Here is a 72,089-nt window from a genome sequence, read left to right as displayed (position 1 = left end):
GACCAGAAGATAGATTGGACAGCATTAGAAAACGAAGAGAAAGCTCGAGGTCCAGGTTCAGGGCTCGGGGACAAGATCAAAGCACTACCAGGTCTACTAGTACAGGTACTGCCACGTTTATTAACTACGAAAAAGGAAGACTGGGGTGCAATCTCAGCCTGTAAACAAAAATCAGATGAAGACACTAGTGATTTCTATTCCCGATTTGAGAAATGTTTTGGTATAAATAGTGGAATAAAAGCAAGTAGCGATTCGTATCCACATCTGTTTGTGACAAAATTAGTTGAAAATGCCTTGCTCCAAGTTAAGAATAGAGTATTGAAGTTCGAGAGTACCTGGCAAGGTAACACTCCGTCACAAATGTTACAAATGCTACAGTACCATCACAATAGAATTAGAGAAGAACAAGAACATGAACATAGACGCATGAAAGACACGAAAATGAAAATGCTAGTTTCCCAGACAGTGCCAGTTGACGGTCATAAGAAGGGTATAACACAGTCCAGTGTTTCAACAGGTCCTGTTAAAGGGACGTGCAACTATTGTAAACAGCCAGGTCATTATGTACACGATTGTCCCGTTTTAAAACATAATATCGCCATAGGTAACACCAAAGAAAGACCACGGCCACTTAGACAGGATCAGAATCAACAAGGAACTCCGCAGCATGCACAGTCCATGCCAGCTCCGCAACAGTCTATGCCAGCTCCACCACCGCAGCCTATTGCTGCCACACAAACAACGACCCGACAGATGTATCAGACCGCACAGTATGACTACCCTGACTATCAACGATACTCATGAAACAGCCTAGAGAGGGAAGTTGGCTTACCCCTTATTGAGGTCCCTGTAGATCAAGAAGGACCTTATGTACACAGTGAACTATTAGGTCAAGATAGAAAATTCTTACTCGATACAGGGGCAAGCCGAACAACAATAAAACGTAGTGAAGTTCCAGGGGCACCCCTCTCAGGCACACAGAATATTTCCCTTGGCTTTTCAGGAAAACCTATCATTAACGAAGTAACACAGCCTCTTCCACTTACGATTGGTCCCTTGACACGAACTACAGATTTATTACTTACTAAATCATGTCCAGAAAACTTGTTAGGCATAAAAACTTTGAAAGCTCTAGGAGCTATTATATGTTGTTCTCCAGAAGGAGTAAGATTATTTTTACGTGATTTCAAAGGGCACTACGTGTCCCGAGACATGGATCACCGACTACAGACTTTACCGACACATTTATGGGCACAAGGCCCTACAGATGTTGGTTGCATGAACATTACACCATATCGAGTCACACTAAAGGCAGGAGTGGTACTTCCACGAATGCGACAATACAAGTTACCCCCAGATGCTGTAGTGGCTTTACTACAAATCATTGACGAGCTTATTACCCAAGGAGTGGTTGTGGAAACTGACTCCAATGTATGTAATTCCCCGATAATTCCGATTCTTAAACGAACCGATCCAACAGCCCCGCCAGTATATCGATTGGTTATTGATCTGCACGAATTAAATAAATGCATAGTACCACAATACCCCGTAGTCCCAGACATTTCTTCATTACTGACAGCCATTGATTCCGAAGCAACATTCTTTACTGTAATTGATCTCAAGAATGCCTTCTTCAGCGTCCCAATAGATCCGGAAAGCCAATACTTGTTCGGATTTAGTTTAAATGGACGAAGCTTTAAATTCACACGCGCACCTCAAGGATTTACAGAAAGCCCCAGCATTTATAGCCAAGCACTGAAACGAGAACTCGACAGTATCCAGATGCCAGTCAACACTGCCCTGCTTCAATATGTCGATGATCTGCTGATCACCGCTAGAAGCGAACCTGAATGTGAGAAAGCCTCACTGACGGTATTACAATTTTTGGCCGAAAAGGGGCACAAGGTGTCCCCTTCTAAGCTGCAATTCTGTGTCCAGCGAGTTGTTTACCTTGGTCACTCGCTGTCCAAGGAGGGAAGGCAGCTTACACCAGATCGCATCCAGCTAATTGCTAACATGCCAATACCCAAGACACAAAAGGAGGTGCGGGCTTTCATAGGCCTCACTTCATATTGTAGGCAGTGGATCCCTCAGTATGCATTTCTAGCAAAACCCCTCATTCAATTGACAACACAGGAGGCAGCCACATCGACTGTTCTCCCTTGGACTCAGGAACATACACAAGCTTTTGAAAGCCTAAAGAAAGCCTTATGCCAAGCACCTGTTTTAGCAACACCATGTTACAATAAACAGTTTACACTCTTCGTTACAGAACGCGAAGGTACTGCCTTGTCAGTACTCACACAGGAACAAGCAGGATCACACAAACCATGTGCTTATTTTTCTAGTACATTAGATCCCGTAGCTCAGGCTTTGCCTGCGTGCCTGAAATCAGTGGCAGCAACAGCTTTAGCAATCAGACAAAGCGATGCCATAGTATTAGGACATCCAGTGACAGTTCAAGTACCACATGCAGTAGAGGTTCTCTTGAACCGCACACAAACACAACACTTGACTATAGCACGACTTACTGGTTACGAATTAACATTGTTTCAGCCACATATAGAAATCAGACGTTGTAGTACATTGAATCCTGCCACACTGTTACCTATAAATGGAACAGACCCACTTGCACATGATTGTATTGAAGTTATCACTATCACGACGAAACCCAGACAAGATTTGACAGACGTCCCATTGTCAGACCCAGACCTGACGTTGTATGTAGATGGTTCATGTATGAGGACAGGTACAGGAGAGCTAGTGGCCGCTTATGCAGTCACAACAGACACTGAAATCATTGAAACAAATTGCATAAATACCTTGTCCGCTCAAGCAGCAGAGCTCATCGCTCTGACACAAGCCTGTATTCAAGCCACAAATAAAAAAGTCAACATATACACTGATTCACGTTATGCATTCGGAGTTGTACATGACTTCGGCGTGCTGTGGCGAGAGAGAGGTTATTTAACTTCTCACGGTGCCCACATTCAGCACGGACCCCTTATTCATGCCTTATTAGATGCAATACATCTACCCACTGCAATATCAATTATGAAATGTAAAGCTCATACGAAAGTTACTGATATCATTTCTCAAGGCAATGATCTAGCTGACAGAACAGCTAAACAGACTGCTCAAACTCAAACATCCGACATGACAAAGACAATAGTCCCGACACCAACACATTGCATGACGGTTAAGGATCCCGCTCTTGACGTAATCGACATACAGACACATGCTACACCAGACGAAATAAAGAAATGGACTGAATTAGGAGGGATCCAAACGGATCAAGGATGGATGACGAAGGAAAAATCTGTGTGGTTCCTTCCTGATTCAATGGTCCAAGTCGTTATTAACACTGTACACAGTCCAGCACATCTAGGAGAAAAAGCTATGCTAGACAGCATTCAACACATTTGGTTCAACAAACATTTACGAGCAGCAGCTAAACAAAAAGTCCGTACCTGTATGATCTGTTGTCAGTTTAACCCAGGTAAAAGCATTCCCGTAGAACAGGGTGGATTTCAGCCTCCTGATCACCCTTTTGAAGTCCTCCAGATGGATTATATCCAGATGGAACGATGTCGAGGATTCAAATATGTTCTCGTAGTTGTCTGTGCTCTTTCCCGTTGGACAGAGGCATACCCGGTTTCAGATTACACTGCCCCGACTACTGCCAAACAGTTAGTTCGAGAATTCTTCCCACGGTACGGTTTACCACGTGTTGTCTACTCAGATAACGGCCAGCCGTTCTCATCCGAACTAATGAAACACGTTTCACTTTTGTTAGGCTATCAGTGGAAATTTCACTGTGTCCGACACCCCGAGGCAGCAGGTCTCGTGGAACGACATAACCAGACCCTGAAAATTAGATTGTCCAAAATATGCAGAGAGAAAGGTGTCGACTGGGTAGTAGCCTTACCCGTTGCACTTTTTTACATGAGAATGGTAGCACACTCTCGAACAGGGCTATCCCCTTATGAAGTGATCTTCGGTAGACCACCAAATATGTGGGGGACGCCTATACCACGCAAAATAACTGATATTGACTGTAATATGCTGACAGATTACTTGGCTTCCTTGATGTCTGCACTACAATCTTGTCGTTCACAGGTAGCTGCAGCCTTTCCCGACAACACCGAGGTGAAACCCCATGACGTAATTCCAGGGGATTTAGTTCTAGTAAGGAACTTTGATCGGAAGTCTCAGCTGGATCCTAGGTGGAAGTCGCCTCAACTCGTATTGCTAACGACGAGGACAGCCGTAAAGATCGAAGGACGAAAAGGCTGGATACATTCAAGTCATATCAAGAAATTTCATGGACTACCGTCAGACGTAAACGACACACCTTGCGTGTCTTCCCCGAGTGACTCTAAACTTCCTTTGGTTGAACTGAGTAACCATGAACAATACAAACTAAAACTTCGGTCTAACAAGTCAGGCAATTTGATTGTTTAAGTCCTCTCCTAGGTGAATCGGTCGAATTTGTCTCTGACATGTATCCCTTAGACCTGTATAGAGAAAGAAACAGAAGGATAAAATTGAAACGACATGCGTACTGTAAATCACTGCGTAGTCATTGCACAGTGACGATATTAATTTTGTTTTTCCTAAGTCTTTTAATAATTACTGCAAGTATATTGTTGCACACGTATTATCCTATTTCTAGACATGTTTACAATATTACTGCTGAACATTCTTTTAGTGAATTACCTCCGCATGAATTGTCCTATAGATTTGCGCTGCGCAATAACACTTTTATTAGTATGTTACATCATTCCCATCAGGTTAGCAATGCTACAAATTGTTGGATATGTGGTCGACTCCCTCCCTATCAGAACTATAAAGGAATTCTACCTCTCTTTCCATACCCGTTCACACACAACGGCTCCTGTGGAGCATGGTTTAGTTTAATTAATTCCCTAGATTCGAATTCTGCAGTTTACCAGAATAACTGGGTATGGGGAAATTTGAACTTAGTTTTACTCAAAGTCTGTCACCCTAACAAGGAGGGACTTCCCAAAAGAACAGGAACTGATCTAGAAAATGAAGTATATGGATTAGGTAATTTTACGCTCAATCTCATGATCTTGAATGTCGAATCCGAAGCTACTCCAATTTTGCCCGCCATGTCAGTATTTCCAGTTAAAGGTGAATTATGTGTAAGAAAGAATAGTTCCATACATATGGGCCATAGTAGATGCACCACTGTAATAGAATTTAGTGATCAAGGCAAGTCTACATTTAGAGCTTCCCGCCATTCCTACTTCATATGTGGTCAGACGGCATACATACGTTTGCCACTAGATTGGGATGGTACCTGCTACATCGGATTCCTTTTGCCACCTGTTTTCCTAGCTCCTCCTGATTATCACAGAAATACTCATTTAGTACACAATAGAGAAAGGAGAGATCTCCCAATAGTCGATTACACTGAGACAGCATGGGAAAAATACACAGATTTCAATAAAGGTCTCTTTCCCTATATAGGTACAGTTACCAATAGTAAGCTGATACGTAGATTAACCAGAACCCTTGAAGCAGTAGTGAATGAAACTATTTCCGCCTTAGGCAATTTAACAGAAGAGCAGTCTGCTATGCGGATTGTTGTGCTTCAAAATCGTCTTGTCCTTGACGTCATCCTGGCCGATAGGGGCGGAGCTTGTAGGGTCATCGGATCAAGTTGTTGCATTTTCATACCAGAAAATTCGCCATCTGTATATAAAGCCATAACTCGCCTTCATAAGATTGTAAGCCAGATACACCAGAATCCAGGCACCTGGACTTGGTCCGGTTGGTTTTGGAGTGTATTATCTACCTTTGGATGGAAGGTCCTATCCTTCCTAGGTATTGGCTTCCTCATATTATTCAGTTGCTGTCTATGTCTACAATGTGGACCAGCGATCTGTGGTCTGTGTGCCACATCGTGTATTCCACCACCAAGATTTCATTCATTCCAGAAGAAAAAAGAAGAACAAATGATGCTATGTGAACAGATCGATGGATTAATGAAGATTGATATCTCTTGACGGGCAAGTAGGGGACAAGGAGGGAATGTGGAAATATGGATTTTTCTGGTCAGTTATGTCCCCTATCTTGGACCCCAACGGTTTCATGTATAAATCACAAGTACATGTATGTTCCCTCCAGTTCCAGTTATGAAGACGCAAACACATGTGCGTCCACCGCCAACATGTCCTCTTTCAGATCCGCCATGAATGGGCTGGATATTCCATTCCTAAGTATGAAAGGCCACCGGCTTTATATGGTTCACTTATGCCATTTTACAGTCCAGGCAAGTAGGCCCTGATTCTGCCATCAAGCTTTTCCTGCCTTCTGCCTCTGAAAGCTCCAGTCTGAGCTCGCATCTGTATCCATGAACTTTGTCCTCGTTCTCTGCGCAGCTAACGGTGCCTGACATCAGCCTGTTGCCTGCCAAAAACTGTATTTCACCTTCGAAATTATCTGCTCCGCTCCCTACCCAATGCATTCCTGTCTAGTAGTTTAAGTAAACATTCTTCCAGCTACCGAGCAAAAGGCCCGGCTTCTCTGTCTTTATGCAAGTAATTCATAGCCCTGTTACTATGAAAGATTTCTGCCCTCGCATCTAGTGTAGACACTTAGACGCTTGTACACGCACTAACAGTCAGTATAGTCAGTATAGAATAAGATTCTACTCTAAGAGACCTCTCTTTTGGATAACATAGTTCTCTAAACATAGGATGTTAGATATGATTTGGGATTAGGTTGACTTGACCCTCCAGACTTCTGTCGCCACATGTGGAGCTAAATGTCAAGTCCCCTTCACCCCCTAGTTGCACGTCAATCACACGTCATGCTGCTGCGCGCGCATTTCTGCCAAGTATTTCTGCTGACATTGCGAAATTCTTTCATGGAACCACCCTATTATGACATCATACCTGATGACGTTCCTTAGTTACACCCAGTTACACCCACTTTTGCTACGCATGTATGTTTTATCTTTACTATCAATTGTTACGCCTCCTGCATTTGCTTCACTGTAATGCCTATTGTATAAAAATGATTACTTATCAATAAAGTACGGTCTTCACTTCCTGAACCTTCGTGGTGATGGAATATGGAGCTCATCGATTTAAATTGATTCTGGAATAAAGCCCGTTCCGAACCTCTAATACCACGGATTCTGCCTCTTATTTTACTGAGCTATTGTTATAGATTTTCCGCATCAAATTAAGCCCCGGTAATTAAATTATTTACCACAGGTTACATCAGGTTACATCTCATCAATGCAGGATCACTGAATGATACACTAGAAGTCCACATTGCAGATACCTATTTCATACCGTCATGCCCTTGCAGCTTCCTCCAGTTCATAAAACAATAACAGATGGCTTTGCTTCATGGCATCGTCCTCAGGGGAAATATGACCATTCTTAGACAGGGCTGGACCGGGAGCAATGAAATACATTGGGAGGATTTTTTTTAAAATAAAACCTAAGTTTCACTCAGTAGGTGGACTGCTCCCCTGCAGAAAAGTTGTGGAATTTGTTTAAAAAATATATTTTATTTAGTTATTTTTAATGGGCATTTTAACGCATAGCTTCCCAAATATTTAGGGTAAAAAGTATATTTTTTTTAATCTAATGATCAATTTAGAATTACTAAATGCTTCAAATTTTAATGGCCTGGCACAATACAGGAGAACTTTATTACTCAACAGCAAATCACTTATGGATCTCTAAGAGACTAAGAGGTGCTCCTACAGGAGCCTGCCCCCTAGGACTTAGGCTTTTATCTATGGCCTTTACAGCTTGCCCATCCATGGTGTTTGCACCCTTATTCCTAATGTCACAGTTGTCTTACTCTAATATTTACTTCCACCCCTAAAAATGTGGAGACTCCTTTACAGCGTGGCAGATGAAGCATATCTACTAAAATCTTCCAGGCGTCCTGCATCCACCACACTCGCTTTTCTCCAACCCATTTAGAGGTGTGAAAAGGATTTAATTTTTGATTTCAGAGTCTCTGAGGACTGTCCTCTTTGTAACATTCTTGACACTGGACCACTAAGAAGTATTAGAAAATGTCACCTATTTAGGATGAACCTGAAAGAGATGATATTCCTGCCTAAGTCTCAGTTGCAAGGTATGGTGGACCTGGGCAAAAAGAATGAGCAAGGATCTTCAGTCCCTGGGAGAAAATTCCCAGTGCATCAGGGCCCTTGCTAAATCAGTTCAAAGAAACAACTACACAATTTTGTGGGTTTACTTCTGTGAAACAATATATGTCCCAACAGAATGCCTACTAGCTCACAGTGCCACCACATGTACCCCTAAACCTAGCAAGGTAACAAGTGGTTTGAGCAACCTCAGAACATGACAACCCTGACTCCCCAGGGATTCGTGATAACACAACTGAAACCTTTTCAATCAGTCACGCAGGCTGACTCAGAAAAATATGCAAGAAATACACAAATGGGAGCTTCAATATTTATTGGACCATTGTGATTCTTGTATAGAATACATGCACTGCAATGATTAATAGACAGAATCAGATAAAAGTGATTAGTAATATAATAACAGTTAAAAGGATAAACAAATTCACCATTTTGCTAAAAAAGTGTATATGTGCTGGCATATCAGTACTGGGTATAGTGTAGTACTACTATGAGACATCCAACATAGTTGTCTAGAGTGGGTGTTCTGCCAAGAATCCCCTACTTATCATCTAAGTTCCATTTCGTGAAGGTACATTTATGCAGGTTCCTGTCTTAGTCACAAGTTGGACATCCCTCCTCGCAGGGGGTAAACAGGAATCAGCTGGGCTGAGAGTCTGATAAAGTGATGACCTCACAATGACAGTAGAGTGCTCCACTGATGTGAGCACAGAAATGCTTGCGTATTATAATAACATTATCCATGCTTCCATGTCGAGGGTTTAGTCATGCCGAAATTTCTTTATTCTCTTATGATAGCCTTCTCACCTCACGGACAAATAACAAACAATAACATTTGCACAATGTATGTTCAGCTCTTGTACTAAATGTTCAAGGTGTTGTGATGGTGGACTCATGAAGTGGAATTGTAAGCAATGGGGTTTCAGACACCCCAATCCTACACTGTCACACAAGCAAATGTGTGTCTAAAGTCATTGTGTAGAAAAGAAGGCAACTTAAGGAGTGTGTACATGTGAGTGATTAGAAGGGCACCAATATGGTATATCTTTGTAATGTTGAGGGTAGGAGAGGTGCTTAGTCAAATGAGTTCAGTTGACTGTTTATGTGTGTTGCATCTTTATGATAGGTGCAAATGGAGCCCACTATGCCCTTATTGTGAGTTCCCCATAATTTTGGTGCAGGGTTACCATGGGCAAGAAACACCAAATCCAGATGGTATTTGTGCACACACATTTCAGGATTCTGAGTTATTTTCCCATGTAATGGGCACAAACACACAATTCTGGGAATACCCTGTCCAATTATGTGTGTTCCCCATTCTGTAAAACGGAACAGGCCCAATTTCTATCCATTTGATACCTGGTTGCTGCTGAAAGCAGGTGGTACATGCCTGTGGTGGAAGTAGGGGTGCTTGGGTTTCTTCAGACCCCCCACCCTGAACTAATAATGTTGGCAGGTAGTGAATGAGCAATAAAGATGCTTTTACATGTTGTGTATACCTTGTCACATTTGCTGCACATTCAAAGACAAAGGTCAGATGCCAGGCTATATCTTCTGACAAATACCAGCTTCTTCAGAAAGTACTTGCTGGGGTACAGGAAACGAAACGAAAGGAAAGGCTGTAACATGTCAGTTATTTTCTAACACACCACATCGGGAAATTAACTATACACATGTTTCAAATCTCATCAGCAATTAGGAAGGCGCAAATAAAGCACTTTTTTGAACTTCTGAAGTGTGATAGAAACAAAGATGTTAATAAGATAAAAAAAATAAAGACACTTTACTTGGTGATCTGCAAATGATAAATACTCACTGAAACCAAATTTCTACACATTATCGTTTTTGCGCTATATCGTTTTACCTGTGAAACTGCATGTCTTCACAAATTTAGTGGTAATTTTAACAGAAAATGTGCTGTCTGTAAATGACAGTGCACTATTACATCAGTGCTTAAAAATGCACCACCAGCTACATACCACACTCTTACCACTCTCCTGGTGAATTGGCATGGCACATTAGCTACACTTGTTTTTTTTTGTGTGACACTTGGATTTTTCACAATCCCTATGAGTTGAGTGATTAACGGCAGCACCTCCACTCTGAATATTGTTCTAGCATCACTGATCATTTGTTTTCAAGTCTGAGATGACCAAATCTGATATTTGCAGGTAATACTGTGCTGCGAGGCATTGAAAAAATGTTTAATTGTCCAGAACAATGTCACAGGAGATACCGGGAGGTGCTCCTGCTGCCCTCGCGCTACAAAAGCGCCGAAAATCACCACTGCGCGGGACGCGCTGACCACTGTTGCTGCTACTGGGGGACTACCTGTCCCAGAACTCCTTGCTCCCTGGAGGGAGGTGCTCCTGCTGCCCTCGCACTACAAAAGCACCGAAAATCAACTCTGCGCGGGACGCGCTGACCGCTGTTGCTGCTACTGGGGGACCACCTGTCCCAGAACTCCTTGCTCCCTGGAGGGAGGTGCTCCTGCTGCCCTCGCGCTACAAAAGCGCCGAAAATCACCGCTGTGCGGGACGCGCTGACCGCTGTTGCTGCTACTGGGGGACTACCTGTCCCAGAACTCCTTGCTCCCTGGAGGGAGGTGCTCCTGCTGCCCTCGTGCTACAAAAGAGCCGAAAATCACCGCTGCGCCTGATGCGTGCGGGCGAAGCCCGGGCCAAGGGCGGGCCGGTCCTTGCCCGTCTGTGACCGGATGAGACAGGGCTGGGCCATACCCCTTTACCGTATGATTTCAAAGGTACTGGAATTGTGACATTGTTCCCGATAGATCGGAAAAGACCAGTTGCTTAAAAAATTGACGTGCACATCATAGGTAAAAGGAAGATGACTGAGGGTGGGGATGAGAATGCAAGTGCGTTGGCCAAGGTTAAAAAAGCCAGAAAATCAAGGAAGATTGTCCCACGTATGGGGAATAACTGTGTTATGAATCGCATAGATGACCTTATTGAGGAATGTGGTGACCTACTTATAGATAACCCGGTTTCAAAAAAACAAGTAGAAAAAGGTTGTAAAAATCCAGCTATAGTACAAAAGCCTGGCAAAACACAGGGTCCTGTGGTCCCTGAAATGTTTGTAACTAAGAGCAAAAATAATTATTCCAGCAAAGGTCAAGATCGAATTAACATCGAGGGGGGGGTTGTATCTCCGAATACCAACAAGGAGGCAAGTTGTATTTCCCCCCCTGTGGTCAATTCCTATCCCATTATAACATGTAGAAATAGATTTTCAGCCCTAGCAAACTCAGTAAGTGATGATCATGTGGCAGGCCGTGACCCCCATCTAGCTGGTTCATGTGGGTCTGACACACTTTTAGTTGCTAAAGTGATTACACCATGCCATGTTCTTGATCCTCACGCACTTAATGCTGATGGGCGGATTGATCTGATATCCACGGTTCAATTATTGCGCGAGGCAGTTGAATGCATGAAAATCAAGATTGACAATCTTTCTGCTATAGTGAGTAGTAGTCTATTAGACAGAGATCACTGCCCATCCTGCTTAGCCAATAAACATCCAAGTGTCTTACCTAAAGCCCCGACCAAAGAGCCAGCGCTTTGCCTTACGGATGGCACTTGTGGAACTGGGGGACAGCCTAAAACTGTCGCACAGTATAACGAAGTGGTTAAGCGGAAAAAGGGGGTGGGGAATGTTTACAGTATAAACCAAAAACCAGATGGACCTAGAAATCTATTTCCTAAGAAATGGAGTGGTCGACAACAAACGAATGATATGCATAATAATAGTAACCTCTCCCCTTTATCTAAACATGATTTCAACATAACTGCCACCGATTCTATGGGAGATTACCCGAGCATTTCAAAGACGCCTAGAGTACCTAAAGTCTATATGGTGAATGTTCCCAGGCTGGGTGTGGGAAAAAATGTAGAAACAATAGATTCCTTAACAAACAAGGCTATTCATTGGATCAGGCATACCAGGGGCTGTTGCTCTGTGATCAGAGAAGATATTACCAGGGCACGGAGGCTTACCCATTATGGGGAGTCGACTGATTGCATTGAGTTGACCTTTAAACAGGCAACCATGGCAGAAAATCTAGTCTCCTTGGAGTTCAGAAGTTGTTCCCCAGATTACTCGGCTATTCAACTTAGATCCACTCTTCCCCGATATTGGCATGACAGTAAGCCTAGATGGACAACCAAAAAAGATAAAGATAGTTGGGGCTCGAACTTAATGATTGAATACGGGGGCCTGGGGATTTAACTAATCCTCCGCAGGGTAACCCCGTTCTAGGTATCACGAGTATTCCAGCAATCCTAGGTACATCGGAAGGTCCACCATCATTTGGGCAAAAAAATCGCCCAAATGAACCTAATAAGACTAAGCCTCTTAATCCCCCTGAAACTCTAGTGAATCCAGATTCTATTTTGTCTTGGAATATTGCAGGATTAAAATCTAAAATTTTGATCCCGGAATGGACCACCTTTATCAATCTGCATAGTATCTGCATATTTCAAGAAACATGGCTTCTTGATCACGAATTCCTTGTTGGGTATTTAAATTTTTATATCCCGGCAGTAAGGGGCTTAAAAGGGCGACCATCGGGGGGTCTGACAATTTGGATAAAGCAGAACCTGGAAATTAGCGCTAAGCTACTTCCATCCAATCATAGGGACATCCAGATTGTCAGTCTTAAACAAGGGCAGTCTAAACCTGTGGAAATTTATAATATATATGCTAGGAGCACAGGGGGTGGGAAATCAGAGATAATAACCGCTCTTGAAGATCTAATGGAAAGATATTCTAAGAAATCACACATAATCGTTGCTGGTGACTTTAATGCAACATTTGAACCTTTGTTAAGCTATGATTTGATCCCTAGTATGGAAGAAGATACTCAATGGGGTATCCCAAAATTGGAACTAAGGCCAATCAAAAGATGGACTGAAGTGGCCATCCAGATTAATTCATTCTGTTTAAACAAGGGTCTCAGGGCAGCTAATGGTAGGACCACTCACGATAGGCTGGGGGCTAATACTTATAAGAGTAGCCGGGGTCAAAGTAGAATAGATTATATCCTGGTGGGCCTAAGTTTATGGATCTATCTAGAGGATATGTCGGTTATTGACCGGTTGGAGTGTGATCACAACCCTTTATGCATGTCCCTATCTTGCTGGGTATCGACCACACCTGAGAAAATGCGCAACAAATTGTCTTCTCCAAATGTGGTCCCCACAAATGACATGCGCCACTTGAAGTGGGTACAAATGGTGGATAACCAGGGGAAAGTCGATCTTATTTCTAGCAAGTTAGTTCACGCAATTCATATGATGAGTATTATCCCTAGTAGTAGCTCAGATCTAGTGTCTTTTACAAAGGCCCATGAAATGTTCTTTGAACAATTAAACAAACTCTTTGTCAGACCACTAAAGCAAAGCAAGAATTTACTTAACAACTCACCACGCTGGTACAGCAAGGAATGCAGACTAGCCCGTTTTGCTCTGGGACAGGCTATAAGAACAGGAGCTAGCAACGATGTCCGTAGTGCAAGGGCAGACTACAAAAAGTGAATGTACAATGCAAAGCGTGCATGGGATGAAAAAAGGTGGCTAGAGCTTAAAGAAGCTAGTGCCCCCAAGGACACAAAACGTTTTTGGGGCATAATCAAGTGGGGATGTGGTGGCAAATCAGAAGAATCCCACAACTGGGTTGCGCAGGATGACTGGGTGAATTACTTCAAGCCCCAATATGCAAAAAGTCTGGTAGCATGTACAAGGGATAAACCTATTTGTTCTTTTTTTACTGACGAGGTATTTACTATAGGGGATGTTAACCTGGCTTTGGAATCCGTGGTTGCTGGTAGGGCACCTGGTATTGATGGTGTCCCAGCAGATACTTTTTTGCATGATAAAACGACTTGGGGCATATACATATTGTTACTAGCGAACGCAGTGGCAAAAGGAGAACCCATTCCGGCCTCGTGGAATGGTGCGGAAATTATTCCAGTTTATAAAAAGGGGGATAGAACGCTCCCCGGTAATTACCGCCCGATTATTCTAATCGACTCCATGCAAAAGATTCTAGGTAGAATGATTTTAAATAAAATCCAGATTTGGGAGCGAGAGCAGAAAATGTTATCACACCTTCAAGCATGATTTAGGGCTTGCATCAGCACCATCGATCAAGTTTTACATTTTTCTATGTTATATTGGAAGACAGTTCAGCTGGAAAAAGGGAGTCTTTATGCTGCCTTTATTGACTTAAGGGCAGCTTTTTATCTTGTTCCTCGCACTACTTTGTGGCTGGTTTTGCACGACTTGGGCATGCCTTGTGCCCTTTTAACTTTGGTCATGAGACTTCATGAGCATAACTATGCACAAATAAGGTGGGGCTCTCCCGGAAAAGTTACCAGCCAATTTCCAGTTGAGAGAGGGGTACGCCAGGGATGTGTCCTGGCACCCACCCTGTTCTTATTGTACATTAACGACATAGCAAAGTTACTGATTGAAGCTAATGTAGATGCCCCAATTTTAGCTGATGTTAAAGTACCGATTTTAATGTTTGCAGATGACACCCTTATTGTTTCCAAGACCCCAAGTGGGTTACAGAGAGCACTAGGTATTTTTGAAGAATTTTGCATAGTACGAGGCCTTGAGGTAAACGTGCTAAAATCAAAATTTATGTCCTTTAATCCGCACAAATCCTTCAAGGGTAAACTCTTTTTGAACAAATCACCGCTTGACCAAGTGAGGGCTTTTAGCTATCTGGGTGTAAATGTTCAGCATGACTTACACTGGAATCAACAGATAGAGCTGGCAACACTTAAACATCGCCAATTGACTGGCGCCCTATTTTCCGAATTTTCGAAATCATATACTAAGCCAATTACTCCAGTTCTTCGAGTTTCTGATGCAAAGGTGGTTAGTTCCGCCCTTTATGGTGCCGAGATCTGGGGCTTTGAGAACTTAATAAAAATGTCTGCATTGGAGAAAAAGTTCTTACGTAATCTTATCAATCTACCCCAGAGTACCCCTATGTGCCCTCTTTTTTATAACCTAGGAATTAAGCCAATTAATTATATTGCAAAATTGCGCCCGGTGTTATAGTGGAGGCGCCTGTGGTCAACCCCCGAATTAAGAACATACGCCACAGGTATCATGGATATTATAAAACATGATACCTTTCACAAAATTAAATGGCTAATTGGCATCAGGGGCACTCTTGGAGAACTGGGTATGGAGAGACTATGGGAGGACCCTCTTAACGCTAGCTTTCCCTCTAAGAAAATTATTAAGGACAAATATTGGGAGATGGTAGTATCCCAGATTTTCAGGACAAGTGCCCCACTTTCACTTACAGGGAGGTTTTTCGACCTAAAAGATGAAATTGGCCTTGAAGCTTACTGGGACGATATAACCAAGCCACTTGATAGAAAGCTCTATTTCCAACTCAGGACTGGAAGTTTGCCTATCAGAGCATTTACATCAAGATGGTCTCAAGGTGGTATGGCTACTTGTCCTAGTTGCCCGGCATCTTTGGAATCAGTTGCCCACATTCTGTTTGAGTGCCCGGTATACTCTGTTCCACGCAGGGTTTGGTTGAAATTAATGTGCAAACTACTTGGTACCAGGAGTGGTGTGTTAGAAACTAGAATTATTTGTACTTGTACCACTCCTTTTGCATATATGTCAGTGGCAAAGTTTCTTGGTTGGTTTTGGGCAATAAGGAGGAAAATGATTAGTGGTCGATCTTTTTAACTTTTTAAAATTGTATCAAATTTATTAAGAAAAATTGTTTTTTACTCGCATTTTAAAATTGTGAAGTCTTTTTATGTGAAATTTCTTTTAAAGCATCTTAATGTAAAGGGTTCGAATTCTTTTAACATTTGTTGTGGACATTGTGCTTTTATGACAAATGTCGAATAAAGCCTGTTTGAAATGAAATGAAATATAATAAGAAATACAACATTTATATTCACTACCTGCCCTGTCTACGTAGTGCCTAGTAACATTGCCTGCTGCACTCATACCTAACTTTAACTACATATAATTTGATAATGTTGCTATATCAATTTAAAGTTATAGATTTTGTTTTGATTCTTACTGTACAGTTTTGATATTCTGCTAGATTGTTGACCTTGTATTTTGTAAACTGACTAACTCTGCAGGCCTGCTTTCCCCTTATTTCTTTCTGTATGCTGCAGCAAATGTGTGCACACCTACTGACGCTTTAAATCTCTGCCCTCGTGGTGCAGTGCTCTAAAAATGATTTCCGAGCAGACTGTGCTATATAAGACAATACATAAATAACAAAAAAGAATCAACTGCCCAATCACCAATTCATCCGACACTTCTGAACGAGGAGGAAAATGTCGATTTTCAGAATTAAACACACACATGCTCTTTCTTTACCTGTGTTCGCTTGAACCTATGTATCTTGCTCATGTGTGACAGGATGCACAGTTGCATGTTTTGCCTGTACCGGTAAGCAAGGGTTGAGCACAGGTCTCTGGCACAATCACACATGATGAATATCTCCCAGGAAAACAGCAAGAGACTTATAAATTGCTGTTAGAACACAATAAGGCAGTTTAACTTAATTTAGCGCCTAAGTCAATGTTTTGCCAAGCCATCAAGCCGGAGCCTCATTAGACTCCCAGAGGCGCTGAGGTATCTGGGGTGGAAAAAAGAGGTTAAACTGCATATCAAGTACAAAAGGGAGCTGAGAGTGCGTGCAGGCCAATTAAACCTGCTGCACGGCCCCTGCTCATAAACACTTGCTGTTTTATTCCCCCCGGAAGAGCTTTCCACGCGGCTGAAGTGGGAGCCCGGCGAGAAGCTTTTTCAAGAGAGCTCTGTTATTGAGCCGGAGGTCCAGGCCGGTCCTTCAGGGTGAGCGGCGCGCGACTCCCTCTCTATTAATCATCGTCTGGCCTTCTAACACCTGGGACTGACTCCAACTCCCACTGTTGCTATATTGACAATATTCCCTGTTGATTTCCTCATTTTCTCAGCCCGGGCACCGATGACCTCTTTAAAATTCTTTATAAACGTCAGTAATTGCCGCATCAAACTCCAATTCATTACTTTTGCCGGCCTCATGTATTTTGATGATATGAAAGTTGACCGCATTTACATGCAAATTGAAGTTTTATATTAATAAGGGGCGGTAAAGGGAGATTGCATGGTAATACTCCATTACGACTTTTAAATACATTTGCCCATGTCTCGACTTGGCATTAGCATGGTCAGACCATGAGGAAATCATGTTGGCCTGATTGCAATTTTGTTTTCCAATTGGAAGTACAATTTCATCAGGTTTGCCTGTCATTTCTAATAATGACTTAAGTTTGCCTGCTAAATTGAAGAATATTTATGCCAGGCCCGCGGGTTGGGTTTGGAGACAGGTGAAGAGGCAGCTGTTTCTGTGTATAGAGGCCTTCATTATAGCGTTGTGCTATTTTCAACCCTGTAAGATAGGCCTGGGGCTGGAAACAAGATGACTTAAGGCCCAGTGCGGCGATGATTGATTATGTTAAATGTATTAACTGTAGAAGCAAAACGCCAAAACCACAACCACATCAGTTCATTCACTAACACAGCATTTCAGACAGTGATCAATGTAGTGAGACAATTTTACATTACTATTTCCTTGTTGAGAAGTGAGGCCCAGGTATTTCTCTACTGTAACTAAACATGTGAGGGGAGACACAGCAGCTCGGTTCATTACCCAAGTGTAAATGACATATCCCAGATTTTCACAACAAAGCACAGAATGTAAACTGCAAACATGTGGCAAAGATGAATATACGTGTTAGAAGTAACATTGTACCTATGCAATGCATAGACATTCAGAAAATAATAATGCATACATGGCGTAACAAATGCAGAGCACCTATGTAGTAGGTGAACAACATAGGACAATAATGTACAAAGCCTGTAGAAATTACGTTGCACCTCTGAAATAGTTGAACATACCTAGAACAATGTTCTATATATGGTGTGAAAGTGGCATAGCACTTATGAAATAGGTACATGCATAAGACACTAATGTATATATTCTGTAGAAATGATGTTATACCTATGAAAGTAGTGAGTATATGCATATATATAATTAGATATATCTATACATATCTATATACATAGATATGTATAGATATATATACACACATACATACATACATATTACCCACTGGCTGTTGTCAGTAGGTAGTTATAGTTAGGGCCATGTTTCCATTAAAAAAGCATGTTTTTTTTTTTTACAATAACTTTGGCGCCGCTTGACGAATCTTCACAAAATTTTCAAAACATTTCCCCTTTTCGATTCAGCTGCTGTGTTAAAAGTTTCGGGTTTTCATCAAGCAGGTGCCGAGTAAGAGGGGGGTCCCAAAACATGTTTTTCCCATGTTATGTCTATGGGGAATTTTCGTTTTTTGAATACGACTATAGGCTGAACCGCTAAACGGAATTGCACCAAAATTTGGCAGAAAGCTACATATTGTTCCAAAAAGTGTGCTTTTTGTGATTTGGTGTAACTCCGTTCAGTAGTTTAGAAGATTTTAAAAAATATAGATATCTGGGCACGTGGATCCTTGCAGTGGACTCACGGATCCTACTGAAATTAGATTGGAAGCAAACACTTCATCCAGTAAGTGTTGGCAGCCATCTTGGGACTCAGCTTGAAGCCAAGTTCCACACATGTTTTTTTTTTTTTAAATAAAGAAAAAGGGCAGGGTAGGAATTCCCTGACCCCCCAGATATGGTAGTGGGGTCCCACAGGGATCCCGCTGGGGTTAAAAGCATTTTTAAAAATTCAATTTTGCCGCATATTCACGGGTGGATCCATGAATACGCAGCAGAATAAAAAAAAAAAGATATGTGAGCTCCCGCGTGTCTTTCATAGGAAGCCACAAGGAGGGCCTAATCTCGGGGCAGAGTTTTATAATCCTGCAGAGGTGCCCATGCGGCTCACCCTTGCCCCGGGAACTGCCACCTCCCTGGGGCAAACAATAATAAACTGATGCATGGGGGAACCCACACGGCCCCTCTCACAGCCCTAGGGACAACCACCTCTCGGGGCTGTTCATTAAATTAGTGTGGGGGAGGCCGGTACGGCCCAGGGACCACCACCTCTCTGAGACAATGAATTATAGAAATGTGGGGGGTCAGCACGGCTGCCCCAAATCCTCTGGGACTGCCACCTTCCCTGGGCAATGAATTATAAAAGTGCAGGGGGCCATGTGCCCCTCCACAGCCTTGGGGATTGCCACCTTCCTGGGGCTCAAATAATATAATGGAGGTGGTCCATTGCAGCCCCTAACCCCAGGAACCACCACCTCCTAAGGGCTAAAGTAAAAGATTGGAGGGGGGCCACATGGACCCACTTCTGAAGCCAAAGAAGGCCCTTGGGACCGCCACCCCCAGGGCCAGCTCCTGCTATGTCCTGATGTGCCCCCGGGACATAGCTGATTGCTATGGCTTATCAGAAGATTTACTGCTCCCGCCAAGCCATAGCAAACTGTGGTCTGTGGTCTTTGAGAAAGCAAGAGCATTTTGCTCTCGCTTGCTCAAAGTGGGACCAGGGCACCCACAAGTGAGGCCAGGCCCCAGTGGATGGGGTACCCGGGGCTGAAACTTGCATGGGGAGGGTGCAGCTCAGCTCCCCTCCCTTTAAGTTAGTAAAAAAATGTTTAAAAAAAAGGCTGGGCCCCGGGGAATAGGGTCCCTGAGGCTGAAATCAGCCTGGGAGGGAACTGTGCAGCCCCGCCTCTATTCAAAATAGCTCTGGACCCGAGGGATGGGGTCTAAGGGCCAGAATTAGCCCAGGGACAGGTGGGCCACACTGCTCCCCTCCCCAACGACATTAAAAATAAAATTTAAAAACTGGCAAGTTGCCGGACTCCCCGCCCTCTTTCTTCACCACTCTGCAAATGTGCCTTCTGGTGCACTGTTGGTTGGTGGATGAATTGCCCTTAGATGCTGAGGGTCCACGGGGTCAACAAGACCTCCTGTTACCTCCAGTAAGTCCCACACAGCGGGATTATTGAGTGGTCTTTGGAGGCCACACCCCCTTTCTCCACCACACTGCAAACGCACCTCCTAGTGCACTACTTTTTGGGGGATGAAGTCCCCTTGCCTCCTTAGGGTCCTTGGGGGCCTGAAACCCTCCTGTTACCTCTAGTAAGTGCCACACAGCGGGATTGCTGAGAGGTGTTTGGAGGCCATGCCCCCTTTTACCATCACTCTGCAAACGCACCTTCTAGTGCACTACTAGTTGGGGGATGAAGTCCCCTTGAATGCTGTGGGGGTTTTGGGGGCCAACAAGCCCTCCTGTTACCTACAGTAAGTCCCAAATAGCAGGATTTCTGAGAGGTCTTCAGAGGCCACACCCCATTTCTTCACCAGTCTGCAATGCACCTCTTGGCACACTACTGACTGGAGGATGAAGCCTCATTGGCTGCTGAGGGTCCATGGGGGGCAACAGGCCTTCCTGTTACCACCAGTAAATCCCACAGAGCTGGATTGCTAAAAGGCCTTCAGAGGCCACGCCCCCTTTCTCCACCACTCAGCAAACGCACCTCCTGCCATGATACTGGTTGGATGGATGAAGTCCTTTTAAAAGCTGAAGGTCCTTTGGGGCTAAGAAGCTGTCCTGTTATCTCTAGTAAATGTGACACAGGGGATTCATGAGAGCTGGTCGTGAGTCCCGTCCCCTTTCTCCACCACTCTACAAACACGACTACTAGTTAAAAAACATAGAAATTCACTGAAAAAATCAAAAGTTAAAGGGATGTTATAGTTAGGAAATAGATTTGAAAAAACCTTAGAAAATTAACTGAAAAAAACAAAGGTTACAGGAATGTTATAGTTAGACTGACCTTTTACTGGTACAAAGCCAGAGTAATTCAGCAGCTATAGTTAGCTGAACCAACTATAATTTACACCCCCGGAAAGCACTGCTTAGAACCTCACATATTACATCACTCATGACAGGGTCAGTGACATCACGCATGACATCTCAAATGGCCTCACTCATGACATCTTAAATGTCATCACTGATGACATCATCCAAACTAACACACCTACTCACTGATTTATAGAGCCATTCACACATCAACTCACCCATACCGTCACTAACGCAACCACTAACTCACATAAACAGCCACTCATGCACCTACTCACTGATCAATACAGTCACTGACACATCAAGTCATACAGATATACAGACAGTTACATACCCACTCATACACCCATACAGCCATTTTTGTACTCACTCAGTCACCTATACAAATACACACGTACCTACACACTCACCCATACAGTCACTTATACATCCACTCACTCACCCATACAGTTTCTCACACATCTACTCACTTAATCATAGATATTCTAACACATCAACACACTCATCTATACAGTCACTGGGACAAATACATAATCTTCCATACAACCTCTCTCACATTCACCTACTCACTGATACGCCACTCACACACCCATTCACTCACCCATACAACTACTCACACACCCACTCACTCACCCATACACCCACTTACACACCCATTCATGGACCCATACAGTCACCTATGTACCCTGTCACTCACCCATACAGACATTTATATACCTACTCAGGTATATAAATGTCATTAGTGATGTCATCAGTGATGTCATTTGAGATGTCATCGGTGATGTCACTGACCATGTCAGGAGCGATGTATTCTGTTAGGTCATATGCAGTTCATTGCGAGCGTAAGTTATAGTTAGCTCAGCTCACTCTAACTTCTGAATTTCCCTGGTTTTGTACAAGTCAAATATCAGTCTAGCTATACCATCCCTGTAACCTTTGGTTGTGTCAGTGAATATATATATATATATATATATATATATATATATATATATATATATTCACTGAAAAAACCATGGGTTTCACACACGTTATAGTTAGGAATTAGCATTTAAAAAACCTTAGAAATTCAATGAAAAAACCAAAGGTTTCACACATGTTATAGTTAGCTGGACATTTCACTCGTAAAAAACCAATGAAATTTCCCCGTTATAGTTAGTTCAGCTAACTATAACTCGCGCGCCCGCAATGCACTACTGATGACGTCACATATTACATCACTCATGACATGGTCACTGACATCACTCATGACATCACTGATGACATCTCAAATGACATCACTGATGACATCACTGATGACATCATCCAGTGAATGTGTGTTTTTCTGACAATTAAATATGTTTTATATTTATGTATATCTCAAGGTCAATGGAAGAATAAATGGGTATATAAGTGTCTAAATGGATGCTTTTTTTTGAAATTTTTTTTGTGTAACTGACTGATTAAGTGTATCATAGTGAATACATGGCTTACTGAGTAATGTTTAAATATGAAAATATCTGTATCAGTCTCTCACTTTGTGTATAAGTGGCTGCATGGGTTGGTGAGTAGCTTCATGGGTATCTATATAGGTTAATAGTTCTTTTTTTAAGTATCAGTCTGAGTGTCTGTATGGTTCGGTGGGGGGTATTACGTAGTGCATTGGTGCATGAATGAGTGACTCACTCTTTGTATGTGTTGAAGACAACATGTGTGCAGGACTGTATGGGTGGATGAGTGTGTGTATGGGTGTGTTAGTGAGTGAATGACTGTCTCAATAGTGTCTTTATGAGTAACTACATATCTATTAAACTAGTATATGTGACTATTGGTGTATATAAGTGAGTATATGTGAGAGTGAGAGATTGAAAGAGTTCCTGTATGAATAAGTATGTGTTTCTATAAGTGATTGTTTTTTAGACTAACTATGTGTAAGTTTCAGTAGAAGTAAGTGTGGTGGTGTGTGTATAACTGTATAAGCTAATAAATGTATGTTTGTTTCTTTATTAGCATGAGTGACTATTTGTGAGTAACTCTATGGATGAGTGGCATTGTGTAACAGGATGTATAGGTGTGTGAGTACATATGATGAGTGAGTACATGTATGAGTGACTGTATAGGACTGTTGGTGAATGAGTGGATGTGTATGTGGTTCTTAGAATTACTGAATAGGTTGTTGTAACTGATATTGGTATGTCCATTGTTTTGAAAATTTTAGTTTCTATTTTTGTATGTGTGTATCAAAGGTTATATTAGGGGAAGAGGAGGTCTGCCACTCTATCACAAGGATGATGTCATCAGTGATGTCATCAGTGATGTCATTTGAGATGTCATCAGTGATGTCATGAGTGATGTCAGTGACCATGTCATGAGTGATGTAATATGTGACGTCATCAGTAGTGCATTGCGGGCGCGCGAGTTATAGTTAGCTGAACTAACTATAACGGGGAAATTTCATTGGTTTTTTACGAGTGAAATGTCCAGCTAACTATAACATGTGTGAAACCTTTGGTTTTTTCATTGAATTTCTAAGGTTTTTTAAATGCTAATTCCTAACTATAACGTGTGTGAAACCCATGGTTTTTTCAGTGAATTTGCAAGGTTTTTTAAATGCTAATTCCTATCTATAACGTGTGTGAAACCCATGGTTTTTTTCAGTGAATTTGCAAGGTTTTTTAAATGCTATTTTTTTTTTTTTTTTTCATTTTTTTTTTACATATATTTTTTTTAATTTTCTATCCTTTTTTAAAGTCTATGGTTAAATTTTAAAAATTCTACAATTTGGTTTTTTTTTTACCATTTTTATCAAATAAACAGGTAAGATTTATTAGTATAACATATTGGTTTGTTTTTTCGTTTTTTAAAACGTCTTGCTTTCATTACGTTAGATTTCTACGCTGTCTGCGTTCATTTACGCAATTTGCGTAGACGTACGTCGCGCGCGCAGCGCGTACCGCGTACGCTGCACGCGCTTGTTACGCGGAAGTGAAGGGGCGTGCCTGTTTTGCGCATGCGCGCGAGCGCGTGTCTTTTTTATGCGCATGCGTACTTTTACCGTAAGCGCACCGTAAGCGCACCGTAAGCGTAACGTACGCGCACGGTGGGTCATGTGATCATGAAACACAACTTTTGATTGGCTGAAACTACTTTCAGTTCTAGAACTCTCCTACACCACACCCATTCCCCTCATTTCTGCTTGTGATCCCTTAGGAGAAGGAGCTGAGTTGCCTTTGTGATACGATGGCAGAACAGCAGAACTCTTCTGAGAGTGAGGCTAGCAGCACTACCTTGAGGCAGAGAAGGAGGAAACAAAAGAGCTCTTTCATATGGGAGTATTTTTCTTTTCCAGAGGGCAAGAAAAAGGTAAATGCACCCTTAGTGACTTGTAAGCTTTGTGGCCGTGTACTTTCAAGAGGGAATCCCAACAAGAAGTATTCCTTCGGGAATCACACCATGTTGAGACACCTTCAAGATGTACACGGTAGGACATTTGCTCGACATACTGAAGGTAACCCTTCAGTAAGTCAACCAAGCACATCCACAGCAGCTCAGCCTGGTCCATCATCTGCAGTGCCGAGTCCATCTTCGGCAGGTCAGCTGAGCCCTTCATCTGTGGGGGGAGCATCTCCTTTTTCTCGTCCTCTGGAAATCAACCATCGGTTTTCGAGGGTTTTAGTCCGGTGCGCCACTTGTCATGATCTAATTGCTCACAGGGAGACCAGTGTTGCCCTAGTGAACAATTTAATAGATCAGCACATTTGTCGTAGAGACTAATATTCCCACTCTTTCTTTCCTCTGTCCCTGCATGAACACAACGGCTCTTTTAAGAGCCATCCTAACCTTTTAACTTTTTTTAATATATTTTTTTAAACTTTTTTTTTTTTTTTTTTACCGTACGCGTACGGTACGCGTAATTTTTTTTTTTTTTTTTAAAAAACACTAAAAATCAATTATCACATTACAAGGTCCTTGAGAGACTACAATGAAAAACTGAAAATGTGATTGTGGTGAAGTGGAAAAAAGGGACCATGAAATTTTTGACTTACCATACCCACTCAAAAAATTATTTATTAATTTAAATTTATTTTTAATTCCTTTAAAAATGGTTCTAGTTTTCGAAAATTTTCTATCTCAATCTGAAAAAAAAGAAAAAAATATTAATATTTAATAAAACATTTTATAATACAGTACACATATTTACATAATTTCCCAAAAAATGTTTTGCCTTTTTTTTGCTGTTTTCAGAATATATTGCATTTCACTATAAATTGTGAAAGCAATTGCATTCATCATTTAACAGCGGGCAAAAAAAAATTAACAATCTCAAAGATTGTTTTAAAAAAGCCCACAATCTCTTTTTGCATAAACATAACTTTATAGAAATGCATAATATTCTTAAAAAATATCATCTAATATCAATACTTATTTCTTTAAAATACCGTCTGACATTTTTGTTTCAGAAGTATATTCTCAAAAATATATCTCAAATAACTCCACAATACATCTGGTTCCATTTCCTTTAGGCCAAATAGTAATTTTAAAATTCTTTTTTGATTAAATTTCCAATGGTAATCCAATAAAATTGTAAAGTTTAAATTGTACAGATCTCACCGATTGTCTGTAACATTTTGGTTTCCGAAAGATTAATTAATAATTAAATAAGTCCACAATAGAATTGTTTACCTTTCCGCATGGCCAAATAGTAATTTTAAAAATCTTTTTAGAATAAATTTCCAATGGCAATCCAATAACATTCCAAAATTAAAATTGTGCAGATGTTACCGATTTTGTCTAAATTTTTGGTTTTCCAAATTTTCATAAAAAATTGAAAAAGTCCACATTACAATTGGTTACCTTTCCATTAGGCCAAATGATAATTTGTAAAATCATTTTTTTTGAAAATTCCAATGGTAATCCAATAAAATGGTAAAATTGTTTTGTACAGATGTTGCCAAATCTCTCTAAAATTTAGGTTTCAGGAAGATTAGATAGGAATTTGCTAAATCAAAAGGCAAACGTTGCTTGAAAATCAATTGGGAATCATTACACAGTGTCCAGCCTTTTTCACATTTAAGATAAACTGTGTAATGTCCAGAAGTTAAAGTAGGTCCTTCATGGAAAATTATTGCAACTGTTACAAACGTTTTTCCTGAAATTGATAATTGCTGTCCTGTAAACTTCTTTATTAAAGTATCTAATTTTGAACCATCAGCTTTACAGCGTTGCATCATTAAAATTACATATTGTCCGTATTCCTTTAAAATTAACGTTGAAAACATTTCAGATTTACACTCACTGCATTCCATGCTATGATTAGCATCTTTAACTAATTTAGCAAAAGTGACTGTTTTACTTTCTGGCAATGTTAAATAAATAAACCTTTCAGAATCAACATTAGAGCCACATATATTGTAACAGTTTTCACAACTATGTTCCCATTTATAAGAGAGACCAAACAAATTTTCAATGGGAACCCCTTCTTCTTCCAGTACCTGAAGAAAAAATATCAAGAATTCCTGTGCGTCTTGCTGTACTTTTTGAGAAAACTGTGTTCGTCCTGAACATACATCTAAAAGTTTTCTAATTTCAGTAGCACTTTCTATTTGAGTTTTATCATTAGTCAGCTTTTGAAAAAGGAGACTCAACTCAGAACAGAATCTTTTTCCCTGATTTACTATTATCTGCTCTTGCACACTTTCCAGATAAAATGCAACATTCAGCACTACATTAGCGTAGCAGTTGACACCAGAGCTATTTTCAAAATGACATCCAACAACCTGTTCTTCATTTTCCTTTTTCTTTTTGCTTGCAATTACATCACTCCTCTTTTTTTTCCTCCTCTCTACATCTTCATTACAGATATTCTCATTTCTCCTTTTACGAGAAACTACACGTTTCTCCAACACAGGATACTGACCTAAATGAGGAGCATAGGTTCTTCTTAATCTATTATACTCCTTTACACAATTTGTATCAGCACTAACTTTTGAGTCATCAAAGTCTATCATGAATAAACCAGATAATGTTTTCACTCGTGACAAAGCTACATAAGCCATTCCTTCTTTGAACACAGTTGAACCAACGTTCACAAAAGCACAATCTACAGTCAATCCTTGAGACTTGTGAATAGTTACAGCATATGCTAGAGAAAACGGAAACTGCTTCCTACGTACATACAAGTCTTTCACAAGCATGAAACGAACTGAACAACGACAAATATCTTTAACTTCTTCTATCTGATCAAATTTTATTTTTAATCATTCAATTCCATCTTTTTTCTGATAATTAATAAAACCCACAACTCTTCCCATAGCTCCATTAACTAAACCCTTTTCAACATCCACATTTCTCCTTAAAAATACTCTACAGTTCATGCAAACATATAGATTTTTTTCTAATCCAGCTGTTTTGGAAATGTTCTTCTCTAGTGAATCCAATTTATTTTTCAGTGTGCCTGTTAATGTGATAGTAATTCTTCCATCTTCAATTTTGTCCACTGCTTCCAATTTCCTGATATCTTCCTTTTCCAATTTTAAAAGCTCCTCATTGAATATTGAGCATTCACGTAGAGTGGGCATTAAGCAGATGACACTTTTCTTTTCTGCAATGTTCTTGTATATCTTCTCTGCAACTATTTCTTCCTTTGGAAATAAATTATGTAGCAGCCGACTCTGTAAGGCTTTTTTGCCAACTTCTGTGAGTAGTCCAATCCTGATATCTTTCAGAATACTTCCATATTCTTCATCGTTTGCTTGCCTCATATTAGTAGTAAGTTCCTTGTACTCAAAGAAGGACCAAATATTTGCATTACCGATGCTTCCCAATGACTTCTTTGTGTCTTCATGTGTCACAGTATTAAACACTGGTTGTCCTTTAACTGGAGTAAGCTGTAGAAGATCCCCAAAAACTATGACATGTTTTCCACCAAATAACACGTCATAGTCTGTCCTTAGAATTTGCTGCATTCTTAAATACACAAAGGCAAGCATTAAGTTTGACACCATGCTCACCTCATCAATAATGAGAACTTGCATCTTCTTCAATACTCTTGAAACTTCCAAGCATGCTTCTCCAGTTAGCTTGTTGTATTGTATTTTGTTCTCATGCTCCACTGGTAACATTAGCAAACGATGTAAGGTGATTCCTTTTATGTTATATGCTGCTAACCCAGTTGGAGCAGTAACCACACAAGACAAAGTAGAATCCGTTTTTTGCTGTAGGTAGCTTCTGATGACTTTTATTAGGAAACTTTTTCCAGTTCCAGCTTGTCCGCTTACATACATCCTGATTGGATGAAATGATGTGCATGAGCACTCTTTTTTTTCATGTAGAAATCCGTGATCAATTTTGTTTCTGATCTCTTCATAAATTTGTTGCTGCTCTTCGTTCAGTTGTCTTTCCAAATTTTGTAAGTCTATAAATTCTTCTTGAGCTTGATTCATAGCCGTTTCCACTTCATTCATGGCTATTGATGCTTCATTTTCAACGATTGGTTGTCCTAGGGGATCTTGACTGAGTGTTCCTGAACTTTGGCTGTCCTGAGAACTGTCTCTAGCTACTTCTGCTGCAATTGTAGTTTCCTGTTCAATTTCTTCATTTAACATTTGCAGATAAGTTGTGAATGTACTGCATTGTATGCTGTCTTTGCAAGCATTAAATGAATCTTCATAGCTTTGAAATTCTCCCAGTAGTTCATCCTCTGTACGCCATGGTTTAAACAGCTGTAAAAGAGCCAAGTAGTAAAATTCCTTTTTGTCAGTAGTGTCGCAACTCAGCTTCCGGTGATTTATCAAACTTCCTTTTGTTTGCTTCACCAAACATCCTTCCTCACCAATGACTTTATATTTTCCATTTTTGATGTCTTCTGCGGCTTTCCGTGAATAAATGTAGTTCTGCAGCACTTCATAGAGACACATGTTCTCCAGATGTTGACTTCTCTTGGGATAATATGTGTCCAACATGTTTGATTTCAAAATATCTGTACTTTCTGGGTCATTCTCGGCCAAATATTCAATTTCTCCAACAGATTTCAGTACCCGATTTCTCATTGCTGCAAGGCCTAAACTTGCCCAAATTATTCTTCTTGATTTCGAGTAGAGACTTGCAGAAGATAAACTATCTGAACATTCGTAGGATCCAATTTCTCGATGCGATAACATCTTTAAACTGAAACTGTACAGCTTCTTACTGACAGTCTTCTCGTGAGAAATCTCTTCCCACATTTCTTTCAATTCAGTTTTTTCAGATTTAGTAATGTAAGACGTTACATATCGAGCAACAGCAATGGAATTGTCAGCTACATACTGTATATCCATGTTAGCATTCCACATGGATAAAATGACTGGGTTGTAGTCATTTATATTTTTTGATTCTTCTTTTCTTTTTAGGTTGTAGGTATTCTTAGGTGATTTTCTTGTGATAGTATGTCTCACAGATGACATAAAACTGTTTACTCTTCCATTTGAAAGAACAGGTCTAGGAAATCCAAATCGACATTTAGTGTAGTATTTATCTTTGCTCTTGTATTTCCGTCGACAGTATTTTCCACACCGATGACTTTGGAAACGTAAAACTTGCTCCTTTAACTTTTTCTCTTCTGTGCTTTTTGGTATAGCACATGTTGCATATTCTTCAATGTAAGATAACACTGCTTCATCAGTATCTGTTCCAAACTTTGGGGCATCCTTGATCCACAACAGCATATGAATATGAGGAGCACCTCTTGCCTGGTACTCTTTTCTCCAAAAGAAATCCACTACTTCTCCTAGAGGTGGATTTTTTTTATTGCAGATGAAGGACATCATAGCCTCAAATCTATGATTGAAATATCTGCAAACATTAACCGGATCCAATGAGCACAGTTCTCCTGCTGTCTTGTATTCGATGTTTTTTATGTTTGAATTTGCCTCTCGTAGAAACTCCAGTAAATCATCCCAAGCATACTCAGCACAGCTTAGGGTAAGGAACCATGTTGGTGTTCCTAAATTCCGTAACATGCATTTTAATTCACCATGGCGTCGGTACCAATATTCATTTGTCCCACGCTGACAAGCCATCAGATTGATCAGTTGTGTTTCCAAATGATCATCTCGGTGCTGCACTTTCTCCATAAAATCCTTAGCAGACACATTTTGTAAATGTACTCCACTTTTTAAAATGTGATTTACTGCATAAGATAGTGCAGACAAGTCGCTTTCAAATAAAAGATGGAACAAATAAGGAATACTTTGTCGAAATCTGGGATCTTCAGCATATAGTCTTGTAGTCCGATACTCAGAAGCTGGAATCTGTTCTGGACGTTCATCGTATCGTCCTCCTTTTCCTTTAGGAAACAGCTGGGGAAAACATCGAGCTTCCAAGCTCTCCTCCCATACACTCACAGGAGTTCCTTTTGCTTTCTTCATCTGAAACAGATCAATATTGTCTCCCATAACTTCTTTTGAATGAAGAGGATGTATGCTAAAATGTTCATAAATTTCTTCTTCCTTTGACTTGTCCACTTTTTCAATTTGTCCAGTTGGTGTTTCTGTGTCTTCTTGTAAATTTTCCTCTTCTTCTTCTATATTAATTGTTTCATACCATTTGTTATTCCTTTTCAAATACAAATTTGCTCTTTGTACTTTCCGTACATCTACCAGCTCCTGCCAAATCTTCTTATTCTTTGTAGGTACAACATTAACCAGAATAACTAATGGTTCAGTTTCCTTAGTATCCGCATCAATAGTTTCCATATTTTTTTTCAAATCCAAGGGCAAATACACCACTCTTCCTTTTAAACCTCTCAGTAAATCAGAAGGAGGTAATTTACCAGTTTTGGGCTCCATACGTACTATGGTCTGGAACGGATGAACACATTGAATAAGTATAGACTCATATGTATTTAATTCAGAAATTTCAGCAGGAATAGCATCCAATTCTAAATTATTATGTACAGCTCTGGTCGGCATTCTATTTTCCTCTAACTTGTTGTAACAGTATTTACAAATACGCTGATCTTCACCCAATTCAAAACAATTTTCTAGAAATATATATGTGGCAAAATCCTTCCACTTATAATTATCTTCATTTTCACTCTTTCTGTAGAGATCAACATTCCTAGTTTGTTTTCTATAATGAGTTCTGCGGCAACAAATACAAGTAATATTTGGTCTTTCATTAGAGATTATTGCAAATTTTGTTATGTGATCATTAAATGTCTTACTTACAGAGGGTTCTACATTCTCTTCCACTTCTTCGTCATTTACTGTGTCCTTTTCTGCACTGTTTTGTTCAGGACCAAAGTAACAAAACTGAATTTCATCAACAACCTTCTCTACATCTGATACCGATCCACGGAACAGAGCCCTATTCAATTCATCTAACTTTATTGCTGGACTTTTAGCAAAATACAACCGTCTCACAAACTTTCTCATTTCAGTATGATGAACAGCCAGCATCCTAAAATGATGGAAAACACTATTACACACTTTTCTAGATAGACAAGCCAGAGAATGACCCTGCAAACCAGTATTCTCTCTCACTCTGCATGGATCTAGACTTTGAAGCACCTTAATCTTCTGTTTTACACTTTTTTTACTATATTCTCTTAGAAACTCACGAAATTTATCAATAGATTCCTGACGCACAGTGCAAATACTACTACAATTCCAAGTGTACACTGGGGCTTTAGGACGTCTCCCCATAGCCTCATCCGCCATCACTTGTACCTCATCTCTTGGAACCATTATCTCCTTCTCCATTATGCAACCATTTTTCACTTCATAAGCACGACCTCTGGTGTCAACTGCATGCAGCAAACTATTACTTTGAAAATAGCTCTCTTCATTAAAAAAAGGTTCACTACTTGAACTATGCATCCATTTTCCTAAAAACACTTTACAAAAGTTTGTTCTGTTCACTACTCTTTTCCTTTTGCTTTGTGATTTCAGTACATTAACCATTTTATCTAATGTGCGCATCCTATTCAAAATTAAAATGAATAGTTTCCTTTTTAATTCTAATGCCTTTGCTGCAATGGCTTCAATTTCTTTTTTTCTCTTGCAATATTTTGCCTTTTGCTTATATTTCTTCACATCCTTTATCAAATTGGACATAACTCTTCTCTGAAACATTTTTCTACGTATCTCTTTAAACGCTGTTTTTCTGTTTAAGTTAATCTTTATTGTTGCAGAAGGTATATTTGCATTAACTAAATTCTCAATTTTTTCCTGTTTTTTTCTATTGAAAACATTCTTTCCAGTACAGACATTTTGTACATTTTTCCTTTTTTTGAATATGCTCTTTAAAAAATCTTTTGTCTGCTTACCTGAAGATTTTTTCTTTTTCCCAACACGAGCATCTCCAACTAACTTAGGTCCTCCAGTTGTCTTCAAATATAGGTTTTTTTTGTGGTCTTTCTTTAGTCTGGATTTTGTAGGCATCTTAAATTTTGTTCACTGCTCTTCAGCAAAACCTGAAAAAAACTAAAAAAAAATTCCTTTATTTTATTTAAATATATTACTACATTTTTTATGATCTTTAGAAATCTTAAAATACTATAAACCCCTTTCCTATAAATGAAAATCACAATAACACCTTCACAAATTAAATATCTAAAAACAATTCCTGTGTGCACACAAAGTCATGCTTTGAAATTAGGCAGAAAACGAAATTTCTTTGCCAATTGCAAAGCATACTTTCTACTACTTTTTAGGCAAGTGATAAGTACTTTTACAGACTGACACATTTTGAATCCACTTTTCAGATTCTTAAAAAAGCACATGTCCAAACTGCTTTTTCAGACCAGCACCATGTGTAACCTGGGTGACTGACTACACTCCAGCAAGGGCAACCAGCCTTAGTGATGCTGAATGTATTTGCATTACTGACTGAAACCTCAAACCCCACTCGGTTGTGAATACTGTGCATGATTCCACAGGATAAGCAGCTGGGTGTGTGCTAAGAGTCTGCTTCTGCACAAAAAAATGGCTCCCCCTTTCCATCTAATGCAAATGTAAAATCACCAGAACAATACGCAATAAATCTCTGCCTGTAATTCCTATTTGCACACAGAGTCATGTTTTCACATTAGTCACAAAACGAAATTTCTTTGCCAATTTGAAAGCACACTTACTACTCTTTTTTTTGGCAAGTGATAAGTACTTTTACAGACTGACACATTTTGAATCCACTTTTCAGATTCTTAAAAAAGCACATGTCCAAACTGCTTTTTCAGACCAGCACCATGTGTAACCTGGGTGACTGACTACACTCCAGCAAGGGCAACCAGCCTTAGTGATGCTGAATGTATTTGCATTACTGACTGAAACCTCAAACCCCACTCGGTTGTGAATACTGTGCATGATTCCACAGGATAAGCAGCTGGGTGTGTGCTAAGAGTCTGCTTCTGCACAAAAAAATGGCTCCCCCTTTCCATCTAATGCAAATGTGAAATCTCCAGAGCAAAACGCAATAAATCTCTGCCTGTAATTCCTATTTGCACACAGAGTCATGTTTTCACATTAGTCACAAAACGAAATTTCTTTGCCAATTTGAAAGCACACTTACTACTCTTTTTTTTGGCAAGTGATAAACACTTTTACAGACTGACACATTTTGAATCCACTTTTCAGATTCTGAAAACAGCACATGTCCAAACTGCTTTTTCAAACCAGCACCATGTGTATCCTCGGTGACTGCCTACACTCCAGCAAGGGCAACCAGCCTCACTGATGCTGTATGTATTTGCATTACTGAGTGCAACCTCAAACCCTTAAAGTATTCCTTATTTTTACCAGTACACCTTAATTTATCGTGAAAACATAGTCCATATTATTTTACATGTTCCTCACATTTAAATTTCTCCCAAAACAGAAAATAATAAACACAACTTCAACAAAAGGAATTCCAATTCTATTATTCATTTCTTAATTTACCATATACATCCCCTCTCAAACTCTAAACTCACCTTTAAAATTAGTTAGTTGTGAAAGAAATGTGGCACTCAAACAGCAGATTATCAGGGCCAGGATCTCTGTTCTTTACACCTCTCTCCTCTCAGCAGAACAAGATAATGGCAAACTTTCCCTCTCTTTTTCCACACATATACATGTTAATTTCAAATCTCAGTGCTTCCCCCTTTTTTTCAAATGTAATCACACATTTCTATTGGTTGAAAACCAACCCTTTTCCAAAAGTACCCTTCCCCCAACTTCACTTCTGCCTAGTACCCTTCCCCCAACTTGACTTCTGCCTGCTACCATAGCAACAGCTCATGGAACACTGCTGTGTGGAGTTAGGTCAGAAGTTCGCCACACAATGTTTCATTTCCAAAGAGCAGGAGTGCTTGACTTTTCAAACCTAACAGCAAATCCAAAGTACTGTTCTTTAGTAACACATTTTTCTGTACCAATACAAAACATGCTTCTATAAATTTACACATACAGCCTAGTTTTTATTCTAGAATGGTATGAAACAGCCAATCAGTTCTTTTTTTTATAAAAAAAATATGTATGCCTCCATTTCCAAACTGTCTTTCATTTCTTTTTACCATTCTACTGAATTACACCTCCTGAGTGCATCCACTTCTCCTTTGAAGATGTTCACAGTGTGGATTGTAGGGCACAGCTATGTCTTCTGGAGTGAAAAGTATGCAGAGAAAACAGATATGGTGAGAGACCTTGCTTTGCCAAATTTAGACATTAAATGGATTGGTCAGAGAGGGTTAAAGTGGCACCAATTGATGCCATTGGTGAAATCCTTCATGCAAATCCAACACCCTGACCTCATAATAGTGCACTGTGGTGGCAATGACCTAGGCACTTTGACTGGGGTAGGTCTGGAAATGCTTATGAAGGACACCTTTGCACAACTGTTTTCACTTTTCCCTAAAACTGCCTTTGTGTTTTCTAACATATGCCAAAGGCAAAAATGGAACTGGTCCAATCATTTTTGTCCGCAGATTGACAAAGCAAGAAAGCACATCAACAAATCTGTTTCTGCTTTCCTCCGTGACTATGGTATGGGTTCCATTTACCACAACAACTTGCGTTACGACATGCAAGACATTTATAGAGGAGATGGTGTACACTTCACTGATGAAGGGAACAGAGTCTTCCTCTTGAACCTTAGACTCTGCATCGTTACTTACTTGTAGGTACCACTAAAAAATCACTTCATAAACACAACGGCTCTTTTTAGAGCCCCCTAATATCTAAACTCTTAAATCTGCATTTCATTTCTTTTTTTTAATTTTTTTTCTAACGTACGCGTACGTTGAGCTTACCGTACGCGTACCCCGCGATTTTTTTTAAAATCAATAAATGTTTTCTTTGTACTTTTCTGTCCTTCTTTGACCCCCTTACAAATGTTAGGGGGTCTGTAACTCTCTTCCTTGCCCCCTTTTCAAGATATCACCCTTTTTTTCTGAGTGAAATACACAAAATGGCGGACGCCGCTTCCTGGTTTCGACCGATTCGAATGTTTACTAAGATCTAAGAGCCAATCAGAATCGCGCTCGCGCACGTCACCGTACGCGTACGGTAAGCGCACCGTAAGCGCACCGTAAGCTGTCACAGATATATATATTGATTTAAAGGCTATTTTCTCAGAATCTACTGAACAGATTTACACCAAACCTACGAAAGGCACTTCCTTGACCTGAGGACTACCTCTCTGCCAAATTTCAAGTGATTCTGTTCAGCCGTTCGGGCTGTAGCTGTGTCTAAAGGTCCTATGGAAAAATGCATGGGAAAAACGCGTTTTGGGACCCCCCTTTTATCTCAGCCCCCGCTTGACGAATCCCCCCGAGACTTTCAGGGTAGGAGCGGAGCATAGCGCCCCACCTATTTTGAAAAATTCGCGAGGATTCGTCGACCGGCGCCAAAGTTATTCAAAAAATAGAATGTTGCGGATTTCCTATGGAAACGTGGTCCTAACTATAACTACCTACTGGCGACCGCCAGTAGGTAATATATATATATATATATATATATATATATATATATATACTTATATTTGTACTCAAGAAACCAAATGTTACAGGAATGTTATAGTTAGGAGATAGAATTAAAAAACCTTAGAAATTTACAGAACTTTTTGTTTACAGGGACGGTATAGATAAGCTCAAATTTCACTCATACAAAACCAGTGAAATTCAGCAGTTATAGTTACCTGAGATAACTATAACTTACACCCCGCAATGCACTGCTTATGACCTCACATATTTCATCACTCATGACATGGTCAAATGACATCATTCATGACATAAATTATAAAGTACCTTCTGGCATACATTATAAAAGTAGCGATGAGTTCCGTTACCATATAGAAGAAGGAAGCTGAAGGCCGAGTTCCTTTTTCTAAGGGCATAGAACTTCAAGGTGTCTTGCAATATCATTTTAACATTTTAATCTACAGTGGATAGTAGATTATTTCTTGTAATACATGGGGACATCATGAACCTTCCAATGAGCTGCTTTAGTCCGTGGTGTGTTGGTATTACCCTATGAAAGAGGTACCATGGTTACAGACACAAAGACTAAAGGTTGAATCAATAGAGTGAAAATAAATATACCATAAAGCTTCTGATAATTTGTTGAAAAGAAGATTTTAGCGTCAGTTTATTGTAAGTCGCATTAAAAAAAAGGCTGTAGTACAGAATGATAAAAAGTAGGAAGACAGGTTCTAGCTTTCCTCTAACGACCTACAGTGTGCAAAAAGAAAACTCTTTTTGCTTATCACTGTTAATTTTAGAAAAACACATCAGACAAAAGAAAAATATAATTTCGTTGATTAAACTGAAGTTGTAATTACCCTCTGTAACCTGCCTTTTAAATTTTCTGCTGGCTCTATCAGCAGGTGTCATGACGTCACAGTTCAACTGTAATAAGTTATAACAGTTGAGCAACTATGCCATTACTTTATTACAGATGTCTAGAGGCGTCACAACTCAACTGTAAAAAGGAAATTAGAAATGGTCTCTAATAGAGGCATTACAGGCTGCTGTGCAATATAATACACACATACTATTGAAGCTATGTAGGAATTTGTCGGCATGCATTAGACAATGTATATATGCTGTGTGTACTACATTGTAACTTTCTTATAGATAGATACATATCTAATAGGTAACTACCAATTAACTCTGAGTCACACTGACATCCTGTCTACTATCTCAGACTTTTACTGAACAAATGAATTCTTGGAGTTGCAATCTTGCTTCAGTTCACTTGAACCAATTAGACTAAAACACATGAGAACAATTATTTGTAAAAAGAAATCCCTGGACATGAAAAGTTGTGTCCAGGTGACAAGGAGTAATTTAGTAACCCTAGATGTACAGCAGTTTTCAGTGTTAAGTAGGAGTCTTTGTAAAATCAATTTATTTAATTAGCTGATAGCACAATGAAATGCAGCACTCTACCACAAATGGACAAACAACAGCATTCACTGAGCAGACTGTTTGTATCACAATTGGTGGGAATTGCCTAACCTCCTTCAAATTAATAGAACACACACATTTTCATTGCAATATTGAATACCTTCTCAACTACACATTTAAAATAAGATGCTATTTCACAAATTGCTGCATAGCTTAACAAAGTTATTGCTTAAAAAAGTTCAGGGTTTTTATATATATGTTTCAGAAAAATGACAAATACATTTTGTAGTTTACTGAGTCACTAAAACATATTTTTTGTGTAAAATAATTGCACTGTAAGAAATCCACCATATTGTGTTGAGTGTATCCTGTCAGTAGGGATGCCACTCTTCCCAGAGAAAAATACCAGCCATTTCTTCATGTTTGGGGTTTCTGACAGGACCAGGAGCTGGATCTTGAATATGAATTTGTACTAGAACCTCTCAAATCTTTTAAGCATTGCAATGTTGATTGTGTTTGCTTTAATAATAACTTATGCTTATTTCTAGTCCAGGGAAGACATGGCTTGGCAGTTCGGGCTGGACTGTTCCCATGAGGCACAGGGTCAGACTGATTTGCATATGGCCATGTCTGAACTGGGGTGGTGGGGTGAGCTAAAGAATGATGATGGATTAAACCCAGATCAGTTGACTGGGGGTGAGTGTTTGATTAGCTCAAACGCTCCGTCCATCATCACGTTTGGTATCGCTTTGTTCGCCCTAAGTTGGCAGGGTATGCCCAGAAGTGGGTCCCTTGCTCACTTTGCCACTGGATTCAAGAAAGCCTGGCTGATGAGGGTTATGAACCCAAAACCCGTCCAAGGATGCTTGTTTCCGGTCCAGGGAAGACATGGCTTGGCAGTTCGGGCTTGACTGTTCCCATGAGGCACAGGGTCAGACTGATTTGCATATGGCCATGTCTTAACTGGGGTGGTGGGGTGAGCTAAATAATGATGATGGATTAAACCCAGATCAGTTGACTGGGGGTGAGTGTTTGATTGGCTCAAACGCTCCGTCCATCATCCCCTTTGGTATCGTTAAGAATCGTTTAGGCAGATCTAAAATATAATGTGATTACTTCTTGTGTTTTCTGTTAGAAATGTATGTTTTCAAATATCAGCTTTTTAAAAACGTCATCATTATTTGACTGACCATGACATACAAATACCTTTTTTGCCAGAGAAAAATTGGCCGGGTGGCAACCAAATCTGGAAGTTATTTTATAGGTGTATCCAGGTCAATATTTGGGTTAAGAAATTCCAGGAAAAAATAAATGTTGTTGCAATTTGGAATACCACATCTGTGAATGACACTGACAGCTTTTTACTGTGAAGCATAGCATGTTCAGTCCACCTCTATGAGTTTATAACCACTATCATGAAATCAGTCAAGAACAGTAGTTCCATAAGAAATTATAAACTCTCACCCACCTAGTGTTGCATGCTTCACCTAGGTGGGTGAGGTTTCATCAGTTCTTAAGGAACTACTGTGCCCAGACAACCTTCTATGTTGGACTTTTATGAATAGGGAACACATTCTGTCTTTTTCTCTTTGTTGAGAAAAATCCTCTTTCCATTCCGGTTTATTTAGTGGAATCTATTTTTATGACCTGCATGCAACTTTACAGATTTTCTATATTGCTTTTAAGCAAACATGATCCAACATTATGAATGACACTAAGCAAAAAGTTTGACGCAATTCAATCTTAATCTGTATTCCTGGAATAAATTAGGGTAGGTGTGAGAAATTGGGTTGTTGGTTGACTGGATTTCGAGCCCTGGTCAAGCAACAGCCACATTCCCTTGCAAGGGGAACCACAAAACGTCATTAAATTAACCCGTGCTTATCCCTGAGTAGCTTGGCACAAAAAACAGTCAGGCTTAATTTTGAGGCAATGTGTGAAATATATATGCAGAACACAAACAGTAATTAAGTGAAAACACAACACAAGGAAAATCCCAAATCAATTTAGAAAGATAGAGTACATTTTAATAAATAGTTTGACACCAAAACAACACAAATCCAATCAGTAGAACTGGAGTTATGAATTTTTATTTTTTTTAGTGAAAACTTGCACCTAAAAGATTAAAGTGCCAACTGTGGACATCTAGTTGCAGGACACCGTGTCAAAGTAACAAAATATGGCAGCGGTTTGGATAGAAGTAGATTGGGCTCAGTCAGCAAAAAAAAATTCTGAGAAGGTAAAGTTCAGCAGGGCAAGAATGCAGGAGGTGTCCGAGGAGGGAGCCTCCTCGCTGGATAGCCTTGGGTCAAAGACGCAATGAATATTTGTACATTCTGACTTAATCTCTGAAATGGAAACAGAAAATCTCTATTGTGATGAGGTGGAGGGCTGTAGCCGAAAACAGTTCAATGAGGCCAGATACCCCTTTCGTGAAGGACTGCTGAAATGGATTTGCTGCTGTGGAGGAGAACATGTTTGGAGAACCTGTGAAGTTAATCCGACCAGTGATACACCACGGGGAAATAGGCGAACAGGTAGGTCCGGTTCTCCTCCTGGTTCTCAGAGCAGTTTTTAGTAGAAAATGTTCCAAGTGCCCACTTTTGGATTTTGGCTATCAGGTCACCTTCAGCACCACTTCTAAGGGCCCAACACTGGTGGGGCACCAGGTGAAGTGTCAGGACTCACTCAGGCTGGATTCAGATGTAGGTCCAAGATGAACGAGCATTTTGTGTCCCTCAGGCTCAGATCAGGAGGCACCCGTAAACTAGCCCTTAGGTGTCACTGGTGATCTTGGGTTCAAATAGCAAGTCTAGTCCTTCTTCCACAGACAAGAGGGCAGCAGGGACAAAAGGCAACAATTCAGCAAGACAGCTTTAGGTCAGCAGTCTAGCAGAGTAGAAGTCCTTTCAGTAGCACAGAAGTCCTTCTTTCGGGCACAGTATCCTCATGTGCGGAAGTGTACTAAAGAGTTGGTGCCTCAGGTCCCCTTTTAATACTATGGTGCCACTTTCTGGAAGGTGGGAGAAACTTCTAGACTGTGGCTTTGAACTGCACGGAATTTCTCAATTCCCCTGCCCTGGCTCCAAGCTGGCTTTAGTACCAATGTGGAGGTTATACGTCCTTTGTGTGTTGGCAGAGTCTCCGTAATCATTTGAAACTGGGGCTTTGCTCAGCTCCACCCCCTCACCAAGGCCATCTGATGGTCCAATAAGGCACACCTAATACCTCTATTGTGTGACTGTCTGGAATGAAATCACAAAGTCTAGCTCTCAGTTACACCAGTCATGTGACCCAAGAGAGGCTGCAGGCACAAAAGTGTTAAGAGCAGAAAAATGACAGCTTTCTAAAAGTGCAATTTTTAAAATTGCAATCAAAACCCAACTTTACCATAAATTGGGTGTTTTCATTACATTCCCGATACATGACATAGCTAACTGCTTCCAATTGAAAATGACAGAATATTAAATGTAATAAATAATCCCCAATTATATCCTATGGGAGGGGTAGGTATCACAGTAGTGAAAAACGTATTTAGGAGTTTTTTACTACCAGAACTTGTAAAACTTAAAAGTACACGTCCAACCTTTTAATTCCACAGCACCCTGCCCTATGGGTTACCTAAGGCCTACCATAGGGCTGGCCATATGTAATAAAAGGGGAGTGTAATGCTTGGCAAGGGGGGCTTTAGTTACAAGTCGATATTGCAATTTAAAGCTGCATTCATGCGGCAATGGCAGACCTGGACATGTTTTAAGGTCCTACTAAAGTTGGTGGCACAATAAGTGCTGCAGGCCCACTGGAAGCCTTTACCTTGCAGGCCCTGGGTATATGATATGCCTCTCTACAAGGGACTTACAAGTAAATTAAATGTATCAATTGGGTATAAGGCAACTTAACCATATTTTAGGGGAGTAGGCATAAGCACTTCATCACTGGTCAGCAGTGGTAAAGTGCACAGAGTCCTATGGCCAGCAAAAATAAATACAGCACAAATGGAGGAAGAGAAGCATAAGGTTTGGAGGAAGATCATCCTAAGGATGACAGATCTAACAGTAAGAATTTAAAATCACAAGGTTTTAGCAGGTACTGTAGATGGGCTAGTGAGTTGATCAGCACAGAACAGGGCTGGTGGAAGGAGTTGTGTCACCCATCGTTGAGTGGAAATGTATGGACTATTGTTCCAGCATTGAAATCCCCTGACAAATCTCTCCATCCAAAGCAGACCTTTTAACCCTTGCCCTCTCCATCCCCATACACTAATCTAGGATCCTTTCTGATGTGTTATACACTGGTCAACAGTAGCAGGGGGATATTCTCTGCTGATGGATAAGGGTGTTTCAGTCTAGGAATACCAGAAAAAGGTTTTGCTGACTGCCAGTCACTTACAGTATGAGGTGTCTCCTCCATAAGTGCATTAGGATTTACTCTCTTGCTATGGTACTGAAGAAATGAAGAAACCCCAGGCATTCAGCTGTGCAGACCCATCTGATTGTTGACTACTCAATACACAAAAGAGTGAGAGCAGGTATAGGTAATCCATCAAGAGCCCTTAGAAGGACTTGGAGATTTGCAAGCACAGTGGTACTGAATGAGCGAAATAGGCTTGTTGACCCTAAGTGCAAGCCCCCTAAGGTGAATAAAGAAGGGGAGGACTGGTGTAATCTTTCCTAAGGATTCAAACATACCTTGCTGTTCATCCATGGGAGGCTTAAGTGTTGATGGTTAGGACAATGCCCAAGATGCACTTGGGCGACTATTATTCAAAATCTACCATCAAGAAGTATTGCTGTGGTAGGAAAATAATAATTTGTATTGTATACTTGTCCCAGTGAAACACTCACAGGCAATGGCAAACATTAACAATCATTCTTGTAAGGGAAACATTTTGCTTAGACAGATAATTAAAATCTTAGGTATACAATGTGCTTCAATGGTCTCTGATGGGCAAAAGCATAGTCAAAGAGGCCCATCCAAAACCATGTTCAGAAATTGAGGAGCTTGTGTCTTTAAAGCAAATACCATGATTGTAGAGGGCCAAGAAGAAGTCTTGCAACTTCGTCACCAGGTGATAAGAAGGAAGATGAAGCAGAATGTCTGAAGTGAGCAGACTGGCCTACAGGCAAGGTTATGGGAGCTTTTTAAAATTGCTGACTCGCTGTGCTCCCTCCAACTTCCAGATCCCGTAGTCAGCTCTCAACGTCTTTGTGACGACATTGCAGACTTTTTTCATACAAAAATCCTTGATATTCATACTTCCTTGGAAGTACAACGTCTCTCCTTGGCTGAAAATCTCCCTCCAGGCATAAGTTCTTTTGAGACACTGGATATAGTCCCTTCCAGCCTCCTTTCTGTTTTTCCTTCTATGTCTCTGGAGGGATTGAATCTTCTCCTAGACAAGACGAAATCCTCCTCTCCACTAGATCCATTGCCTCTCAAAAAGCTAAAAGAGTGTAGGAACAGCCTCTTTCCTCCCCTACTTGAGGTGATGAACAAGGCAATTGTTCAAGGTACTTTTCCATCAATATGGAAGAAGGCCATTGTGAAGCCGCTCCTTAAGAAGCCTACACTCGATCCCGGCCTCTTGAAAAATTTTAGACCCATCTCTCTGCTCCCTGCACCTGCTAAAATTCTAGAAGCACACCTGAATCGCCATTTATCCTCTTTTCTTGAATCTTCGGAGTATCTTGACATTACCCAGCATGGATTTCGAAAACATCACAGCACAGAATCTGCCCTCACCTCTGTAGTCGACAACATCCGACGCAAGGTTGATGCTGGACAAACTACCGTTCTTGTGCTATTGGACCTCACAGCCGCATTCGACACTCTGTCTCCTGCCATTCTAACATCTCGGCTTAGGGAGGCAGGTGTCACTGGCTCGGCCCTGAGTCTCCTCAACTCCTTTCTCCTTGATAGGGAACAGAGAGTGATGCTCGGCAACCACCTCTCCCCAGCAAAGTCTTTGCAATGTGGGGTGCCACAGGGGTCGGCATTAAGTCCGACCCTGTTCAACATCTACGTGGCCCCCCTTGCTAGGCTAGTAAGATCGCAGGGGATGGAGGTGGTATCATACGCCGATGACACCCAGATCATGGTCTCACTCACTCAGTCCTCTGTCATAACATCTGCCTTTAGCTTCAGGTCCTGTATGCAACACGTTGCAGATTGGATGGTTACCAACTCCCTGAAGCTAAATGGCGACAAGACTGAGGTCTTGATCTTTGGGAAGGACCAAGATATCTGGTCGAGTGAGTGGTGGCCCTCCTCTCTTGGCACCTGCCCCACTCCCTCTCAATCTGCCAGAAATCTGGGTGTAGTGTTCGATACTTCACTCTCGATGTCCTTACAGGTGAATCGGACTGTTTCGACCTGCTGGGGCGTGATCAGGACGCTCAACAGAATTCGCAGCTATCTGTCTCTTCAAGCACGCAAGCAGATTGCAGTCGCCCTTGTTGGTTCCAGGTTGGACTATTGCAACTCTCTCTACATGGAATCCAACAAGGGCCTCATACATCGACTGCAAATCGTGCAGAACGCTGCTGCACGTTTTGTCCTGGATCTTTCCAGGGCCTCTTCTGCTACTGCTGCGAGGAGAGACCTCCATTGGCTGCCTATTCAGCACAGAATTTATTTTAAAATTCTGTGTCTGACCTATAGAGCACTCGAGGATGGATCTAAAGGCGCTATCAGCTCCCTGCTTACCCGTTACCACCCCACAAGGTGTTTGCGCTCTTCGGGACTATTCCAACTTGTTGTCCCTCGTTTTAAGCTTTCCAGATGGGGAGCTAGGGCTTTTTCAGTCGTTGCTCCACAACTCTGGAACATCTTGCCGATGGAGATGAAGACCTTACCCTCTCTAGCGCTGTTTAAAAAGGCCCTAAAAACGTGGTGCTTTTCTAGAGCTTACACAGGTTGAGCTGCAGGGGCTTTGTTATGAGCTGGATTTGGAATTAGGCGCCTTGACGCCCATTGGGCTATGTTTGCGCAGGATAAGATCCCTTTTATTATTATTATTATTATGAGAGAAGTTGAAGGAGACGGAAATTATAATAAAGAGAGAGAGTAAATCCTGCAGCATCGATGTAGGCTGGGAAAAAAATTAAAAAAGACAATAGTTTGCAATTCTATCTGGAAGGCTTCAGAAAGAATATCATATCATTAACAAAGAAAGAGGTGATCCATGCAGTATTACTGCACAGTGAATCTGATGATATGGAGTAGAGGGACAGTAGAAATTATTTCACACTTACGAAGGAGAGGAAGAACCAAGGCAAGCCTGAAATGTATTTATGGAAGCTAAAAGGAGAAGTCTTCTATTTAGAAATGGGGGTAGAAAGAGTACCCAATATACTAAGAATGTGACATAAAGAATGAAAACTCCGGAAAGCAGTTGTGGTTTGCTATTCAGACCATGCTGTCATTGACGGTGGGATACAATTAATGAGGGAGAAGAGGATAAGATATAGAAACTGTAAAGTTGACTATTGCTCGGACCTCTCCTACAGTCATAAGAAAAGTCTCTTAGTGTGAGGAAGGGTATTGGCAAGCAAATAAATAAGATACATCAGCTTCATTAAGCTTCACATAGGAACATAAGTTAAACAATTTGTCACAACCTAATGGCGCAACACCAGGGAGGTTGTGGAAAAAGGGTGAATGATGAGATCGCTGACCAAGCAAGGAAAGGGATAAAAAACTGTGAAGAAATCCCCAGACAAGATTAAATAAAAGAGTTAAAAAATGGAAAAGTTAACCACTTAAAAAATAAGAAAGTAACAAATTGGTAGTTTTTAAAAAATGAGTGTTTCTGAAGGTATACAGAAGAATTAACATTTTATTTAAACAGATTCTTGATTGCTCCTTGATCACTGGCAAAAAATTAAGAAAAGGTTTTTAGAATGAGTGGGAGACAAGAATTATGTAGGACATAACTCAGAAGACAAAAGGGACATGTTGTAAGGGAGACACAATAAAGGACTGATTTACAACTTTTGGTGCTCAATAGAGGGTTACAAGGGAAAGAGAATGTGCAAAAAAGAATTGAACACACAGGGGGTATCGGAATTTAATTCACAGGGGGTATTGAGGCCCTTCCAATATGTAGGCTAGGATTTTGCATTAATGTCACGGATGAATGGTTCTAGATTCAGACTAGATTATATGCTGGTTTTGGGATTGAGCCTTCTCACAGCTGATAGATTTGAGATTCCAAGATTGCCTACATATATAGCATATTTTATGACAAAATATGCCTCTAGCAGCAAACACTATTGATTGTGCTCCTGTGGATATAAAACATGTCAACAGACCCACTCAAGAAAAATCCGGGAAGTGGAGATTCAATGTGTGATTCAAAGAAGTTGGCCTTAATTCAACATTCAACTGTCTGATATTAGATAGATCAATACTGTGATCAAACAAGAAATCTACAAATGAATATATTCAATAATGCTGTGCCTTAAGTCACATAGCAATCCAGATACCACTCCATTTGAACACTGGCATTCTCTCCCTTGGTTTATTACAATTTGCAATGTTTTAGTTTCATCAAACAGCTCAACCATGGGAAGCAAGTATTGAAAAGTAAAGTATCAAAATCTATTCACAAACTTGAAACATCATATCACATCATAACTGCCCTTCAAGCTCTGCAGTGGCTCAGAGTTATTATTTTATTTTGTAGAGCGCGTAGTCACCCGGAGGTATCCCAGCGCTAAAAGATCCTATCTCCTAAGTTCAGTGGGAAAAGGGAGAGAAAAAGGGAGAGGGAAGAGGAGGGGGAGGGGGGCACAGAGGATCAGGGTTAAGGACAAGCATGATTCACTGAGGGAAGAGGTGAGTTTTGAGCCGTTTCCTGAAGCGGAGATATTGTGGTTCGAGTCGCAGGACGCGGGGGAGTGAGTTCCAGAGTCGTGCAGTATGGACTGAGAAACGTCTTCCTCCTGACCGGGCTTTCTTGAATCTGGGGGTAGCGATGAAGTTTTCCGTGTCCGAGCGGAGGGGTCTTGAGGATTTGTAGGATGTGATGAGTTTCTTAAGAACAGGGGGGCCTTGATTTTGTAGTAGTTTGTGAGCTAGACACAGGGCCTTGAATTTGACCCGCTCTCTTATGGGAAGCCAGTGGAGGAGTTTTAGGGCCGGTTTGGCCGACGCTCTGGCAGGGGTCTTTGTGAGAATCCGGGCCGCGGTGTTCTGAATTCTCTGAAGTTTGTTCAGCGTCGCTTCAGGGGCGCCCAGGTAGATCACATTGCTATAATCAAGCCTCGAGAGTACTAGGCCTTGAATTAGCAACTTTTGGGAGTTGGTGGGCAGGAGGGGCAGGACTTTCCTTAACGATTTCAAGAGCCCGAAACAAGTCCCGGCTACTTTCTTTGCCTGCACGGTAAACGAGAGGTCGGTGTCGAGCCACACACCCAGACTTTTTACTTCTTCTTTGGGTTCAGGGGGAGGGCCCAAACAGGCTGGCCAGATGTTCGGGGAGAGTATGGGTCCTTTCGGGCCGAGGAGCAGAACCTCCGTTTTCGATCCATTTAATTTTAGGGCTGAGGTGTTCATCCAGCGATGGACCTTCGCAAGGCAGTTAAATAAGTCTGCTGGTTGTTGTCTGGGGTGAGATAGTGAAACAACTAATTGTGTGTCGTCGGCGTAACTGACGACGCTCACTCCGAATGGGATGATGACCTCCTCCAATGTGGACATATAGATATTAAATAATGTGGGGCTCAGGGAGGAGCCCTGAGGCACGCCACATTGGAGGGGAATTTCGGAGGAGCGGGCGTTATTCTCCCAGATCTGATAGGTCCGTTGAGCCAGAAAGGATGAAAGCCAGGCTAGAGCAGAGCCCTCTACACCAGCTCCCTTGAGTCTTTTGATGAGAAGTTGGTGGTTGACGGTATCGAAGGCCGCACTTAGGTCGAGGAGGATCACTGCCACTGATCCTCCCCCGTCCAATAGCGCTCTGGCCTCCTCTACCGCTGCCAGGAGGGCGATGTCCGTGCCCTGCCCTGGACGAAAGCCCGTCTGGGAACTTTTTAGTATGTTATTGACCTCCAGGAACTGGGAGAGTTTTTTATTAACCAGTTTTTCAGCAATCTTGCTGATTCCCGGAAGTAGGGAAATGGGCCTATAGTTAGCCAGGTTTTCGGGATCGAGGGAGGGTTTCTTTAACAGAGCTTTCACGACTGCCGCCTTCCAGCTCGGGGGTACAACTCCCTGTAGGAGTGAAGTGTTGATCAGATGGGTCACGGGGGGAATAATCGTGGGTGCTACCTCCTTAAGGATTCGAAGCGGGGCGGAATCCCTGGGAGAGCCGCTTTTTATGGATTTTAACGTGTTTCCCACTTCTTCGGTCGTAACTTGACCCCAAGAGGAGAGACGACTGGGTGTTGGGGGGTGCGGGAGATCGTTTTCCTCGCACGAAATCGCGGGGGGAATTGAATCGAGAATTTTTTGGATTTTGTCATGAAAAAAATCCGCCAATTGTTGGCATTTTATCTGGTCCGCTTTGGGGTCTGTGGAGTGTCTCGGTCCAGGTACTGGGGTTTTCAGAAGATCTTTTAGGATGGCGTAGGATTCCTTGCTGGAGCATACTGCTTTCTCTATTCTTTCCTGGAAGAAAGCGCTTTTAGTTTTTCGGATGGCAGTTTTGTAATTTAAGAGAGAGGTAGAATAAACATCTTTGTTTATTTCCAATTTGTCTTTCCTCCAGGAGCGTTCCGTTCTCTTGCACTCTTGGCGCAGGGCTTTAAGCTCTGGAGTATACCAAAGGGCCGAGGCTACTCTTTTAGAATGTTTGAAGGAGGAAGTTTTGGGGATGAGTGCATCTAGAGAGGAGGTGATCCATTCATTAAACTGCTTATAGGCTGTGGCAGGATCGGTGGAGAGCTCAGGGGTGGACTCTGCAAGGGCGGCGGCCCATTCCTCAGGTGCGAGTTTGTGCCACCGTCTGTCAGTGACCTGAATTTTAGTGGTTTGGGGGTTGGTGGTGGGTATTTCCCAGGAGATAGGGACAAGAAAGTGGTCCGTCCATGGAAGGACCAAGGGTGGCCTGGTGGTGATGGTTGCCACATTAGTGAGGACGGGATCCAGTAGGTGTCCCTTCTCATGGGTGGGCTCATTGTTAACCAGTTGGATATTGAGTGACAATAGGTCTTGAAGGAGGTCGGCGGCTATCCGGTCCGTGGGGTCATTGAAGTGTAAGTTCAGGTCGCCTAGGACGAGGAAGTTGGAGGCGGAAGATGCTAATTGTGAGACTGATTCAGTGACAGCATTAAGGAATTTCCCAGGGGTACCCGGGGGCGGTAGATCAATAGCCCTGACAGGGAGTGATCTGGGGAGGATTGAATGGAGAATTGGCAGCTTTCGCAGTCCTCGATATGGGCGTTAGAAGTTCTACAAATAAGTTGTTCCTTGAAGATAATGGCTACCCCCCCTCCCCTCCCTTTGGGTCTGTGTAAAGCTTGACAGAGGTACCCTGGGGGCAGGGCCATGACAATGTCCGAGTCGGCGCTGTCTGATAGCCACGTTTCCGTGAGAAAGAGCAGATCAAAGTCATGATCTTGAATTAACAGATTTGTTTCGAGCGCATGTTTTGGAAGGGAGCGGCAATTAAGAAGTCCAATCTTGAGTCCGGGTTTTGTTGAGCTAATGAGAGTCGGAGTGCAGCGCATACAGTTAGAGAAGGGTTTACCTTCGGTGTGCGTGTGGTAGCAGGCCAAGATTTCCTTCGGTTGGAATGCGCGGAGCATGTCTCCGGTATACACCACGCGATCAAAAGGGATATCCGACAGAGTCTCTGGGCCTGGGTCCGTCTGGGCCCGGACGGGCCCAGACGGGCTTGCCTTTGGCGCGCTGACGGCGCGCTGACGGCGCGCCCGCTGCGCCCGTCCGCTGCGCGTACGCGGGACGCACATGTTTATGTCGGTGAAGGGGGCGTAGCCTTGAGCGAGTGGGCGTGGCCAAAGACCGGCTCACAGGCTGCTGGCGCTGACGCCGATGATTAGGGCGTTCCCTCAGCAGCTTAGCTCTGCTGCGTGGGTGAGTGACGAAACGATCGTGGTCTCCCTGAGAACAATCAGGAGAGAGAATGGGTAGCAGTGCAAATAGTACAAACAAGTTTTTTTAAAAGCAGAGATTCAGAGTGATTAAAAGTAGCGCTCCCGGCTGTGCCTCAGGAGAAGGTTCTAACCAGAGCTCAGACGCCGCTCTGTTTATGTAGGTGAAGGGGGCGTGGCCTCGAGCGAGTGGGCGTGGCCAAAGGCCGGCTCACAGGCTGCTGGCGCTGACGCCGATGATTAGGGCGTTCCCTCAGCAGCTTAGCTCTGCTGCGTGGGTGAGTGACGAAACGATCGTGGTCTCCCTGAGAACAATCAGGAGAGAGAATGGGTAGCAGTGCAAATAGTACAAACAAGTTTTTTTAAAAGCAAAAATTCAGAGTGATTAAAAGTAGCGCTCCCGGCTGTGCCTCAGGAGAAGGTTCTAACCAGAGCTCAGACGCCGCTCTGTTTATGTAGGTGAAGGGGGCGTGGCCTCGAGCGAGTGGGCGTGGCCAAAGACCGGCTCACAGGCTGCTGGCGCTGACACCGATGATTAGGGCGTTCCCTCAGCAGCTTAGTTCTGCTGCGTGGGTGAGTGACGAAACGATCGTGGTCTCCCTGAGAACAATCAGGAGAGAGAATGGGTAGCAGTGCAAATAGTACAAACAAGTTTTTTTTTAAAAGCAGAGATTCAGAGTGATTAAAAGTAGCGCTCCCGGCTGTGCCTCAGGAGAAGGTTCTAACCAGAGCTCAGACGCCGCTCTGTTTATGTAGGTGAAGGGGGCATGGTCTCGAGCGAGTGGGCGTGGCCAAAGACCGGCTCACAGGCTGCTGGCGCTGACGCCGATGATTAGGGCGTTCCCTCAGCAGCTTAGCTCTGCTGCGTGGGTGAGTGACGAAATGATCGTGGTCTCCCTGAGAACAATCAGGAGAGAGAATGGGTAGCAGTGCAAATAGTACAAACAAGTTTTTTTTAAAAGCAGAGATTCAGAGTGATTAAAAGTAGCGCTCCCGGCTGTGCCTCAGGAGAAGGTTCTAACCAGAGCTCAGACGCCGCTCTATTTATGTAGGTGAAGGGGGCGTGGCCTCGAGCGAGTGGGCGTGGCCAAAGACCGGCTCACAGGCTGCTGGCGCTGACGCCGATGATTAGGGCGTTCCCTCAGCAGCTTAGCTCTGCTGCGTGGGTGAGTGACGAAACGATCGTGGTCTCCCTGAGAACAATCAGGAGAGAGAATGGGTAGCAGTGCAAATAGTACAAACAAGTTTTTTTAAAAGCAAAGATTCAGAGTGATTAAAAGTAGCGCTCCCGGCTGTGCCTCAGGAGAAGGTTCTAACCAGAGCTCAGACGCCGCTCTGTTTATGTAGGTGAAGGGGGCGTGGCCTCGAGCGAGTGGGCGTGGCCAAAGACCGGCTCACAGGCTGCTGGCGCTGACGCCGATGATTAGGGCGTTCCCTCAGCAGCTTAGCTCTGCTGCGTGGGTGAGTGACGAAACGATCGTGGTCTCCCTGAGAACAATCAGGAGAGAGAATGGGTAGCAGTGCAAATAGTACAAACAAGTTTTTTTAAAAGCAGAGATTCAGAGTGATTAAAAGTAGCGCTCCCGGCTGTGCCTCAGGTAAAGGTAATATTTATATTCAGTAGTCTTTAAATGGTACATAAAGCCATGTGTAGTGGATTCCAAAATTGTCAAACAATCTTCTTTAGATTTTAGCCCTAGAGAAACCTCAGGCTGACTCTCTTAATCTCCTTGCTCATCACCTGCTTCAACAATCAAAAGTTTGCCAGGAGACACTTCAATATTTTAGGATCTAAACTTTGGAATGCTCTCCCAGTATGTGTCTCACAAAGAGCAAAATTATGTTGGTTTCTGCAAACGCATTTCTGTTTCTCATCCATTCAAGGCCAAATAAATTATTTTCACCTCCCCCTAAGCTTTCTGTTTGCCATTCATCCTGATGCACCACAGTGCTACATGTAGATTTTTTTAAACAACAAATAATGATTGTTAGAAATGGGGTTACTGGTTGACTGGGGTTTGAGCAAAGGTCAAGCAGCAACCACAATCCCTGTCAGGGTAAGGAACAAGCAAACCCCAAATTAACCTGTGCTCAACCCTCCGGTACCTTGGAACAGAGCATTCCGGCTTAACTTGGAGGCAATGCGTGAAGCATTTGTGCAACACTTCAAACAGTAAAGCAGTAAAAACACCACACAAAAAGATCCTATACCTGGTTAGAGGAATAGAGTTTAATTTATTAAAATAAAACTAGACCAAAATGACAAAAATCTGGAGTTATTCATTTTTAAAGAATAAGCTGCAAAATTGCCCCTAAAACGATAAAGCACCGACCAGGGATATCTGGTCGCTCTGGACCTGGTCAAAGTCAAATGTTCAGGCCTATTGTGATGGATAATAATAATAATAATAATAATAACAATAATAATAAAAATAATAACAACAACAACAACTATGGAGCAAAAAACGACTTTCTATGAGCAAGGGCACATTGAGGGATAAAAGAAAAGAAAACCAGAAAAGGTCCCCTGGGGTGAGAGAGAACTATTAGAAAACTAATGTAAAGGAAAAGGAATAGATTTTTAAAAGAATACTATAACACTAAACACTAGTTATGTTTGAAGCAGTCTTTAGTCATCCACACAAGCTCCATGCAGTAAGAGAAAGAGGGAACTTTCAGCAACGAGCCTATAATATAGAAGGGACGTATAGACATGGCTAAGGGGAGAAAGGGCTGGAAATCTCTTGGGTTCTACAAGGTGGTCTGAAATACCTCAAGTCTTTCAGTTGACTAAACACTCCAATTAGGTTCTGTGAATAGGTCCAGTTCCAGAGATGATAACCCAAGCTTTTGTAACAGTAAATTAAAATCCCGGAAACAATACTAGGGAATCTGGGGATAATACCAATTCCACTGTTTAATGTAGGTTTAAATATTACAAATAACATAACTGCTGACCGATAGAACTCTAAAATTATGTTCATGAGTGACAGGATGCAGATGGGTTTCATTACCACAAAACACTCCTCAAATGATATGAGATGATTAATACACATAGAATGCCTAAACTCACTTGAAATAGAAGAGATAGCCAACAGAATTTAGAGTTTGTGGCTGCTCTTTGCTCTACGGAAGATATAACTTTTATAGGACTTAGAACATTGACAGGGGAATACTATTAATTACCAAAAGAAACAGTTAAACCAATGGAATGCCCTGAAAACGTGGGACTGTGTGGAGCGTAAAGCCAGAGTTGCTCCCTCGTACTAGCGTCATATGCCTATGTCTGGAATTCTCAGGCATTTAAATTCAGGCATACTGATGAGATAGGTTGTCTACATTTGGGGAAAACCCTTACTTAATTTTAGCTATATGTATGTTATCTCACTGGTGAAGAGGATGGATAATGCCCTATGAACTGTGCAGATACCACATACATTTGGAAATTTAGGAGACACAGGTGTTGATTTGTAAAGAAAATAAAAAGCTATAAAATGTCCTTATTGAAATAAATGATGCTTGAAGATGAAATATATACAGATGCTAATTACTCATGGCTTACATAGACTGCTGGTCATGAACATGGTACCAAATATCTAGGAAAGAAGGGCGTCATTGGAGGTGGAACAATTCATTTCTTTCAAACGTGCTCTACTCAAAATGCTGCATACCGTCCAGCAGATTTGTCTCTTGTATTGAAATCCAGCACCACTCTCAGAAAACTCTTTCAAACAAACTAAAAGAATGGTACATGACTTGTATCTATGCGCTTATTTGTTTTCACTGTGCAGAACAATATTATCGACTTCCACTGCCTAATTCAAAGTTGTGTTCATAGGCGAACCACTAGCTCAAGCAGTTAAACCATTGATGAGAGGAGATGCAAAACCTTTTTTAGTAGAAGTGAAGCTGAACTTACTGAATTGGTAAAGGAATCACACATATAAAACGAGGGAGTAATGAAATCCTTTCAGAGGTTTACTTAGAATATATGATAGGAAAGGGACATATCTGTTGGTATCTATAAATCCATGGTAATAGATATTAACAAAATGAAGTGAACTGGCAAATACTCTTAAAAGACTACATCACAATAATGGGAAGATAAATGAGTAGTGGCTGCATGGGGAGATGCATTACTTGGAACGCTTGTACAACTCAGCAATAGAAACTGCCAACAGGGCAAGAGACAGCATAAGGTCATAAAATATGATCTGGCATGCTGACAATTCGTGCCATGCGACCATGGAACATGAAAAGTCTGACATACCTATTAACACACTTGCATATGAAAATAGACCATGATTAGGTCAGTGATAGAAATGTCTACAGGCACATTCGCAGAACCGTCTTGTAGTATATTAGAACAAAATGTCTTTGAGGACACTGATCTGGTGAAAATGTCATGCAACTCATACTAACATCATATAGAATCCTATATCCAAAACTCATATCTTAGTTATAGCTGATGAATGTGTGAAGATAGCTAATTTTCATCCTATTGTAGAAAGACCATAATGCATGATTGATTGAAGTGATGAACTAGGGAATAACCAAGAAATAAAAGACAGGTGGGGTTGATCACACATACATATGAAGCAACCAATATTTAACTTGGTCTTTCGAGAGCCCCTAGCTCCCTCATATGAATAGTATTAACCAAATTGTGTTTCAAATAGTGGTGTCTATAGCTACCAGAAAATGCAGTGTTCAATTTTACAATTATATAACTTGGGGAAAAATTGTTTTCTACTGTTGTCTTACTGATTATTTCTTCAAAGAATTGAATTGTGTGGCATGCAATATTCAAGCATCTTTGCTAGTCACTGAAACCAGTCCGAGGATGCGTGTTTCTGGTCCAGGGAAGACGTGACTTGGCAGTTCGGCTGGACTGTTCTCATGAGGAACAGGGTCAAGACTGATTTGTAATGGCTGGGTCTGAAATGGGGTGGAGAAGTGAGCTATAAAAAAAATGAGGATGGATGCAACCCATATCTGTGACTGAGGGTGAGTGTCTGAAAAGTTTCAGTGCTCCGTCCATCATCTCCTTGTGTTTGCTTTGTGCGCCCTTAGTTGGCACGGTATGCCCAGACGTGGGTCCCTTGCTCACTTTGCCACTGGATTCAAGCTAGCCTGGCTGATGAGGGTGTTACCCCGAAACCGGTCTGAGGATGCTTGTTTCTGGTCTAGGGAAGACCTGGCTTGGCAGTTCGGGCTGGACTGTTTCCATGAGGAACAGGGTCAAGACTGATTTGCATGTGGCTGGGTCTGAACTGGGGTCGAGCAGCGAACTAAAGAACAAGGATGGATGCAACCCAGATCTATGACAGGGGGTGAGTGTCTGAAAAGTTTCAGCACTCTGTCCATCATCTCATTGTGTTTGTCACTGTTTGTCATCATAATTTACATTAATTTGATGTTTTCTTTGTACATGCAACCAGTAAAGTAGGGAAGTGACTTGTAATTCACTGTGTCACTGCTCATACAATTTTGCTTTCAGGTGTTGTCCACTTGAAATATGCTATGGCATGCCCCATTTATTCCCTCTCCTTCATTCTTATAATAATCATCATCAGGCACTTATATAACACATGTATAGGCCATCAACTGTTTCAACAACTGCTAAAGAAAGGAGGACTCTAGAAATAATATCTCAAAGAAAGGCAAAAAAAATCTCTAGAGCTGTATTTCAGCAAAATAAAATACTCTTGCCATAAAATACTGTGTGGAACTCTCCATTCTTTGCACTTCCCTTACAAAATAGCACTTGATATTGGGAAGTCTAGTCTCTGGTTGTGTGACTGAGCACCATTTACACAGGGCTTCTAGAAAATATCTTTCTCAATCCTGATGTCCCTAAATCCTGGTCACTTTTCTTTTATTCAGTTTGAGATATTTAGATCATATCATGTATACGCTGAAACACTATAGTAGTAAGGTTTGGTGGAATGTTTCATTCTGGCTGTGGAATTGGCGGAATCTGGTAAACTCAGCATTACTCTTGTATTGAGGAGTTCCTGCCAAATTCTGCCAATTAAAGTGTGGCAGAAATTGTTCCCACAAGGCTCCAAAATGCAAGCGCGAGCGAGGGGTAGTGATCGGAGTGCTGCTACTTGAGTTGATTTGCTGCCGCTCTAATAGATTTTCTACTCAATCTGCAGCAAAATCAACTTGAAAGGCTGCACGCTCTGTTGATCCTTCTGATCCTGCTGATTTTTCAGTGCACAAGCTGTATGACATGGATATTTTCAGCCCATTGGCAGAACCCGTGGAATGTCGCTGAGATTTTATGTAACTCTGCGGCGTGAAACTCTGGGAGTTCTATCCACCCCTATTTAGTAGCACTCTAGCAAAGAACAATAACCATTAAAAGTCAATATTCTTGAAGTGAATCAAATATATGATTTCAAGATGGTCTAGAGAATCCTGAAGGCCAACCCTTTCCATTCAGCATGAGATTATTAAGATACGATAAGATACGATTGTCCCTGAGTTTTAACTGCTCCTACCCCCCCCCCCCCGAGTGCTTTTTGCACCTCAAGCTATTCAAATGCCAAAGTACAGACCTCAACACATATTTGCATACACATAGAATGCCTAAACTCACTTGAAATAGAAGAGATAGCCAACAGAATTTAGAGTTTGTGGCTGCTCTTTGCTCTATGGAAGATATAACTTTTATAGGACTTAGAACATTGACAGGGGAATACTATTAATTACCAAAAGAAACAGTTAAACCAATGGAATGCCCTGAAAACGTGGGACTGTGTGGAGTGTAAAGCCAGAGTTGCTCCCTCGTACTAGTGTCATATGCCTATGTCTGGAATTCTCAGGCATTTAAATTCAGGCATACTGATGAGATAGGTTGTCTACATTTGGGGAAAACCCTTACTTAATTTTAGCTATATGTATGTTATCTCACTGGTGAAGAGGATGGATAATGCCCTATGGACTGTGCAGATACCACATACATTTGGAAATTTTGGAGACACAGGTGTTGTTTTGAAAAGAAAATAAAAAGCTATAAAATGTCCTTATTGAAATAAATGATGCTTGAAGATGAAATATATACAGATGCTAATTACTCATGGCTTACATAGACTGCTGGTCATGAACATGGTACCAAATATCTAGGAAAGAAGGGCGTCATTGGAGGTGGAACAATTCATTTCTTTCAAACGTGCTCTACTCAAAATGCTGCATACCGTCCAGCAGATTTGTCTCTTGTATTGAAATCCAGCACCACTCTCAGAAAACTCTTTCAAACAAACTAAAAGAATGGTAAATAACTTGTATCTATGCGCTTATTTGTTTTCACTGTGCAGAACAATATTATCGACTTCCACTGCCTAATTCAAAGTTGTGTTCATAGGCGAACCACTAGCTCAATCAGTTAAACCATTGATGAGAGGAGATGCAAAACCTTTTTTAGTAGAAGTGAAGCTGAACTTACTGAATTGGTAAAGGAATCACACATATAAAATGAGGGAGTAATGAAATCCTTTCAGAGGTTTACTTAGAATATATGATAGGAAAGGGACATATCTGTTGGTATCTATAAATCCATGGTAATGGATATTAACAAAATGAAGTGAACTGGCAAATACTCTTAAAAGACTACATCACAATAATGGGAAGATAAATGAGTAGTGGCTGCATGGGGAGATGCATTACTTGGAACGCTTGTACAACTTAGCAATAGAAACTGCCTACAGGGCAAGGTCATAAAATATGATCTGGCATGCTGACAATTTGTGCCATGCGACCATGGAACATGAAAAGTCTGGCATACCTATTAACACACTTGCATATGACAATAGACCACGATTAGAGGTCAGTGATAGAAATGTCTACAGGCACATTCGCAGAACCGTCTTGTAGTATATTAGAACAAAATGTCTTTGAGGACACTGATCTAGTGAAAATGTCATGCAACTCATACTAACATCATATAGAATCCTATATCCAAAACTCACATCTTAGTTTAAAGCTGATGAATGTGTGAAGATAGCTAATTTTCATCCTATTGTAGAAAGCCCATAATGCATGATTGATTGAAGTGATGAACTAGGGAATAACCAAGAAATAAAAGACAGGTGGGGTTGATCACACATACATATGAAGCAACCAATATCTAACTTGGTCTTTCGAGAGCCCCTAGCTCCCTCACATGAATAGTATTAACCAAATTGTGTTTCAAATAGTGGTGTCTATAGCTACCAGAAAATGCAGTGTTCAATTTTACAATTATATAACTTGGGGAAGAATTGTTTTGTGTGACATGCAATATTCAAGCATCTTTGCTAGTCACTAAAACCAGTCCGAGGATGCGTGTTTCTGGTCCAGGGAAGACGTGACTTGGCAGTTCGGCTGGACTGTTCTCATGAGGAACAGGGTCAAGACTGATTTGTAATGGCTGGGTCTGAAATGGGGTGGAGAAGTGAGCTATAAAAAAAATGAGGATGGATGCAACCCATATCTGTGACTAAGGGTGAGTGTCTGAAAAGTTTCAGTGCTCCGTCCATCATCTCCTTGTGTTTGCTTTGTGTGCCCTTAGTTGGCACGGTATGCCCAGACGTGGGTCCCTTGCTCACTTTGCCACTGGATTCAAGCTAGCCTGGCTGATGAGGGTGCTACCCCGAAACCGGTCCGAGGATGCTTGTTTCTGGTCCAGGGAAGACCTGGCTTGGCAGTTCGGGCTGGACTGTTTCCATGAGGAACAGGGTCAAGACTGATTTGCATATGGCTGGGTCTGAACTGGGGTCGAGCAGTGAACTAAAGAACAAGGATGGATGCAACCCAGATCTGTGACTGGGGGTGAGTGTCTGAAAAGTTTCAGCACTCTGTCCATCATCTCATTGTGTTTGTCACTGTTTGTCATCAATTTGATGTTTTCTTTGTACATGCAACCAGTAAAGTAGGGAAGTGACTTGTAATTCACTGTGTCACTGCTCATACAATTTTGCTTTAAGGTGTTGTCCACTTGAAATATGATATGGCATGCTCCATTTATTCTCTCTCCTTCATTCTTATAATAATCATCATCAGGCACTTATATAACACATGTATAGGCCATCAACTGTTTCAACAACTGCTAAAGAAAGTAGGACTCTAGAAATAATATCTCAAAGAAAGGCAAAGAAAATCTCTAGAGCTGTATTTCAGCAAAATAAAATACTCTTGCCATAAAATACTGTGTGGAACTCTCCATTCATTGCACCTGCCTTACAAAATAGCACTTGATATTGGGAAGTCTAGTCTCTGGTTGTGTGACTGAGCACCATTTACACAGGGCTTCTAGAAAATATCTTTCTCAATCCTGATGTCGCCAAATCCTGGTCACTTGTCTTTTATTCAGATTGAGATATTTAGATCATATCATGTATACGCTGAAACACTATAGTAGTAAGGTTGGGTGGAATGTTTCATTCTGGCTGTGGAATTGGCGGAATCTGGTAAACTCAGCGTTACTCTTGTATTGAGGAGTTCCTGCCAAATTCTGCCAATTAAAGTGTGGCAGAAATTGTTCCCACAAGGCTCCAAAATGCAAGCGCGAGCGAGGGGTAGTGATCGGAGTGTTGCTACTTGAGTTGATTTGCTGCCGCTCTAATAGATTTTCTACTCAAGCTGCAGCAAAATCAACTTGAAAGGCTGCACGCTCTGTTGATCCTTCTGATCCTGCTGATTTTTCAGTGCACAAGCTGTATGACATGGATATTTTCGGCCCATTGGCAGAACCCGTGGAATGTCGCTGAGATTGTGTGTAACTCTGCGGCGTGAAACTCTGGGAGTTCTATCCACCCCTATTTAGTAGCACTCCAGCAAAGAACTATAACAATTAAAAGTCAATATTCTTGCAGTGAACCAAATATATGATTTCAAGATGGTCTAGAGAATCCTGAAGGCCAACCCTTTCCATTCAGCATGAGATTATTAAGATACGATAAGATACGATTGTCCCTGAGTTTTAACTGCTCCTACCCCCCCCCTCCGAGTGCTTTTTGCACCTCAAGCTATTCAAATGCCAAAGGACAGACCCCAACACACATGTGCATCACAGCAGGTACATGATCATATTACAATAATAAAAAAATATGCATTGTATCTTCAGCATTCTAGTGTACAGCTCACCACTACTCCACCTGCACACCAAATCACACCACCAAGAACCACTATGCAATTTTAAAAGTGAGCGGAGTTTTGTTTGAAGCTTCATGACACGCTGTTCAGTTACAATAAAAAAGCTGGTCCCTATTACTTTAATTCCTTCATATTTTAAAATTCACTACAAAACCCACAACGTTTACAACTTTCATGTTACTTTGTCAAACTCGTCATATACTGTAGAAATCTCTTCAATTGCAGCTGTAGGTTTTATTATGTCAAGAGAAGTAAGAACTTAGGGGCAGATTTACAAGCCCCTTGCGCCACTTGTGCGTCACTTTTAACATGGGAAAGTGACGCAAAAGTGGCGCAAGAGGCTTGTAAATAAGCCCCTAAGTCTATATTGTTCCCAGAACAAGGATTGTTAGTTTTGCAATTGTGTTCCCATTTTTTGCAGTGTAGTTTTTCTACTACATCTTCCTATACTTTGTTGCCGGTTAATATGCCAAGGCCAATAAAGGGGAATATATCCGCAGCTTAAATATTGAGGGGCTTATTTACAAGCGCCTTGCGCCACTTTTGCATCATTTTTAACATGGGAAAAGTGACGTACGGGTGACGCAAAGGGCTTGTAAATAAGCCCCTGAGTTTATAAGTGATGGCGCCTCTTCATTAAACTTGAAACCATGTTTGCTTAGACTGCAGTGCTTAACCAAATTATGTGTAGTATTGTACAGTCCCAGAGTGGATAACTTATTGATGGCAGGTCAAATAGAGAAAAGGTCGGTGCATGAGCTCTTACCTTCATTTATAACAAATATTTACCAGGGGAATTGTCTGAACCATTTGCCTAAACAATTATATTCCAGCCTCAATACCCATTTCAATGCTAAAATGAAATAGTAAGCAAATAATAAATAGACATACAGCCAAATGGGAAAACGGATCGAACCTAGATTAAAGATGCATATTTCATTAAAGCGATTCCTTCAGCAAATTGAACAGAGAATAGGAAAGCCTGGAACAGGATTGGAAAAGCTATTGCAACTATCTGCAAGGCCTGCTGAAGTCTCGGAGGGATGCATGCCTGTTTGGCTTTTTTTAGAGCAGCAAGATTACTTGTTCATATACCATCGATGGAAGAGCTTCTTGTTAAGAGAGTTCTGGGCCCAAAATAAAGCAAATTATTCTGTCAAGGGTCTAGTAGAGGCATTTGCCCAGTTCCTTCTAGAACCCTTCCTGCCTGGCAGTATGCAAATCAGATAGTAGGGTCCTTATTTCGACCCTCTTTATGAGGATCTTGAAAATCCCAATTTGAGCAAAAAGAAAGGAATTTCCACCTGTACCATAATTCCAAGATGTATGGTATTAACAGCAGCGGCTGGTGCAGATTAGGGCGTTGGGCAGGGCGGGGGGGGGGGTTGTGGGGGGTGTGGAAGTCGACAGACGTCGGCATAGGGAAAAATAAATAAATCCTATTCCGTTGGCTGTCAACATCCCCCCGCCCCACACCACCTCCACATCGCGCTTACCTGCACCGACCGCTGCTGGGAATTTAATAACTTCAATGCTTTTCTATGGAGCATTTTGCCAAGTAAAATATATCAGCGGAAAACATTCCCCCGCCCTGCCCCACACCACCTCCACATCGCGCTTACCTGCACCGACCGCTGCTGGGAATTTAACAACTTCAACGCTTTTCTATGGAACATTTCGCCAAGTAAAATATATCAGCGGAAAACATCCAATAATTTGGAAAATGCATGCATGCAGAAACGAGGACGGTAATACTAACTTTCCTCATTGGAAAGCTCAGTGATACTACACCCAGAAAATACTACATAATGTGATACCTACATTTCAAGATGTAGTATTACTGAATTGAGTTCCTCGAAGCTGATAATGCTAGCCATAGAGTGTTGGTTATTTCAATAAGTAGCCATAATGCTGAAGCACAATGAATGCTAGATTAACAGTAATGCAGCAGAAATATCAATTAATGGCAAATACTAGAGATAACACCTTTGTGTTTTAATAATCCCAGGTAACAGAAACTTTAAAAAAGCGTTTTGGAAAAAATAAACAATCTTCTTATTTTTTTTTGCTTTACACGTTCTTTAAGCTGTTATTACGCACGATTAGCTAAAATATGTGTGCGAGTGTTGCACAAGCTTGACTTTGTTATATCGTGTTTTCTCATATACATTATTTGCCATTGGTTTGTATTGACAAAAAAGTTGTCATGACATTGATCCACATCTCCAGTCTTACTCTGTGGTAATTCCGTCATTAATGAGGCAATCAGAAGTACCAAAAATATGAAGACGTTAATCAATATAAGGACCTCGAATGCTTATATCACTTAACGTGGGGTTAAGTTTCCTTGGTAATTTACTTAGAATGCGTGCTTACAAATAAAGAAAAATTTTGAAGAATTCAACACTCTTCTGTTTCCCTTCAGAAATATTAAAAACCGCACTGTCAAGAACCTTTAAACCATGTATCATCTGTAAGCACCTATTTTGACCTAATGTCTACCTCCCACATTCATTTTCAATTTATTACAGGGAGAACCCCCTGAAGAAGGGCTGGACCCGAAATGAATCGGGGTACCTTAATCTCAACTGTGTGAATCAAACACTAATTGATTGTTAAACATTGTGATTTTGTTACAACGATCTAAAGAAAATTATATACCAAGGAAAAAGTATTTCACTTATGGAATATGCAGCTTAATAAACCAAAGTGAACCAAGGAGAATGGTATAACAATTATTGAAGGCGATTTCGCATTAAGGAGTGCTTATATGAGTTTGTCCTTCCAGACAGTAAGGACCACATTCCTCATTCTACAAAACCCCATGATCAGGGGGTGATACTCAACATCACCCATAAAATATTTACAGTTGGTTACCGTTGGAATACGGAATTACCATTGAGGAGTGCGACCGTTCATTTTCATAACTTGTAGTACCTCCCACATTCCTCATTCATTTTTCTTACTCAATGTTTCTGCTAGTGATGCAAACACATTTACTAACCAGAAAGTGGTTGGGGGCCCAACTCAATGCGGCGCACATCAATCAACTTTGCGTTAAAATAGACATAGAAATTCATTGAAAAATCTAAAGGTTAAAGTGACATTTTAGTTAGGAACTGTAATAATATATTACTTTACAATTAAAAAAACCTTCGAAATTCACTGGAAAAATCAAAGGTTAAAGGGACGTTATAGTTATTTTGAATTGCAAGTTACCACATACTGTTTTAAATTAATAAAACCACAGAAATTCAGCAGTTATAGTTATCTCAAGTAACTACGACTCATGCCCAAAGTAACTATAGCTCACTCCCTCACCATGCACTGCTGGTTACCTCACATTTACATCACTCCTGACATGGTTTATGACATCTTTGATAACATCACTGCTTCATTTGAAATGACATCAGTGACATTATTGACTGGGCATGGCCGGGTGTGAGTTATAGTTAGTTTAGGGCACAAGTTATAGTTGCTTGAGATAACTGTAACTTGTAAACTCAGGGGTTTGTTTAAAATGGTATGTTTTACCTGACATTTTCACCTAACCATATCATGGGGTACTCTGTCTGCTAAATTTAGAGATGTCCACCGGTCCAGAAACATCTCTTGCATTTCCAGGAGCTGCCAACCTGGCGATACCTCTAAATGCAATGAAAGTTTGACCATAGACTCCATCAACATGATTGAGGTGTACTTCAAACTGTCAACATTTCTTTTATTTTCAAAAACAAAATCCTAAAGCAGGGTTTTGTTTTTGAAAAACCAATGACCTTCTCTCCATGGTTTTTCCCCCCGTTGGAATGGGAGTCATTTTGCAGTGTTCACTGCCCATTACCATCAGACTTTGCCCGGGTGTGACGGACAGTGAAAAATTGCCATTTTTTCACCCACTCTAAATAGGGTGAACAGACAAATGGCAAGAACTCTTCCTTACTCCGGTGGGTCGTTGGAGGTGTATGTTGGTGGGGGACATGGAGTAGTCTCCGCCATCGACATACTGAAAGTTCGCCTGCCTCTAAATGAGATGCGTGTGCCTTCAGTTTGAAGGGGAAGGTGCACTGACAGATGGAGTACCCTTTCCGCCAAACTTTAAACCGGGCCAATAGTCACTAATGCTGCTGAAATAAATAATTTTCTATTCAAGTGAAATGTGGCCCCTCTTATTCATGGTATTTGGATCAACTGTACTAATAAATGCACATTTACAAATGTATGACCACAGTGCAAAGGTCAATTTCGAGTTTATTTCCACAGTACAGCAAAATTGCCATGCGAAAATGTATTTTATTTCCTCACAGATTGCATGCATCAATTACTTTACAGAGGGAAATTACACTCCTATTAGGCAGGCATCTCTCAGTGTGATTGTACCTGGCTTCATAAAGGTACACCCCTTTTGTTAAAACGAATACACACGAAACAATGCCACTGCATAACCATATATGCAGATGTGCAGAGTGTAATATGCGATTTATGACCATCGTTGAGTGTGGGGAGGGGGGTCGTGACTCACTCAGGGCTTCTTTTCTCATGAACCAGGCCCCTCCCACGCCCAACAATGGTAAAAATATCATATTACAGTCTCTCTCTGCAAAAAAAGATATATGTTGTTCCACCCTCATTCTACTTGCAAGCGTAATACACGTGTAGTCTTATCGCTGAGCAAAAAACACCATGCATGCAGTATATTCTGTCACCTATATTTGGCAAGTGGTTATTTTGTCCCAATGTTTGTCCAAAGGCAGCATGTGTGAGCCAAAGGCCAGCACTTTCTGAGTGATCATCACAGTGAAAATATAAAAGGGAAGGAGAAAATCTATATAAACGAGGATAATCTTAGCCCGGAAAGCACAAGGGAATTGCCTTAACTGCAACAACCGATGAAAGTGGAGAAACTGAATGTGAAAGCAATGTAGCCAGCGGTGCCAGCAATAATATCATTTGACTCAAGCCTGGCAATTTAGTGCAGTGGCAGCCCCCCCTCCCCCAACCCTGCTACCTCTGTACGCCTTACTGTACAATATTACATTCTACCGCTTTATTGTAGCTACACAAAGTGCGAAGATGTGTATTGCCTCTCATTTTCTTTAGTTACTGCTATGGTTATGAGCCGGGGGTAATGCATTTTCCCCAATGGTCCACAAGCGACGACCCCTGTCTCTTGCAAAGCCCAGAGTGTAAATGAGATGTGACACTGCCGCGGTACAGCAGTGTTTAAATTGAAATATCATCGAAGGGCCAACACATTTCAGACCTTTGATGTAACAATGCAATGTTCCATTGGGGTTAGAGCTGGAATGTGCACCGGTTAGTGCTGTCGGGTGAAGGGAATATTAGAAAATGTGTAGGAAAGAAGACAGATAGGAGATTGGGAGGAAGTGAGAGTAGACAGGGAAGAGATTGCCTACTCTTTTCATATCTATGTGCTCTTTCGATTTCCAGACAGAATAGAACTGAAACTGCTAAGTATCTTTTGTTTTATTCGCTAAAATAAATTTATACAATAAAGCACACAACATAGACTCGTGAAATTACGAAAATTCGACAATACACGAATACAATTGAATAAAGAGAGAATGCAGCATAAGGTATCTTCTCTGTGTTACACTATGTAGACAGACAAGATCTAAAAGTTCTATTTTGCGATAGTTTTCTTTTCACAAACAATTAGAACATTGTAGTTTCTGATTATTTTCACATACATATATGTTCCTTCTTCTTTGAAATGCAGCCTTTCGCCACTACTCATCAAATACGTCACAACATTAGGGACAATGTTTACCTCTCATCTGACCATACAAGAAGATTACTTTTCTACGTTTGCATTAGCTAATAGGCAGCGGCATTCATCAAAGGCCTCACTCAGTAAAATGTTAGGGGCATATCAACAAGGGCTTTATCTCTGCTTTTTTGGCTTTAAAAGCCAAAAAAGCAGAGATAAAACTAGCGCCCTATCAACAACAGGGTGCTAACACGCAAATTTGCATGTTAGCACCCTTTTACTCTACGCTTCCCCTTGCATCTCTAATGAGATGCAAAGGGGGCGTTCCAGAGTAAAATAATAGGAGAAATGTCGCTAAGCGACATTTCTCCTATTATCAAGAATGTCGCTAACCCTGTTAGAGACAAAAAAAGCAGCGCTAACCGCGGTTAACGCTGCTTTTTTACGTCTGCTAATTTTCAGACTTAGCCATGATATCCTATGGAAGGAGGATATCATGGCTAAGTTTGCCTGTCCCTATCAACAAGGTAACGTGTGATTATCGCTGGGTTTCCAGCGATAATCTCACGTTAGCCTGTTAGCGTGTAGATTTTTATCGCTATTGAGATAAGCGTTGCTAATAGCACGCTATCTCAGCGATAAAAATTCACGCTAGCCGGCGATAATTATCCTCACGCTAAGAGCGCTGAGCGATAATTATCGCCGGTTTTTGTTGATATGCCCCTTAATTTTTAAATCAATTTCATTAGTTTAACGCTATTTTGATTTTGTTAAATACAGGAATTTGCGAACCACGCAGTTTATTGAGATTAAGAATAATTTTAAGATGGAAATATAAATAGGTGTAATCATGATAGCAGTATTAATAATTATGTCATTAATAACGATGATACAAACAAATAGAAAAATATTAATACCGCTGCTATTAATAGTACTGCAATAATAATACTAGTAGTTGTAATATTATTATTAATAATAATAATACCCATAATAAAAATACAATAACAATAATAATAATACAGATAATAATAATAATAATAATAATAATAATAATAATAATAATAATAATAATAATAATAATAATAATGCCATTGCATGACTAATAATGTTACTCACACTGGAAGTCATAAATATATTGCTAACAGCAACAGTAATAATGAAGATAGTAATTATATGAATTTTAAATACAGTAAGACCTATCACTGTTGCAGAATGAATGACTCATTGTTAAGCAAGTCACTGAACGTCAGGAAGAGGTAAAGGCAGGAAGAGGTGAAAGCAATAATGTGCTGAGCAATTTGAGGACATTTGTTTTCCATGCTTGGAAATTTGTGTAATGAGCTAAATTTCTTGAAATAGGTAGAGCACCCTGACATTTCAGGGAATTTCAGGAGGATTCAGGCCAGGATAACCTCCCGAAGCAATCAAAGTCTCTGATGGCAATATCACATTTGGGTTTGAGGTTACGTAGGCAATCACCACCCTTTGCATGGTGTGCCCCCTTATCTTTATCCTGTCTGTTTTAGCTGACTGTAAAGCTCTGTGTACTTTACCCCTGCTAGCACGTAGTAAAGTGCCTGTGTTCCCTCTTTAAATATGGTCGGATTGGCATACTCCAAATTGGCATGTTTTACTTATCTATACAGCTCTAGTATATGGTACCCAGGTGTACCTAGGCCCTGTAAGTTAAATGCCACTATTGGACTGCAGCACTTATTATTTGATCCACTACAGTGGCAGTGCAAACGTGGCTTCAGGCCTACCCTTTTACCATTGTAACCTGACTGTAGCAGTGTAAAAAAGGCAATTCGACCTGTCAAAATAAACCCCTTTGACAGGTCAAAACATTATTTTTCCATAACAGTAAGTCACCTCTATGTATGCCACAAAGCTCATAAAGCAGGGTACATAGTATTTAAGAGTAGGAATCATAGAAATGTAATGTTATCATGCCCTTACAGTGACTACCCCACCCCCCCTAAAAAAAGATATTTCCACTGTTTTGAGGGCTGGCTAGCCCGTGGAGAAACGCTGGGAAGCAATATTAGATATCTCAGGGTAAGGACCAGCTCAAACCGAGATTATACCTTTATTTCTATTATTAATGAAAAGCCCAATTCAATTGGAAAGTCAGATTTCAAATACCATTAATGAAAAGTTACATTTATAAAGTTACTTTTCCAGCTGCAGCCTTCTGAGTGCTCAAGCTCTGATCAGGTGTGAAACTTCCCCCAGACCACAGACAAAGGCCTTCCCCCAGACCACAGACAAAGGCCTGGGTGTGGAGAGGTGTTTTAATTCTCTGGCAGGATGACCATCTGGGCTGTGCCCAAGAACTCAATTTACTTCAAATAGGCCTTACCTGTGACAGGCAGATGTCAGATGACACCTGGGCATACCCCACCAGTCACATTGGGCGTGGACTTTCCCCTCTCATGGGTTTAGAGTGTCCCCAAGGAGAGGCTGTTCATTTCAATGGTCACATCACTGGGGTGGGCACACATGCTCTGCACAAGGGGTGAATAATTTCACCATGTTGGATTTTGTAATAGAGGGGTATAATAGAACTGTTTGCAGTAGGGCACACAGAAAATGTTGTAAAGGTGGTCGGGGAACTCTTCCTACTGGTTGGGGGAGGCAGGGATCATCCCCACCCACACACTGGTGCCAGGCATAAATGTGGCATCCATAGTACCCTCTTCAGAATACTTTCAGGATCTGAGGAAGAACAGAAACAGGCTAGACCTGTCCCTGTGACCTGAGAAGAGCCCCAAAGGACTAGGCCTGCTCTATCTTGTATCCAGGACAAAGAAGTGAATCCAAGGGTCATAAGGCTGACTTCCTGTTCAAGATACAGGGAAACAAGCATCAAGAGACCTTTTCTGCAACTGCCCAGATGACTACTTACAACTGGACCTGCTGTGGGCCCTGCAGGTATCCTCCGCTTGAGTGAGTCTTGACCCCCATGTGCTGTTTCGTAGGTCCTGGAACTCATGGCTGTGTCATGGCTGTGTCTGGGTGGACTTCTCCTACCACCCCAAAAATTCTGGGACTTAGAAACGTTATGGGTCCATATACCTCCAGAAACCTGGGACAAACATGTCAAGCTGACCACGGTGAGTTGCCAATGAGCTGGAGATTTAGGTTTCTCCCACTTAGAGCTTTCCTTCGCAGCAGCAAATCAAATTCAGCTGGACCTCACAGAGATGGAGTCTGGCTTCATGGATCCCTCTTTAGCTACAGCCTGCAGCCATGTCCCACTGCAGGAATGCAAGCTCCAAAAAATTGAGTAAGTGTGAATGTAGGAATCTTTACAGGGCGAAGGCGTCTAAAATATCCAACTGTCTAGGGACTTTCTCTGGATTTGAAATTTCAAATTTCTCCCTCCCATAACTCTTGTGTGCAAAACCAACAGTTTCACATGGATCGTGTCCAATTGCTATGCAACCTCATGGAACCCTCAACTCCAGGCTGCTGCCTTGCCCTGCTGAAGTTTTTTGACTTCCATTTTTGAGATTAAGACCCAAGGTAAAAAAAACCTCCATCAGAATGAACCTGGTTTCTGCATCCAGCCCCCGTTTCATTGCTGTCAGCCTCAAACCCTGATTAGGTACCGGTTGGAAAACACATGCACTCTCATGGAGTTCTGAAGCAAAAGAAAAAAGTATTTCCCTACACTTGAGCAACGGAAAGAAACAAGAAAAGAGGCTATGCCCCAAGGGAGGGACAAACACAAGATGGGTAAGGCAGGCCATTGAATAAGAAGAAAACAAATGAGAGTAAACTTAGTTGGTGCTTAACGCTTTTTGGTGCTTTTTTTAATTTAAACTTTAGAAATTAATTTCTCCGGATTCCCTTATTAGATATTTGTTGTTTTGGTGCCATTGGAGTAGTTACAATTTACACTATTTTTCAAAATTGGTTTGGGATGTGTCTTGTGTTGTGATTTGACTGTATTACTGTTTTGGTACTGCATAAATATTTTACACATTGCCATTAAGTTTAGCCTGTCTGCTCTGTGGTATTTTAGTGACTTTAGTGGTTCACCCTGGCAAGAATTTTCTTTATTAATTAAGGTGGATAGTCACTCCCCCATCAACTCACAACCCAGTGTTTTACATAGTATTTAGATGCTTCCAACCATGGTGACAAGCAGTGGGAGGAAGCATGGGAGTATAGGGGCCAGCGGGAGTTGTGGAATATCTGAAGTTTACTTTATGTCAATATATATTTATTGAACATACTAACTCTGTGGTGCGGCACAACTAGTATTTTGTTTCCTTTTGAAAAGCAGAAAAAACATATTATTTGTTTGTTTCCAAATTTCAAATATATCTCCAGCTTCTCCAACATCCTAACATTTTTGGGCCACAGACATCTGCAAATTTGGTACTATTCACAGAATGAAACAATCCCCTGTCCAGGCACATTGAAAGTTAAAAACTATGATTGTTGACCTCGACAGAAAACGGCCTATACGGTAATTCCTATGGTTTTTAACTGAAAACTTCTGGATACTTGAAGAAGTGGAGGCATCTAAGAGCTTGAGAGATGTGGACATAGCACTTACAGTGTATAAACAGACAAGTTGCAGTTAATATATTGCAGGAGGCTGGTCAATTATTAATCTTGTTACTATGATTGGCACGCATACGTTTTTATGATGAGCCTACCTGGCAGCGTATGACGTCTGGTTGAAAATACCTACTGTCAGCTTAGTAAAAATGTATAGTTAGCTTAAACCCCACCCATTGGTTTCCATTGACTGCCCTAATTTTCACTCTCATTTTTTGCTTCTTATTCAATGGTTTGGCTTGCCAGTTTTGTGTTGTCCCTCTCCTGGAGCGTTGCCTCTTTTCTTGTTTCTTTCGACTAATCACTTATAGGGAACTACTTTTTTCTTTTTGCTGAAGTACTCCATGAGAGTGCATGTGTTAACCATCTGTTTCCCTCGTGTACCTCTCTCCCTCCACACTTTGTGTTGCTTTTTCTTATCCATGTACTTCTCTTCCCAACACTCCATGATGCTCTCTCTTGTCTGTGTGCTTCTTTCACCGATGCTCAACGTTCCTGTCACCCTGGTAATTCTCTCTTCACTCAGTGTTGTTCTCTCCTTTATGTGCACCTCCCTATTTTCCCTGTTTTCCCTGTTGTTCTCTTTCTTTCTACCCTGACTCTCTCCCTCCTGCTATTCTATTTTATTTTATTTTAGCTTTATATTGTGAGGGTCAAGCAGAAAGTTGCTTTCAGACATTCCACTTTATATATAAAAGTGCTTTCGCACTACTCCATTGTCGTATTTTCTTTATTTGTTCGCTAAATAAAAAAAATGGAACTCATGCATCATGACACATATGTCATGAATCATGTGTTCACATCTGTCATGATGCATGCACACTGATACGTCCTGAAGGCATTTGTGCACATACATCAGAAAATACATTGAGAATCAGGAAGCTACTTGATAGTCTCCCTCATCTCATACACACTTCTGAAAAATTCAAGACCTTATGCAAGAGTCATCCTGGGTGCTCTTTCGCCAACGCTATCTGGAGAAGATATACTTGTGGCAGAGGGTGCCCTTTGTACACAGTTTTGCATGGCACAATCAAGATGTAGGGTAAACATTAGTGGTATAGAATAATGTCAGTCATTAAATGGCTGTCACCTGATGAGGCAATGGTCATGGTGCAAATTAAGGCATCCAAAACCATTGCTGTGTTTACTGCCGTTTGCCAGGTATTGCAGCCTCTGCTTTATGCGAACCTTTTATTGTGCTCCCTTCTGCTTTTCAGTAGCATGATTTTATTACATCTCTGGAGTCAACACATTTAATTGCATGAAAACTTCAAGCTACAGCCAGACAAATGACCACAGATATTGTCTCTTGCTCCACTCATTTACTCAATGACAATATTCTGAGACCCTTGCCTTTTTTGAACCATGGAATGAAAAACTTCAGATGTGATTTTGTGTATCCTGAAGTGATACTTAATACTCCTGTTGAAAGTACTCAATAAATCGCAGATTGCCCCGGCAACCTGCTTTTCCTTGCCTAGTTGAATCATGATGATCTCTGAACTGATTGTGACTAATATGGTACCCTTGGCTACCAAATAATAACTTAAGATAGTAGAAAAGGTGGGTGCCATTAATTTCTGCCTATTACCCAAATAAAAGATCCAGAGGCCTCTTATTTTCCTGGCCTATCTTCAAACTTCTGAACATTAGGTTTACTGGGGAAATGTTCCTCTAACAGGTATGCAGCTGCACCCAGCAAGAATTTTCCAACCATGTCTTCCAACTGATGGGAATTAGGCCTCGGTGTACTTAGAACCAGATCGGAGGTTAAATATTTTGCAAATGTTAAAACAACTGTTCCAAAGTCAATCCTTTGAGAGCCAGATGAGATTCTCTGAACATCCCTATGTTAATTATCAGCTTTTAAAGGAAAAGTAGATACCATTTGGGGGATGACTCTGCTTCAATGTACTCTTCTCCTTTTACTTTATTATGATGTTGTTCCTTTACCTAACAGTACAAGAATTCTGCCAAAATGACATGCAAAGTAAGATGCCATGTGGTTGAGGGCAGTACTAAAGTAAGGCGCTTCCTCTTCTATCCTCCGCCCACTGCCAACTAGTTTAGCCTTGTGGACTTCAATTGCATTCTGCAGATTGTGATTCACCATACCAGGATCACCTGCAGCAAATTGAATCAAACGTTCTTCTATACCCATATGTGGATGTCAGCTAAGGATTGATAGGACAATCCCTTGAC

Source organism: Triturus cristatus, chromosome 5_1 (genome assembly GCF_964204655.1).
Source record: "Triturus cristatus chromosome 5_1, aTriCri1.1, whole genome shotgun sequence".
NCBI classification, from domain to species: Eukaryota; Metazoa; Chordata; class Amphibia; order Caudata; family Salamandridae; genus Triturus; species Triturus cristatus.
The sequence above is the reverse complement of the archived record's forward strand: the minus strand, read 5'-3'. Positions refer to the sequence as shown.